Source organism: Podarcis vaucheri, assembly GCF_965113315.1.
Source record: "Podarcis vaucheri genome assembly, chromosome: 5".
NCBI lineage: Eukaryota > Metazoa > Chordata > Lepidosauria > Squamata > Lacertidae > Podarcis > Podarcis vaucheri.
The window spans coordinates 9,695,239-9,767,327 of NC_138763.1; the positions used below are offsets into that span (position 1 = coordinate 9,695,239).

The window sequence follows — 72,089 nt, forward strand, 5'->3', positions numbered from 1 at the left end:
CCACACACCTCCCCAGCACCTGCTGCTCCACATTTAATTGGAGATGCCAGGAGTTTGACCCAGCAGCTCAGGCATGCAACGAACGTGCCCTTCCTCTTAACTATTTCCCCTTCCTCTCTCTTTTTGAATCCCCTTCCCTGGGAGAGATGGCCGGGAGAATGGGGGAGGATTTGGGGGATGTTCAAAAGCGAATTTGCTATTTTTGCAGCTTGGATATGTCTCAGAGTTTCCAAAAACTCTAACTCTCTCTCTCTCTCCTGATAACAAAGCATCTCTGGCAAGCCAAAGAATAGTTCCAGTAGTAGATAGGTAGCCGTGTTGGTCTGCCATAGTCAAAATAAAAAAAAATTCCTTCCAGTAGCACCTTAAAGACCAACTAAGTTAGTTCTTGGTATGAGCTTTCGTGTGCATGCACACTTCTTCAGATACATACCAAAGAATGTGTTCAAAGTCTCATCAGGAGGAGTGCAGATGATTTAAAGACATGCTCATACCCATCCACACACACACACAAATAAGTAAGGAGCCCTCCCCTGTCTGCAGTTCATTCGCTGTCCACTATGTGGCAGTAGTTTTAGCACTCAAACCCCCCCCCCCCCGTGCAAAGGAAGCAGAGTCCAAGCGAGGAAACAGCGCCACCAGGGGAGGAGCTGCAGGACTGCAGCCACGTATTTCTGGGGAATCTGGATGGAGGGGGTTTAATCAGACAGGGAGAGAGAGAGAGATAAAAGGAGAGGCTTTTCAGAACTGCCCATATATAAGCTCTGCGTTGGTGGGGGTGCATGCAAGGGGGGATGTGAATAAAATTTGCATAAGTGCCAAGCTGAGAACCGTCCCCCTTAATCCCCTTTCCTACACTTGTCAGTTACACTCACGCTGGAGAGTTCAAAGATGTTTTACCGGATGAATAATTTACAGGAAAATGTGTTTTGTGTAAGTCTCATATTTCGCTTCACCTTCAACAGAACATTTGGGGCATATTTACTAATTTAAGACATGACAGGTGGCTTTCAAACGCGACACAGTATCTGAGAGATTCCCCCCCCCCGCCCTCCTTTTGCTTTGTTGAGAGAATGCAGGACCGCCTTGCAAAAACTCGGGCCACGTTCTCGCACCCGCCATCCGCTGCGGGGGCATCTTTCTGCCTCTGTTTCTGGAAGGTGTGCAGAAGAAGTCATTCAGGAACCAGCAACTGGCCGTCAGAGGACTTATTCTGGGCCCAAAGGGCTGGTCTGCAACATCACCCTCACCGTCCCCTGCCTTCCATTATGCATTTCGGCTGCTTCCTACATTCCGTGCATCACAAAATTACAGCCGGAGGCACTTTGACGCTTTCCTCCTGTCTCTTCAGAACAACATTGGAAGCTTGAGCAAAGTCTATCCAGTAGGCAGCACCAGCCTGGTGACTTCCAGAAGTTCTGAACTGCAACTGTTGGCTAAGGTGGTTGCAAGCTACAGTCCTGAACATCTGAGGGCACCAGGGTGGAGTAGGAGCTAGGGCAGAGATAGGAGGCCCATGGTTCTCCAGATGTTGTTGGACTCCAATCTCCTCATCAGCACCAGCCAGCATGGAGAAGGGCCATGGATGGTCATGGGAGTTGAAGTCCAACAAATATTGGGGGAGTGGGAACACAAATATTGGGGGACGGCTGAAGTGGGGGGGGGGTACAAAAGGAGCACAGTAGAGGACCTGCTCCTCCAAGAGCTCCGAGCAAACCAATAAGGTTAGGCAAGTGATCTTCTCCCCCTATTAGAAAGAGCACATTAACCTTCTGATCTGGGGTAGCACAAGTTTGGGTACCAGCAGAGCAAATCCTGGGGGTTGGTAAAGATGGGCAAGTCTGTCAATTTCAGTTTCTCTCCCTCCCCCCTAATCATTTCTGCACATTTCTACATAGGTTTGCCTTTTTTAAAAAAAAAGTCCTCATGAAAATTCATCAGCATTGTGGGAGTGAGTGAATGTGCACTTTTTACATGCAATCTTGCCTGGTATACACATTTTGGCAAGGCACATTTTCCCAAAATGCCTTTTTGCATTTTGTTCTCACCGCTATATGTATTTTTATGCACACTAGGGTGTGCATTTTGGGGAACACCTTACTTGGCCGGAGAACAACATTGCAAAATTCAGAGGAGTGCAAATTACGAAGGGCCTGCTGTATTTTGGTACACATACGGTTTGAGAAAGTGTGAGTTTGGTAGGTTCACCTTTCAATGCAAAGTGAAAATTAATTCCTCCTCCATCCATCTCCTCCTGCCTTTTCTCCCCTCCAGTTGGTCACTCACTGTGGCTCCCTTATCTTGGGTTTCCAAAAAACTGGGGCAGTGGACAGAGCCCTTTCTTTCTTGCTTGCTTGGGGTGGGCTTCTGTTCTTAGGGAGAATTCACACCCTTGAGAGCCAGCGCTAGCTGTGCAGGACATTTACTGAGCACTACCGCTCACTTTGTAGAGAGACGGATGCTGACAGCCGCCACCACTCAGTATTTATCTATTTATTTTTAAAACGGCAGGCTGCTTTTCAAATAAAACGTTTCCCGAAAGCAGATTAAAAAGAATATGCCCAAACAAATAAAGACCTAATACAATTTCCAAACCAAGACATTTCAGAACAGCAACAAAGGGTTGTAGCCAACATTTGTCATACCATGATCCATGGAGATTAATGGGCATGAATAACATTAAGGCCATTAATTTCAATGGATCCACTCAAGAGTCTGATTTAGTTTCATACAACCGTTAATATATTACTAAAAAGGACCATGAACTAACATAGCCATACTAACAATCCTAGACTGTATCCTTCTTTCCTTCCCATTCCTTCATTTGCCCCTTCCTTTTTCCTTTCTTTCTGTTTCCTGCTTCCTTCTGTCCTTCCTGATCTGGCCAATGGATCAAGCTGACTATGACCTAGTTGAGGTGGTTTGCTCCTCCCTTTGCAGAAACTGGAAAGCAAGTCAGAGAAGCAAAGCTAAACCATTACATGCAAAATATGAACTATGGTTTGGTTGGTTTTGTATAGGCTGCTTAAAATAAAAAAAAATGGCTTCCTAACCAGCCAGAATCCGTAGGCAGCTTTAAACCATATATCCTGGTTTCTTTGGAAGTATTAACCATAGTATCTTACCTGTTTCGGATGCAACAGGAAGCTATAGGTAACTACGGCTTCTGTCAGAAATGAGCCAGCTCCTAGTGTAACTTTACAGTCTGCTGCAGAACAGAGAGAGTTAGATCTGACACAGGCTGAACAGCAGTTCAGACAGGCGCAAACAGGAAAGGAAAGAGTTCGCCACAGCAAGAAGAGGTGGGAGCTAATCCAATCAGTTTGAGGAGTCGACGAATGGGAGGGCTGCTAGAGAGGAAGCAAAACAAGCGACGTAAGGGGCAAAAGTTCAATATCTTCTGTCAACATAGGAAGAAGTCTTCAGAAGGGTCATCTTGAGTAATGATTTTTGCCAGAGCCTCCTTTTTAATTACCTACGCTTACTGTGTTATCAAGCTAGGAACCTGGACTCCTGACAGCTTCCTGACTCACACAAAAGATCTCATGCACAGCCCAATTTATTAAGCCAAGACTCACTAGTCCAAACACAGCCTACTGTATATGTAATATCCAACTTTCAGAAACCAAAGCGAAAGTCCGTTTGGACCTAATTTGTGAGGTTCAGCTAATCCATCTCTGTAAAAGAGGAGTAACTAATCTCAGTTCTGTTGAGGGCCCCATTTCCCCAAGGGTAGTCTGTCGGGGACGGCCTCCTAGTAGGGTGGGTGACCAATGGTGGGCAGGGTGAGAGCCAGGAGTGGGGATGCCGCCTCTTTCTCTCTCTTTACAATACATACTTTTCCCTTCTCTTCCTTTCTGACACCCCGTTTTCTCCCCACTCACCCAAAGGGCTGTCAGGAGAGGGAAAGATTGTTCTCTCCAGACGTCTGAGCTGATTGATGGCAGAGGCCTTTTGAAATCAGACTGAGGACTTTAGGTTGACCACCACTGCTGTAAATAATTTGCAGGGAGCAATGACTCGATCTTGATCGGGACATGACCAGGTTTTCATCCTAGGACCTGATTGTTTTTGCAGGCTTTCAGGGTGCAGTAGAGAGTCACCCTATCGATATAACTGTTAGCGCTGGTTGTGTTATGCTTTGATTATTGCATATTAGAAGGTGGTTTTAATTTTGCTTTTACAGTTGCGTTTTTGCATGCTGTGAGCTGCCTAGGGCTCTGAACAAGGAAGGAAAATATGATATAACAATAATCAACTGGTTAATATTTAAGAGCAGTCCTGGTGGAACAGATGAAATATCCACCCAGGGCAGAATCCTGTTTCCAGCTACGCTTGCTGTGAAGCCATCTATTTGAAGGCATTCTCCCGTTGAGGGCTCTCCAATCCAAGTTTGCTTTAAAGATAAAGAACCAGAAGGCAGGAAAACAGGTGGTGGGTCTTGGAAATGTCCCATCAACAATTAACAGCTTCCTCCACTATGATGGTATATATATTGTATTTCTATATAAATTACAGTCGTACCTCGGAAGTCGAACACCTTGCGAGTTGAATGGCTCCTGGACGCTGCAAACCCAGTAGTGAGTGTTCCAGTTTGCAAACGTTCTTTGGAACCCAAATGTCCAACGTGAGTTCTGCAGCTTCCGATTGGCTGCAGGAGCTTCCTGCAACCAATCAGAAGCCATGCCTTGGTTTCCGAACGTTTTGGAAGTCAAACAGACTTCCAGAACGGATTCCATTCAACTTCTGAGGTACGACTGTATAGCCATTCTTTCTAAATGTTTATCTATGCTTATACATTTACGCATGCAAATTTCATGTAAATCCATGCCACTTTTTGGATGAGGCATTTCCTCTTGCTACCCAATTGGCAGTGACCCATGACAGGACATTCTTGGTGGTGGCTCCCTGCTTTGATGAATGCCCTTTCTAGTGAGGTGCCTTTGTCTCCCTCACTATTAGCTTTTAAGAGACATTTAGGACTCAAACATGAACCAGGAAAGAGAGGCTTCTGTGAAGCTGCTGGTTTATAAAAAAAAAAAAAGTTCAAGCAACAATACACACCTCTCATCCAACTCTTATTTATTTTGGGATCATAAAGAGACAACCCCCTGCTCTCTCACACACACATAAGGGATTATGGAGGGAAATTAAATTTTATTTTCCCCACAAAATGTTCCCAGAGTATTTGTAATTTGGTAGGCTTAATTCATTCTTGAGGGGATCCTGCACCTGCAAATTTCATCCACTTTGGCTAAGAAGCAGGGAGTTGTAGCCAATTTTAGATTCCCCATTTGAGAACACAGAGCTTCATTTTATGCTGTGCAACTTGGAACCCGAAATGCAGATAGATGCAACTGATGCAGAGCACAAAGCAACTCAGATGCTGATACAAGGTAACTCTTGGAGCCCATGAATATTCCAGTTTATGGAAGTTGCAGTTAGCTACTATAGCTAGTAGTCATGAACACCGTGCACATCTTTTGAACTTTGAGCAAGCACACTGGAGACACCGCTTGTGGATTATTTCAAAACCTAGGAAATTTCCATCACAACCTGTCGTGTCCCCTTTCATTAGGCACCCAGGTGATGTGATCATCAGCCTGTAACAGCAAGTCTAGGATAGCAGCTGAACAACTTGTGACTCTATCTGCCCTAATAATTTATCTCTGGATCTTACTTTGCAATGCACACTTTGGAAGAGGGGAAACATGCCAGGAAAAAAATCTGCATTGCAAAATAAAGTTACAAGCAGTGTAAGAGTTACAGGCAATTGAGTCTTATCGTGTAAGCCAAGCATGTGAATTAGCTCTAATTATTTTATTCATTCCTGCTTCTAACCTATCCCTTTGCAAGGACTTAAGATGGGCAAAAAGACTTTAAAAGCCAATTATAACCTGATAAAACCATGATAATATTTCAATTAAAATACATGTGCCAAAGCAAATTAACAAGACTTCATGACTGCTTAGGTCTGGCCATTAAGGGCAGCAATGCAAGTCTTTCTTGGCATGAAAAGGAACAAGTATGCCAGCCCAGCTTAAGACATTTTGCCGCCCGAGGCAGAGGAAATGATGCTGGATTCCCCACCAAATTTAGGAGCATAGCACCCAGCACTGGTCATCCTATATTGATGCCTTGTGCAGCACCTCTCCTACTCCCTAGCAGTAAAAATACTACAACAAACTGGGGTGACTGGTGACCACTGGGACTGGAAGACAAAAGGCAGGGAGCCCAGACTATAGCCAATGGCAGGTGGGGCCAACTAATTCTGGTTCCCTCCCTATCTTCTTATGTGTTGAGTTCTGCAAGAGGCAATGCTGACACTACGGACACTGGCAGCCAATGCCACCCCCTGGACCAGCTGCAAGTGGAAACCAGTTTAGGTTAGTGGGGCAGCACCCCATTTGCCTTAATGAACCAGCCTCTGCTGCCTGATAAGACTACTACAGCCCTAGCCCTCTAATTTAGTTCTTTCTCTGTAACATTGAGGACAGTGGTTCCCAAACTTCCCCCTCCCCATAGACCACTCAAAAGCTGCTGACCCCTGGGCAGACCTCTTTGTGGATTCTCTGCCCGTTGCAGCAGTTGTAACGTGCTGTGCTAGACATTGCTTGGTTTTGAGTTGTATCTTTATGGATGCACTGCAGACCCCCTAAGTGAAGCTCACGGACCACTGCTAATCCCCTGCTTTAGGGGACACTCGCTGTAATGATCTCAGGCAGGCAAGCCCTGATAAGAATTAATGAGTCTCTGGCAATTTTATGGTAAGTTTATTTACAATTAGCATCCAGAGCGTGGCTCTGAGCCTGCTGCTCTTAGCTATGAGTTGGGCAAACTAACAATCACCTTCTAAATCTGGCCCGGACGGTCCGGGAATCAGTGTGTTTTTACATGAGTAGAATGTGTGCTTTTATTTAAAATGTATCTCTGGGTTTTTCTGCCAAAATATAGTCCAGCCCTCCACAAGGTCTGAGGGACAGTGGACCGGCCCCCTGCTGAAAAAGTTTGCTGACCCCTGTCACTCTGAGTCTCTGCCCCGAAGGGTGCCAAAGTCCCATCTTTCCTCTCTTGTACTTCCGTTGCATATTAACCCTTTCAGCTCTCCTGGTTCGGGGAGAAGGTGAGTGAACTCACCTCCCCCTACTATCAAACAAAGATCCCTCTAAACGTAGCCTCCCTCCTGGTTGCATAGCAACCCCCTCAATGTTGTCTAGCTCCTCCTCTCCCTCTGCCTGCAATCTCTCCAAGTCTGCTGCTCTGGGAACTCTTCATGAAGTGAGGCCAAACTAACCCACTCCTGCTCTGTCTGTGGCTACAATCCCATGGCTCCAGAGTCGGGCTCTGGCTCCCTCTGTACTTTGGGTTAAGTACTTAATTCGTTCTGGAGGTCCGTTCTTAACCTGAAACTGTTCTTGACCTGAAGCACCACTTTAGCTAATGGGGCCTCCTGCTGCTGCCACACCGCCGGAGCATGATTTCTGTTCTCATCCTGAAGCAAAGTTCTTAACCCGAGGTAATATTTCTGGGTTAGTGGAGTCTGTAACCTGAAGCGTATGTAACCTGAAGCATATGTAACCTGAGGTACCACTGTACTGGCATTCCTTCATCAGACTCTTCCCAGGCATTTGATTCAGCCATGTCCCTGACACCCACCTTGGTCAGGACAGCATTACAAAACACATGCCCCCAATCCCTGCTCCTGGGACGGGGAAATGCATAGCACAACTGGCAAACTGATAACAACCACACATACATTGAGAGAACAAGTGTGGGGCTCGCCCCACGCCACATCAGCACACCCCAGCCTTGCCTCCTCCTGCCACCCACAGGGGAAAGTCTTCTGCACTAACAAGGTGTGGTCAATAGCTCTGCCTCCTCTGATCAGGCTCACATGGAGCAGCTCAATGCATGTGCATCAGCCCACACAGAGACCTCTTTCTCGCACCTGCTGGTGGTGTGCAACTCTAGAGCGCTCCAGCATGGTGGCAAAACACCTCAACACTTTTTTTTCAACATAGGTAAAGATGTGTAAACGCTAATGAGTAGAGTGGAGAAGATGCTTTGGCATGAACCACCAGGTGGGAGGTATGTGCATTGAGCAATATGTGTGGTTTGGTTTTGTGTTTTTGTGTTTTAAAGCATCATGGGGATGCCAGTTTCTTCAGCAGCACTTGGGTCAACTTTGATGGCTAGATCAGGACCAAGTGATCTGGTGCCCACCCATCTCTTGGTTGAACTACAACTGCGATCACCCGGGACTGTTGGCCATGGTGGTTGAGGGCCGATGTGTATTCCAAGAGGTTGGACAAGATGACACTTGGGGTTTTGTCCGACTCTACAATTCTGTGATGGTTAAAAGCATCTGGTGGTCACCGCGTTGAGGGAGGCTGCTCCAGAGATGCCTTGGACAGCGAGGAAGAAACCCTAAGACTCACAATTTTCTGCATCACTAGGAGGAAAGGGCATTGCAAAAACCAACAATGACTTTATCCTCAAGGATTTTCAAAACTGGAAATGCAAGGCACTGACCCAGTGATGTACCAGTGAGGTACAGACCCTTCCACAAAAGAGGAGCCAGAGGTTAGCTCAGTTAGTTAAGAGAATGCTGATAACGACACCAAGGTTGCCAGTTTGAACCCCATCTGGACCACCTGCATATTCCTCATTGCAGGGAGTTGAACTAACTCAATGATTCAAAGCTATGAATAACACTGGACTATTTTCGACTGTACCGCCTATTCATCTGACATTTTACCAGGCACCGTCTCCACCCATTTTCAAACCCTTGTGCAGTGCCATATGGACTAGAAACTTGGTTTCATTTTATTATTGCTATTTTTTTATAAGCAGCTGAAATAATTGCAGTGCAAGGGTTCTACAGTGGTTCTACAAAATTGCGAACATAAAGAATCACAGGCTACACAAAGCCTGGCTTATTCCAGACAAAGAGTTTGCATGAAAGAATCTGACTTGAGAACGAATGCAATAGGGAGTCCTTGTCAGTAGGGGGGGGCAGTTAATAATGCAGGAAGCACAACTCTGAAATAGTTTTCCACCCCCCTCTTCCTTCCCCCTCCCCCGAAAAAAAATCAAGTACGCTTTTTGTGTATTTAAGACAAAGGCCTGTTTGGTGGATTTGACAGATGGTAAGAGGCTTTTAAAAACAGACTTGCATATTTCAGGTTTCAGGAGTGAACATACTGGCTGCTAATATGACAGGTTACAAACATCAGAAGATTTTGCTGTTAATTAGCCATTTGACAAATACCACATTCCAGAATTTCACTCAAATGCTTTTTTTTTTTGTAGCACTAGGGCGACATCTGGTGGCCCAACCCAGATGCGTTCAATCACACAGACCTCGTTTGGTCACACTATATTTAAACATTTCTAAAGGGAGACAACACAGCTTCTCTCCCCCCAAAAAACACCCAGAAGCCCCCAAGGTGTCTCTGAAAGTGAAATGCAGCAATACGTGTGACAAGAGTCCAGCGAGATCCTCCGTGACTCTCACTTTGTTTATGAGCTGCCGTTTTGAGTTCTTAAGGGAGCAAGCTTGTTTTCTCCTGCTCTTGAAGACAGAACACAAACCAGTGGCTTCAAGTTACAAGGGCATTCCAACAAAACATCAGGAAGAACTTTGTGGCAGTAAGAGCTGTTCAACAGTGGAATGGTCTCCTTTGGAAGGTGGTGGACTCTCCTTCCTTGGAGGTTTTGAAGCAGAGGTTGGATGGCCATCTGTCATGGATGCTTCAGCCGAGATTCCTGTATTGCAGGGGGGTTGGACTAGATGACCCTCGGGTCCCTTCCGACTCTACGATTCTAAGTCCTTCTCGTTCAGGGCACTCGGTGTGAATGAGTAAAAGCCACCAACAGAGATCCTGCAGTTTAGGGAGCAGGGGCAAGTGGACTTCCCTATGTCCCCTTTCTACTGCCATCAACTCCATCCTGGGTACCAATGCCCAGGGATGATGAGAGTTGCAGTCCATCAGCATCTGGAGGGCTGCAGCTCAGGGGGAGGCCTTGGCCCAGTGGCTGAGTGTCTGCCTTGTGTGCAAAAGGTCCCAGGTTCAATCCCCCGTGGCGTCTCCAGGTATGGATGGGAAATATTCCCTGCCTGGAGAACCACTGTGTCAGAGACTGGTTTGGATTTGATATCCCGCTTTATCACTGCCCTAAGGAGTCTCAAAGCGGCTAACATTCTCCTTTTCCCTTCATGCCCCACAACAAACACTCTGTGAGGTGAGTGGGGCTGAGAGACTTCAGAGAAGTGTGACTGGCCCAAGGTCACCCAGCAGCTGCATGTGGAGGAGCGGAGACGCGAACCCAGTTCCCCAGATTACGAGTCCACCGCTCTTAACCACCACATGACGCTGGCTCTCGTTGGACCATGAGAGCTGGGAGGCACCAGTCAGGGAAACACACACGCCCCTCAGGGAAACCCCAGAGGAGGAAGACTCAGAGCCCCAGGGATTGGTGGCAGGACAATGAGGAGAGATCACAAGGGGAAAATTGGGAGGAGGTGCTGGACGCTGAAGGGGCAACAGGGTTTAGTGAGCAGGGGGAACCTGTGACAGAGAGCAGTTCAGCAGTTTCAGGAGGATTAGAGTGCAGTTTTCAACCTGTGGGTCCCCAGACGTTGTTGGACTACAACTCCCATCATCCCTGAGCTCTGGCCTTGCTAGCTAGGGGTGATGGGAGTTGTAGTTCAACAACATCTGGGGACCCACAGGTTGAGAAAGGCTGGATTAGACAGATTCGTGGAGGATAAGGCTATCAATGGCTACGAAACCATGGCACCTTCAAAGGCCAGTCACTGGGAATCACAGGTGGGAAAGAGTACTGTTTCACAGAATTATAAAACTGGAAGGGTCCTGGGGGGGTCATCTAGTTTAACCCCCCTGCAATGCAGACTTCCCACTGTGAGGAAAGGCCTCGCTTCCTGTATGTTTAGGTTACATTTATTTATTTTCGGCAGAAATATTTCTGGCTCCAAACACTTCCCAGTGACTATCGTTATAAACAACTAAATGAGCCTATGTACGCAGAATAGCAGGTCAAAAGCACAAGTCCCATTACTGAACAACAAAAGGTGATTTATTTACCTGTGTTATAATGTTGCTATAGTTATGAAAGGTAGGGGGGTTTTTTACATTAAAAAAAAACCCCACAGCAAATGCTCTTAAAAATCTATTGTCTTCCCGAGTCTTGTATGGACAGAGAGAGGGTCATTCCATCTCACACAAGAACTTTTGGGGGGGAGAATCGTTTTCTTCCTTAGCAGTAAAGGAATTTTTAACACCTTACTTTTAGGGAAGGACGTAAAATAGCTTTATGAGATAGATCTACGCCACCGGACCACTTGCTGGCTATTCTTTAACCCAAATAAATAAATACTTAATTTCAGCAACCAAAGAATTGCCACAGCTCAGCAAATCAAGATGTTCTGCAAATCCACTCATTAGAAAGAAAGAAAGATCATTATGGTTATATGAAATATAGCTCACTAGAGGGGGAAGAGGAGAAAAATGTGCCAAGATCAAATGGTGTCTCGATGAATATGTATTATCTGCAGGCCTGCTCCTTTTCCAGGAAAACGCCATTTGATTTCTTTCCCAGATAGACTAGAAACAGAACAGATAAGATCTTGATTCCCCCCCCCCAACACTCTCTCCTCTTGCATAGAAGGAAGCAAGTCCTCAAATTATTTGGACAGCTTGGCTTGCAAGAAATGGGTGCCGTTTGTTAAAGTCACAGTTTTCTCTACCTGGCCTTGCCACCTTTCCACTTTAAATATGAAAGACTGAATTTGCATCTGTCTTAAGTGGGGAGGTTGGGGGGGGCGTGTTGTGTTGTTGTTTTAAAACATTTTCCCTTTCAGTCATTCTGAGTTTTAAAGAGCGAGATTGGAAAATGTTGTATGTACTGAGAATTCGAAGCAGCTGCTGATATATTTGCACCTTTTAAAGAGGACGATCACAAATCAGAGGCCCAATTTGTGTGTTACAAAGTGCAGTCCTGTGGCAATTTGCCCAGAACTGGGGGCGAAGAGGACCGGTCTGTGTGTGTGTGTGTGTGTTTGTGTGTGTGTATAGCAGTGCTTCAGTACCTAGCAGACCCGACTTAGCAGGTCACGAGTTCGAGAGGCGCGCCTTAAACACAAACATGCAGCGTCCCATACAGTTCTTCAGATTTCATCCCCGGTAGCACATCTCTCTGCGAGGAAGATTCAATCATTGCGCAGTTGACACTTGTTTACACGCCAGGCTCTTCCAACCCGCTTCCCAGCTGGAAAAAGCACTCGCGTATCACACCAGTGATATGTAGCATGGATCAGGCCGTAAGAAGTAGAGAAGGGCCACTTGAAACTGCTTACACATTAAAACTTGCAGAAATGTACCAAGTTGCTTTGTTCTTCCTCTTGCCTAACTGCGATTCATTTCAACGAGCAAGATTTGTCAAAACTGGGGGGAAACATGGATAACTGATATCTGGGACAAAGTGTAAGAGGCCAGAAAGTAATATATGGTGAAATAGTCTTTTTCTAATGCATCGGAGTAATAAGCTACAGGATCATGCAACCCTGCTTTGTGTTACTTGTAACCTTGCAAAACCGAACCATTTTAAAAAAAGTATTTTCCAACAGAAATTTGCCTGCTGAGTTCGGTTCAAGATATCCTTTTTAGTTTTATCTGCTGTTTTTTTATAGAGTTTTCTATGTTCCATTTGGGACGCGGGTGGCGCTGTGGGTTAAACCACAGAGCCTAGAACTTGCCGATCAGAAGGTCGGTGGTTCAAATCCCCGCGACGGGGTGAGCTCCCGTTGCTCGGTCCCTGCTCCTGCCAAAAGCACGTCAAAGTGCAAGTAGATAAATAGGTACCGCTCCAGTGGGAAGGTAAACGGCGTTTCCGTGTGCTGCTCTGGTTCACCAGAAGCGGCTTAGTCATGCTGGCCACATGACCCGGAAACTGTACGCCGGCTCCCTCGGCCAATAAAGCGAGATGAGTGCCGCAACCCCAGAGTCGGCTACGACTGAACCTAACAGTCAGGAATCCCTTTACCTTTATGTTCCGTTTAAAAAATAGTACCGATCTCAAAATAGTACATATTTCCAGCAGATTTCCATGTAATACCACAGTGCTAGGCCCAAACAATAGTATGTAGGCTATAGATTTTAAAAATGCTAGATTAGTCTTCCCCATCTCACACCCCAAAAGAGAACTGTTGTGAAAGCACAGACCAGCCCTTGTTCTAATATAGACATGGATACATTGCCTGAGATTTGATGTTAGGCATACGCAGAACAGAACCATTAAAGTCAATGGACTTGGGTCCATTGATTTTAATAGATCTATTCAAAGTACAGCTTAGTTGGCTATAGTCCATTTATCCTCTTTGGCATAAGTCCATTCTGAAGAAGTGCCATTTTCAAAGGTGACAACATGATCTTCCATTTTTAAAAAAAGCAAAAACCATCAATTTGTTACAAACCCCAATTTTAGGAATAGTCATTCCTCTAGAAGGTAAAATGGTACTTTTGGAAGTCTTGGGGTAATCTCCTGGTTTCTGGCAGCAGCTGTAAAATTTAGTATGAAATTGTTGGTAAGATGTTACCAGCAGTACTGTGTTAGCATTGCACTCTAAAATAAAATTATAGCCTACCCATTTCTGGGGTCTGTGCTTTGATAAGAAATCCCACGCACCCCCATCACCAATAAAAGAACAGGCAGGACTGAAAGGGCACCAGCTTCCATTTCACCAAATTTGGGAGGTCAGGATGTTAATGGCAACAGTTTGCTCTTGCAAATGATGGAAGCCAACCCCTTTGGAGTAACTGCAGACACACTGCTTGGGGAATTCTGAAAGTCTTGAGCCGACTGATCAAAACTCAGCCGTGATTTCCCCTGAGTGAGGCTGTCCAAAGTGCTCTGAGTGACGAAAAAGAGGTAAAGCGAAGCAGTGCCTATAAACAAGGTATTCAGACCCATCAGGGAAAAAGACTGGCAGAAAGACCCAGTTCAGCAGCCTATTCCAAGGATGATGCACAACCCCTTCCAGATGACCTTTCTATCATGCATTCATGATTCTTTGTGCTCATGATGGTACCAACCCCACATTCAACGCTGTGAGTGCCGGCAGAAGTTTGAGGCTTCGTTTCCAGGAGGGTCAGCGACCCCTCAGTGAAAGTGCTAACATTAGGGAGGCAGCCAAATGAACTGAACTTCTGCTTCAGTTCTCGGTTCCCACAATTTCAGCTAAATTTTGCAATATTCTTAGGACAGAAGTTATGTGCAACTGTACCTGAATTGCCTAGGCCCAAGACCTCTTCAGCAAAGTGTATGTTTGCACGCAAGTATCGTCGTTGTTGTTTAGTCGTTTAGTCGTGTCCGACTCCTTGTAACCCCATGGACCAGAGCACACCAGGCACTCCTGTCTTCCACTGCCTCCCGCAGTTTGGTCAAACTCATGCTGGTAGCTTCGAGAACACTATCCAACCATCTCGTCCTCTGTCGTCCCCTTCTCCTTGTGCCCTCCATCTTTCCCAACATCAGGGTCTTTTCTAGGGAGTCTTCTCTTCTCATGAGGTGGCCAAAGTCTTGGAGCCTCAGCTTCAGGATCTGTCCTTCCAGTGAGCACTCAGGGCTGATTTCCTTCAGAATGGAGAGGTTTGATCTTCTTGCAGTCCACGGGACTCCCAAGAGTCTCCTCCAGCACCATAATTCAAAAGCATCAATTCTTCGGCATGCAAGTATTATTGCATGATTATATTATCTAATTAACGCATTTAAAGCCCACCTTATTTCCAAAGAGCTCAAGGCGAAATACATGGTTCTCTCCATCACTGTTTTTTCCTCCTAATAACGCTATTAGGTAGGTTATGAGCTATTGTGTTAGCCCAACAACACCCAGTGGGTGCCGCACCAGTAAAGTTTGACTGGACTTAACTGTCCAGGGTCCTTTACCTTTACGTGCTTGAGGCAGGATTTGAATCTTACTCTGGTGCAACACGCTAGTCTAAACAATAGTTCCCAAACTTTTTCGGGGTGCCACTCCCTTGGTTCCATAAACTCTTCCCCAAAGCCCACTACTATAGAAAAAAGCATTATTCAGAACAGTGGATTTGCACAACCCACTAACATAATTAATTGCACATTTGTTCAAAAGCCAATTAAAACTAGTTTAATTCGTTCAACAAAATTAATGAACTTGATCCAGTGGTAGCCGTTTGTAATAGCCAGGTGGCTATTTGCACCGCCTGCATAATCCCACCCCGATATAGAGAGTGGTACCACACATTTCAGGGACCACTGCTCTAACCACTAGAGAGCATTGCTGTACTGTATACTGATTATACAAATAATCAAACTGGAAAAGCTCCTTTAAGGTCACTACAGACAGAGAGCAAAATGGACAGTAGATGTCATCCAATATCCTATTCAAATAAAGTAAAAAAAGCTAATCGGTTCACGACTGGTGCTATGAACCAGGACAAGATTATATAAAATAACTCAAAAAATGCTTCGTAAGAATTCCAGTTCCAATGGATGAAGACTAATGAGAAACTTAAAGGGATCTACCAGTGGGGTTTTTTTCCTGGAAGAGACAAATTTAAAGCCAAATTCTGCCCACCAAGTGCTTGTGTTTTATTTCTTCTGCAGTTTAATAAAGATGGTATTCTAGGCCAAGTTTCTAACGGGCAGAAAGCAGGAACTGAGACAACCGCTGCTTGAATTTCAAATAACCAACTGAAGCCCAATACAGTGGTGCCCCGCAAGACGAATGCCTCGCAAGACGGAAAACTCGCTAGACTAAAGAGTTTTCCGTTTTTGAGGTGCTTCGCAAAACGAATTTCCTATGGGCTTGCTTCGCAAGACGAAAATGTCTTGCGAGTTCCTGTGGTTTTTTCCCCTCCCCCCCTTTTTCTAAGCTGCTAAGCCGCTTATCAGCTGATCCGATAAGCCGCTAAAAGCCGCTAATAGCGCTAATCCGCTAATGGGCTTGCTTCGCAAGACGAAAAAACCGCTAGACGAAGAGAATCACAGAACGGATTCTTTTCGTCTTGCGAGGCAACACTGTACGCTGAGGGAATGCAGAATTTGTGACATGAATATTTTCAAATTAAGATATTTCTTAAACAGCTGGTTGAGAACTCAGCAAAGGATCAAGGCATTTGGTGGTTGTTGTTTTTTTAAAAAAATTAAATTAAATGGGAGGCCAGGCCTTTCAGCTTAACCTACCACACAGGGTTGTTGTGGGAATAAAATAGGGAGGGGCGAAGAACCATGTATGCCACCTTGAGTTTCTTGTTGGAAAAGTTTGATATAGATGATGATGATGATAAATGTAATAATGCTACAAAATGGGAAGTAATGACTGGAATACCAGATACCAGCATATACATTGGGGCTAACGTTAACAAGTATGCAGTATGTTCATTGAACTTATAAACGACCTGGTATCCTAACCCAACTCAGAATAGCTAGAATTTATAACACCAGTAATGACAGCTATTGGAAAGTGGGGGAAGTTAAGATCAGATTTCACTCACTGCTGGTGGAATTGCCCTGAAGCTGAAAAGCACTGACAGGAAATCATATCTAATATAAAGCAAAGTATTGAAATGCCCTGTTCAGCTAAACCCCGAAAATATTTCTATTAAACTTACCTGAGCGACGCAGCCCCAAAAGACAGGGAGAAACTCTAGTTTCACGTGATTTTGGCAGGAATGATCTAATTATCTGCAAAGCTAACGGGTGTGTGGGACAGACCTCCCCACTTAATGGAATGCTGCAATTTTAGTTCAAGAACTGGCAATTTTGAGCAAAACCATCGGAATCTTATGGGTCTGGCAGAGGGGGAGGGAGACAAAGGAAGAGTTTTGAGAATGAGGGACGTTTAAAGAACTTCGGAACAGCAAGCTGAGGGCGAGTAGCTACAATCCTTTTTTCGGTCATGTGAGATGTCCTTCTTCAAATACTGAATACCCAGGCAGTGTGTGTAATAGATAAACCACGCAATGACAGGTGGGAAGACCCGTAATTCAAATCCACACACGGCCATAAAGTCTGCCAAGAGACCGGGACCCATCATTTTTGCTCCACATCACCTACTTCAAAGCACTGCCAAGTATAAAAGAGGTTGAAAGACCAGAATATGCCATTTGTATAACTTTTAAGCTTCTTGGAAGAAGGATTTGATGAAAAATGTTTTTAAAAAGAAGCCACTAACTTTTTATCATGAAGTCTTTTAAGTCCTGCAAACATGTGTGGACTAGGCAACTGCTCTATTTCAAAGGGAATATACCAGGAGTGTTCATCAGGAAAAACAAGTGTTCGTCTCTAACCTCAAAGGGATTTTTTTAAAAACAAAAAACAAAAACCTGTAGCACTACAAATTCAGGGGACAACATGCAAGGCCAGGATTCTTCTAGACGGCTGCTTGCAATACCCATTAATCTTCAGTGCAAACGTTGAGTTGTCTCTTTTACCGCCGATAGCCATTACACATAAATAGCAATTATTGTGCCTGGCAAAGGGGCTGACAAGCTGCCTCTTTATGGTTTTGTATTTTAATCTCCTGATTTCTTAGCACTCACCCCCCATAAGAAATATTTAACAACGGCGCACAATTTCCTCTCCGAGGCAGGTTTTATATATATATATATATATAAAGGAAAAAATGGAAGAGAGTTATGAATGCAATAAAGACAAGGATGCTACTAGAAGGCATACATGATGAATTGCTTGAAGGCAGCGTAGGCACGAAACCTTGCAAAATAAAGGTCTGCAAGCCTTGCACATTTAATTTAGTGGACACTCCAGCAGGTGGCAAGTTAAAGCTAGTTTTAAAAAATCGGCTACATGCGCTTTACTAAGGGGAAAGGAGATAATCTTTGCACATGCTTCTGGAATAGATTCTTACGTCTCCAGGACTTTGTGCACTGCACCGTTGGTGGCTGCATTTGTACAGAGTGCCAAGAAACTAAATTACATTATTGCTCACTGGAGCCAGAGTTGAGATGGGATGGCAAGAACAGAAATATGCCTGTACTGTATAGCCATCCTGGTTGGCAGAACAAGCATAGCTGTCCAATGAACGTGATGGAATTGGAGACGCCACTGCAGCAGGGAGGTGGCCACTCCCAGAGCAAAAGCTCTACGTAATCCATTAGGCTCCTGCCTCCTTCAGCAGTCACTTGGCAAGCAACTGTTCCATCAGGCTGCTGCAGAAGGAGAAAAAGCAGAGCCACTTCATCGGCTCGGCTGAGAGACCAGCTCCATTTGCGGGCAACGCGACCACCCCAGCTGCTTACTTTTAAGAACTGGTGCCAGAATACACTATTATTATTATTATTATTATTATTATTATTATTATTATTATTATTATTATTATATCTGAAAAAGCTTTTCAACTTAGGAGCAATGAAAGGAACCCACCTTTTATTAGAATAGGAAAAGTGAATTGCAGGACTATCTGACCCATGGGGCACTTTCCAATTTTATGATTCTATGAGGTTCTGACGGGGGGGGGGGACATTCAGGGATTTCTCAGTAAATAACGTGGTGGTAGAACAAGTCCCCACCCCGCTAAATGAAAGGAAACTCTGAATGCCACTCCTCTTATTAGAACTGCTAACAGTATCCATCTTCAAAGCAGCAATTTGCCAGGAAAAGTTCACACCGGGATTCTCAGAATCAGGACGTCTCTAGCTGTGCCAGGTAAATGTGAAATTGTGGAATTCTGTGGCTGGTGGAAGGGTCCCACAAATTCAGCTTTCATTCATGCACACACACAAAAAAATAGGAGCCAAGTTACTAGACCTCAAGATATGCATACAGACTTTGCCCAAGAGGATGGTGGGAATTTCACACAGTGTAGGTACTCTAGCATATTGCTGCCCGCCCCCTGCCCCCCCCCCAATCCAAAACTCTCGGCCTTTCTTTCTCAGAAAGCTTGAACAGAAGATCACACATTCTTCAAGTACGCAAAGTAACTTTATCCACATTTAAAAGTTTTATTCCTGGCACGCACACACACGCACACACGAGAGAGAAGTCAGCCTTGGAGAAAGTGATCACACTGGTCCTAAGCCAGGGGACAAGCGGACCACCCCTAAAGGGGGGGCAGGACTACACTGATGCACACGGGGTGAATCTCAAGACTCCCTGCAGGGCAAGCCCCAAGAAGCAAGAAAACTTACAGATAGATAAAAGAGCTGTTGTCCTCTTGACCCTGTCACCGACACCACAACAAACACAAGGAACAAGAAAAGGGAGTTTGGGGGCGGGGGGAGAGAGAGAAGGAAAGGAAGGCAGAGAGGCTCAGAGGGCTCATATGTGGCCTACAAATCACCCTGAGAATGGGACCATATTTAAAAAAAAGAAGAAGACGGTTCCAGAGCAAGTGCAGGAGCAACACCACCAAATCCGAACCGAACTAGCATCTCCATCTTTTATTAGTACTAAAGAGTCTCGTGTACAAGGGATTGCTTTTGTACTGTAGGGTGATCTAGTAGCCACCTAGTAGATTTTCTCTCCCCCCCCCCCCAAGTTGCAATGATTTAAAACTTTACTGGACTTCCACAAATCAAATATATAGGCCAGTTTCCAACACACCCCTCTTCTTCCCAATATAATGGGGATTTGGAGCTTTTTTAAAAAAAGGCTGAAGGAGGAATAGTCTCAGGTTGTCGTTTTTTTGGAAGAAATGTTGTAACTGCTCTCGTTATGGCATTGGGTTTCTTTGTACATTCAAAGCATTATTGCATCAGAGAGGGGGGGGAATGGAACATGCATTTTTTATGTTTTCAGACAAAAAAGTTTAACCTGTATTATTCTCTTCTGTTTCTAGCTACATTTCAAAAGGTGCACCAATTCTACAGTTTTATACTTCTCGTTTAGTCGCATGCTTTGCCTATGCGCATGCGTTTTTAAGATAATAAATATTAAATACAGGAAAGAACATTAGAAAACGAAAAGAAAAGGGGGGAGGGGGAACCAACGACTGACATCGGGAATATTTTGTGGCAGGTCCGCCAGTTAAGGAGCATGTCAGAAAAAATGTTTGAGGTAATTGTGTTGGCCACACTGCTCCGCCAAGACTCGTTTTGAAATCCATGGAAGTTTCTCAGAAAATTCAAGTACACAAAATACCAGCCAGGGCTCTTCGAAAATGCTGAAAGGAGTAGCTTCTCTCTTTCCTTCTCTTCCTTTTTATTAGTCTATTAGCCGGCATTCGCAGAGCTCCTTGTAAATCCTTTTTCGCACCCGAGGCATGTCTTCCTGGGAGAACTGAAAAGGCTGGTCTAAGGCGAGGCACTTGCAGTACTGCGGGGGGGGGGGGTGAGAGAAATGAGAGAGAGGCTTAGAAACCAGAACCGAAAATTATTACAAGGAAGATTCTAAAGAGGGAGGAAGCCCACACAAAAATACTAAAATATAAAAAAACGGTTGCATCCTTACCTGGAGCACAAAAACTCCACAGTCACTGTCGTTTTTCTGTTGTGGAATGCACTAGAAGGGGAAGAGGGGTGGGGGGAAACGCAAACAAATTTCAAACATCCATAGAATGATTCCCCATTCAAGACTCTCCTCCAAATGAAAGCTGGGGGAGCAGCCTCCACACTTCCTAGCCACACCTGTCAAAAGGGTGATACAAGAGAAAGAACCCTGGGTGCACAGGTGGGAAGAGAGCTGCCCTGCAGGTATCCAATTGGCCACTGAGAGAACAGAGTGCTGGACCGGATGCTGGGATAGCTCAGTTGGTAAAGCAGGAGACTCCTAATCTCAGGATCGTGGGTTCAAGCCCCACACTGAGCAAAAGATTCCTGCATTGCAGGGAGTTGGAATAAATGACCCTCGTGGTCCCTTCCAGCTCTACAAGTCTATGATTAGATGGGCCTTGGGCTGATCCGGCAGCCACTTTTCTTATATACTCCTCTTCGTGGCACAAGTCCTTTGCCAAGTGGGCTTTTGGGACACCAGGCAGATAACCACTTGCGCTCTTCGACTGCTTGCAGGATGATCCAGTAGCAGCGAGCAAGGGGTACCCAGCGGTTGCTGATCAACCACTCTCCTATTTTTCTGCACTGTCTCACATCTCGACTCTCCCTACTTCGCTCTCGTCTGGAGCCAGCAAAGAGGAGTGACTCCTAGCAGCAATGTGGAGAGGGGGAGAGAGAGCAGCCAACACCTCATTACTTCTACACTGCGCCAGGGAATGAATGTTTTTGCAGGAGCAACAGCATCTGCAGACTCAGAAGGTGGAACCCAACATAGCATTAACTCCCTTGTCCTGTCAGCACAAAGAACTCTTCTGCTCTTGCTCCCTAAATCTGTCCTGGAAGTTCCCCCAAACTTCTGGAGCAGATGGAGGGGGCGTGGGACACATACAAGTAGATTGGAAATCCCTGGGATCCCAGAGCAAGGGTGGATTCGTCCCAGGACCTTTTGGGATGAAGTCTATATCCACATCAACCAGAAATTCAGCTATAATTCAACAGCAAAACATTGCTTTTTCCCACTTTGAAGTGGGGGAAACAGTTTTAACAGTTCAGGGATGGGGAACCTGCAACCATCTCTGACCACAGGCCATTCTGGCCGGGTCTAAGGGCCTCAGGTTCCCCATCCTTGTTTCTTTCTTTTTTTAAAAAAAAAAGAGAGTAGCTTATTTTAGGGGATGGTCCTCTGAAGCAAATCAAAGCCAAGAGGTCACGACAGACTGGGCTGTGTCACACAGCCCATGCATTCTATACTCAAGGAGGTGCTCAGATCCTTGCATGGATCGGGCCAAGTAATTTAACACAAATACACATTTTATAATAGAAAACAAATTACATCTCCCAGCCCAGCACCGAATTTTTAATGACCTCAGCAGGATAGTTTCTCCTCAATTATTTTGAGTAAATATTTGAACATTGCTATCTGCTTTACACAGGAAGAATTTGTTTCGTGCTTGCACACTGGTGCCCACAGAAGCCCAAATGTGCCAGATCAGAGAAGCATTTGTCTCTAGGCTTCATGGGGGGGTGAGGGAGGGAGAGATTTTTGCACCCCACCTCCTTAACAGCTTTAGAAAGCTACAAAGGCATAAAGCTATGGCAAATGGAAGTATTTTAGAGTGATTAGCCTGCATATCAATGCCAGTAATTTGAAAGTTTGGTACGGGACACATTTTTACTCATCGGTTCTGCGGGAACCAAGTCAGTGCGTTTCAGGCTAATCTGTAGCAGGTCCTCAAAGAGGCACAGAAAGCAGCCCAACATCACGGGCCTAATCCTCAGCAACACGGCCACAAGCACTTTCTAGTGTTGGAAAGAAGGAAAGTAAGTTCTGGCTGGGTCTTAGTGGGGCTAATCGACGGCTGCTTCATGCATTATGCCAGTGTTTCTCAGAGTTGGGTCCTCAGCCATTGCTGGACTACAACTCCCATCATCCCTGACCACTGGCCCTCCTGGCTAGGGATGATGGGAGTTGTAGTCCCAACAACAGCTGGGGGCTCAAGTTTGATAAACAGTGGCATAATGCATGAAGTATGTTTTTGCAGCCAAATGACCATTCTACAGCCCCGTGTTTTTACTGTGCTTTGGCACCTGCCACCCCCGGCCAGAGCCTGTAGACCCCGGCAACTAGTCCACCTGCCTGCATCCAAGGTCCCCTCTGCAGGTCTGGCTGGTGTGTGCCATTATCCCATCCACCCCTCCCCAAAATTGCTACGTCCATGCAAGCTTCCCCCAGTGAATCCTGGAGACCTGTATCATAAGTATACAAGGAGGGAGAGAACTGGGTTTCTTAAGGAAGACTTCGACAATATGTCCACTGGGCCAAGTAGGACAGCCATCCACCACCCTGAGTCACCCCCTACAAACGTACTACAATTATTTATATCCCATCTTTCAGGATATGAATCCTACCAAAGTGGCTTACAAGTAATATGAAATTAAATAGGTTCTCCTTTTACTTCCTCCATGGTGCAAATAGTCTTTAGATTGTAAGCACAGGGAGAAGGGCCTGTCAAATCTATATTTTTGAACAGTGCAGTTTTAGGTACAATAATATTCAAAATGTATATTTAAAAAGGCAGGTGCCACAGTTGCATCTCTGTTATTTTTAGGTGTGCACTTGAAAAACACAACGCGAGGATAGGTCCTGAATGTCCTGCTCCCTGCAGCAATTACAACAAAGCCAAGCTGGCTTGGAAAGACTCCAGCTTTACCAGCACATCTTCCAGATTCTCCAGACATAAAAATCACCAGACACTCCAGAGGTTAGGTTATGTCCTAGACCTCAAACTACCTCCCCGCCCCCAGGGCTGCAGAGAGTCACTTTTTTGGGGGGGTGGGGGTGGAGGAGAAGTGAGAGAACTTCCTCATGCAGTAATAAAGCCTCAAGATGCCTCATTGTACCAGGAAGCCGTTGGGAGACAGCTTAATGTTCAATGACCCATTTTATCTCTTCAGAACTATTACAGGATATGGTTATGCAAGTCACAAATTCCCTCGTTTGCACTTCACACAAGTTGTTCCCTTTTATCACTGCCAGACTACATCTGGTTGCAAGCGGCTGTCGTACTGGAGTAACGTGGATGTCTTGGTAGCTGGGGGGGGGGGAGTCACTTCCACCACTTTTAAACCCCCCTGCCATTCACTGCAGCAGCCCCCCAGGCACCTCAGATAAGATGTGCTTCTTTCAGTCATGCAACACGCCGTTGCCTACAATCTGCTAACTCCATCCGAGCAAAGCCATGAACCCACAGCAGTTTTGAACGTAAAATACTGCCCAACTCTAATTTCCCCATTCTACTTCCACCACAGATTTTTTTTCCATTTCACAATTTCATTTATTTCACCAGAATTACTGTATTTTTTGCTCTATAAGACGCACCAGACTGTAAGAAGCACATAGTTTTTGGCAGAAGAAAACAAGAAAAAAAATATTCCGAATCCCAGAAGCCAGGACAGCCAGCGGGATCACTGCACAGCGATCCCGCTGGCTGTCCTGGCTTATGGGATAGCCGCGCGCAGCCTCTCCCAGGCAGTGGGAGCCTTCACCCCCCCCCCATTAGCTGCGCACGGCTAAGACTCACCAAAGAGCCGCGCTCCCTTTAAAGAGTGCACAGAGTGTGTGTGCGGCTCTTTAAAGGGAGCGCTGAGCAGAGCCTCCTACCTGCAGTCACTCCGTAAGACGCACACACATTCCCCCTTACTTTTTAGGAGGGGAAAAGTGAGTCTTATAGAGCAAAAAATACGGTATATACCGCCTGGTTGCAAATGGAGGCAACTAGTTTGGCTGCGGCTGAATCCCTAGGAATCCCTGCCCATTCTCACGCAGAAGCGTGAAGGAGCATCTCCCCCCCCCCCCATCATTCTACCTGGACACTGAGGTCCAGCGCCGAGGGCCTTCTGGCAGTTCCCTCACTGTGAGAAGCCAAGTTACAGGGAACCAGGCAGAGGGCCTTCTCGGTAGTGGCGCCCTCCCTGTGGAACGCCCTCCCACCAGATGTCAAAGAGAACAACAACTACCAGGCTGTTAGAAGACATCTGAAGGCAGCCCTGTTTAGGGAAGCTTTTAATGTTTGATGTATCACAGTATTTTAATATTCTTTTGGAAGCCGCCCAGAGTGGCTGGGGAAGCCCAGCCAGATGGGCGGGGTATAAATAATAATAAATAATTATTATTATTATTATTATTATTATTATTATTATTATTATATTATTATTATTATTATAAGCAAGAGGCATCATTGCAGCGCAGGTAGAGCTTGTGGCAAGCCAAACCCCCCCCCCCAATGCTTCTCACTGGCTGCCAGCCCTGATGGTCATGTTCTGCCTCCCCTGTCTAGAGGCAGCAATGCTTCTGAATAGTTGTTGCTGGAAAACGCAGGAGGGGAGTGTTTTGTGCTCAGGTGCTGCTCAGGAACCCCAAAGGCATCTGGTTGGCCACTAGGAGACCAGGAGGCCGGACCAGACAGGTCACTGGCTGATCCAGAAGGCTCTTCTTATGCTCACTGTGCCTTCCAGATGTCCCTGGACTCCATTTCCCATAATTCCTGAGCATCAGCCACACCAGGAGGAGCTGATGAGAGTTGTAGTCCCAAAGAAACTGGGGGGGGGGCTACAGGCTCCCCATCCCTGCATTCTTAGTTTGGTGGGAGCACGTCACATGTTGAGGGTTTTCGTAGCAAACACTCTCTGGGCTTCCTCGGGAAAGGTGGAGATTTCTGACTTCCGGTGAACTTTGTGTGTTTCATCTTACTCTACAAAGCCATCATTCTAAAAACCACACAGGTGGTCCTTACCTTTGTAACAGCAGTCTGCCAATCCTGAAGGAAATCGGGGTGGTTCTTTTCTCTAGCTTCTGTCAGCAAGTATTTGCGTATGTTCTTTAAAGAAGAGGGGGTGGGGGACATGAATAAGGGCCATTTGAATACTGCTATGAAAACATCTTAATTGAGTGCTTCCCTGAAGAGGATACCTGTGGGTATAGTGAAGAGAATTTTCTGCTTGGACTGGAGGATACTGGGATTAATTCTGCAATTGCCCATCGTGTGAAGCTGGGAGAACCCAAGCTCACAAGAACACCGAGCAGGCTCAATGCAAAAGATAAAAATGAAATAAACATCATACACAGGGCCTTGACTGAAGGGAGCGGGGTAGAAGTGGGACTGATAAAGGGCATAAACTATTTCGAAGCTATTTAGGATTAATTTAGATACACTGGATAGGAACTGTCGCTTTCGTGAATGTGGGGTATGCACAAAATGTACTGCTGGAGAAGCAAGTCTTGAAATTATATAAACTCCTAGGGTTTGTGGCTGCAGCAGAGTTGCAAGAACAAAAGGTTTTGGGCAGAGCCAAGACAAGCTTCAAGACAAGGAAACGCTACCAAACAATATAGCACCTGGCCTGGGATCCTTGAGACTGGTATGTCACTTGCCTGAAGATTAGAGTCTAATTCGCACAACAACTTTTGAACTACATCTGGGCCAGTTTCCACACTGACAGTGCTCTCCTTTTTGGGCCAAAGAGTCCTGAAATGTGTGGATTAGAAGCTTCAAAGGATTACCGAAAAAATTAGAGCCCTGTGAAAGGATTGGGGGGGGGCTAAGTGCTTTTTCTAAGGCCGGCGCTGTTTAGTAGAACAGCTATAACAACAAGTTGCTCTTACCTCGACACAGAACTTAAAGTGAATGCCTTGAGAGTCGTAAAACGAAATAATTCGGTTAGGGAGATTCACAGTAATTAGGGACCAGTGGACTTCCAGATGAATAGGAATTAACAAGAGCGTCTTTTTGAAGAGGTCCACCTAGTGAAGGGGAAGAGAGCACCCATCACCACAAAATACAAAGTCATGTGCAATTCAGACAGAATGATCCCAAACCACCGTAGGAAGAGAACAGCCTGAAAACGTTTCACCCTGTGTGTATTTAAGTCACCGAAAAGCAAGTGGGTGGAGCATTTCTCATAAGACACATTCTTCCTTCCCCTATACTATGAAATCAAAAAACAGGGAGCCAGTGAAGCAGCAACAACTACATCGATTTTTCTTGAAAATGAATGTTCTGTTGTCAGGTGTAAAAGCATGTAAGCTGTGTTACTCTTGAGTTACTCTACTCATTGTCGGCTTGGAAGGCCATTGTCTTCTCAAGACTTGGAGCAGGGAGACCCAGGTTCAAATGACCACTCACTGTGCAGTCTTCAGTAACCATATCTAATTTTATAGAGTCATAAACTGCGACAAAACAACCATCCCTTAGCTCCTTAGAAGAGAGCATACAAAATGTGATAACAATCAGGTAGTGGTGGCACATTCTGGTTTCTGACAAAGCCAAATTAAACAAAACAAAACCCACTAGCCTTGGAGGCAGCAATGGTTACCAAGCAAGTACTACACAGACATTGAACTAGGCAAGACTTTCCAAGTGGAAGCAAGCCCTCTTGCTCCAGCCATACCCACCCAGTACGTTTCCGAGCACGATTCAAAGTGTTGGTGCTGACCTTTAAAGCCCTAAACGGCCTTGGTCCTGTATACCTGAAGGAGCGTCTCCACCCCCATTGTCCAGCCCGGACACTGAGGTCCAGCACCGAGGGCTTTCTGGTGGTTCCCTCCCTGCAAGAAGTGAGGTTACAGGGAACCAGGCAGAGGGCCTTCTTGGTAGTGGCGCCTGCCCTGTAAAACACCCTCCCAGCAGATGTCAAGGCAATAAACCACTATCTTATCTTTAAAAGACATCTGAAGGCAGCCCTGTTTAGGGAAAATGTTAATATTTAATGCTGTATTGTTTTTAACACTTGACTGGGAGCCGCCCAGAGCCGCCCAACAAGATGGGCGGGGTATAAATAAATTGTTGTTGTTGTTATACAGGTAAGAGCATACATGCATGAGAACACACCCAATTATTTCTTTGCAATCAAGTGTTCTAAGTTTGGCAGCGAATGCAAGCCCCACCGCTTTCAGTAGGAGTCTGACCCGCTCAGCATAAAGGCTGGTCCATGGGCTAAGGCCCTTCTGGTGATACCGCAACTGCACAGAGCAGTACCAACAGGAAAGCTCTTGTTTCCAAGTCTGCTCCAAGTATTTGTGGGAAAAGCAGAGGTGAAATGTTCTTCCTCCAATCCCTCGCAAGCCAGCTCCATTCCTACCACTAGTTGAGACCTGATCTACGCCCTATAAAGGCTACAGGTCGAAGAAAGTGGCATTTTCAATGCTCCCCACATAAAACACTCCCAACACAGTAAAATAAAGTAAGAAAAGCAGCACGTCAGAGAGAAAGGTTCTCACTCAGCCCACTTTCTGCTCTGTTGGTTTTCTTCTTGCAAGGAGTATTGGAAAAATATGACTCTAACCCCCACCCCCTGCCTGCGATATAAAGTCCATTCTACTGCTTCGAATTTGCTTCTTTATGTAGATTAAGCCTTAGAGCTTATAGACATTCACTTTGGGTTCCGTTTTCCTCCTCAGACGCAATTTACTTGATGCCATTTGCTTATTTAAACAGATGCTTCAATTTATTTATTTTTAAAGCAGCGCGGCCGTTACTGCTTTACATCTCTTCATGCTGAATTATTCAAAATCAATATTTTTTGACAAGTGTGCTATGAGATGGCATTGGGTTTTAAGCATGAAATTAGCATTCCTAAGAGACAGCCTTCCGCACGTGAACGCACGCAGCATCAGCAGCACAACGCAGCCAAAAGACAACGAAGGAGCTCTGCATTCTGCATCTAGCCTACGAGTGAAGATGTCGAAGGCATATAGAGAGGTGGAAACAGCCTTGGGCGAGTGATGAGGATGGCAGCTTAATGGATAGGACAAACATTTATGCAAGGCAGGCTGCATGCGTTTAATACTTGATGCTGCAAGCAAAACTGCTAAAGTACATGGAAGGGATGAATAGGACCCAACTGTCTAAGTTACGGTTTTATGCATACACAAAAAAGGAGCACACTTCTACGGAAAGGGATGCCCGTCCCTTTGCACCTGGTGTGCACACACCGGCAAGAATGCCCAATTGTGTAAGGCAAAGAATTAGGTACACTTCTAGTGTTCTCAGCTATTGCAAGGAGGTTTTCTAGTCCTTGTGCCTGCAGAGAAAAGCCTGAAACAAGGAATTTCTCAGGGCAGGCACCCTTGCCCATGTGGTGGGAGCAGCAGAAAGGCCCCCACCAAGCACATAACATCCCATGAAGTAGTTGCCCAATACCCAAGATGCCAACTCGTGAACGGCCAGAGGCAAGTTGCCACATTGCTGTTTTCACTTAAGAGAAACTGCTTCAGTCCAAAGCAATGGAAGTACTTTCCTCAGCAACCAATTAAGACACCCGTTCCCACAAAAAGGTGTGGAAAGTAGAAAAACCAGGTACAAACTACTAAGGTTCCGCGACTATAAAATACTGGGCTTGGATGTAGGAAGTCTCAGTTCTAAACCTGGGTGAACCATTTATCTTTTTGCTCGACCCACCTCAGAGGATTATGCTAAAATGTAAGGAGGGAGTAATATTTAGTGTTTGCAGAGAGCACTTGCAGCTGTTTGCACGTATTATTTTGGTGAAGTCCTTACAATCACCCTACAAGGTAGGTCAGTATCACTGCCATATCGCAGGTGGGGCACATAAGCTGGAAATAAGAGGCTTGGGGTGAGATTTGAACAGGGGGCTTCCTGGTGTATAGTTTAACCTTAGCCATTCTTATATACAAGCTCCTTGAGGTCATGGTGAGAATTAGCATTTGCTTTGAGGAGGAAGTGAGAGCAATCTTATCACAAGCGTCAAAAATCAGATACTCTTATTCTGGGGCAAAAGATGGAAAGCGAATGCACCCCAAGTTTAATTAAAATTCAGTCAGGTGAAACAGATGTTTGCTGCAGACTTTGAAATGCTGCACAAGGCACGAACAAAACAAAAGCAGAGATCTAGTATGCAAGCTAAGTAACAAAATCCAATTTAGCTTCCCATTCCAAGAAGCAGAACAGCACATTTCAATTTATGAGGCCCCGTTTTAAATGAATCCTTACAAAAGAGGATTGACTTTCTATCTCAAAAAAGAAAGACAAGAAAGAAAGAAAAGGAGGAGGGATGGAAGAGATCACACTCAGTAGCTACTGAGGAGATCACATTTTTGCCAAAGCAGAACGACGACAGACAGCTGAACCTCAAAGAGAGTTTGGGAACAAAATTGTGACAGCATCAGAGGGTGCAAAGGTTTCAAAAACAAGACAATTTCTAGTTAACAAAAAGAAAAATAAAGGCTGACTTAAATAATTGATTTAATCAATATTCCATCTGATAATTCATGCGCTTCCTACAAAGTGACTACTTGACCCTTGTTATCAACTAAAAACAATTTCATTTACACCTGCTGCACTCTACATACAGTTCTGAACACTTTCCATTTTTACCTACAGAGGGCATACTTTTAAAATATCCCCATAGAGAGACTTTCTTATCAAAAAGAAGCCGTATCAGTTTTGAGCTAAGGAGAGGACTGTAGGAAGCTGTGCTCTTATCTAAAACTTTGCCTATTGCTTCCAGCACTGCTTCTTTCTGCTTCACTCTGCCTTGGCTGACCCAGCCCTGCCTTCACAGAAACAGAGCAGCGAAACGAACAAGTGCTTGTGATCAAAGGCTGGGATAGCTCAGCTGGTAGAGCACGAGGCTCTTAATCTCAGGGCTGTGGGTTCGAGCCTCACACTGGGCAAAAGATTCCTGCATTGCAGGGGGCTGGAATGGATGACCCTCGCTGTCCCTTCCGGCTCTAGAATTCTATGCACAGGCTGAAGGAAGGCCTGAGAGTCACTGGGCAGGTTAAAGCAACCCTGTCTTCACAGGGTCAATATACAGTGCCCATGGGCCGCATCTAATGTTCACTGTCGACTCGCACAAAGGTGAGTTTTAATGTTGAGCAGAGGACGCCAATGCAACAACTGCAATAGCAGAAACTCGTTGCAGAGGATTGTGGAACTCGCTGCACAAGACTGCGCAACGAAATTACCAGCAACCTTTTGGTGCGTTCCTCTTGCGCAACAACGTCCCGCTGGAATAAAACATTTCGCGAGCGGCACAAGTTTACCGCTAAGTGACTTTGATTTGGGGCAAACCTTGGATACAACCCTATGTTTCGAAAGTGGGCAAGACATTCCAGAAGTGGGCCCCACCAACAAAAAATGTTGGGAGTGCAGAATGCTCTCATTCATTGTGCCAACCAGCTGCACTCCTTTTTATGCCTCCACTTCGGTTTCCTCCCCCTGCAACAGTCAGTATTGCACACACAAGCCAAGCAAGCTCAGTTCTTGCTGGATGTTTTGGAGTCTCTCCCCCACTTTAAGTCCTAAAGGCAACGTATGTCTGCAAGCCTTAACAAAATAAAGATTCAGATATCTGAAGAAGTGTGAATGCACACAAAAGCTCATACCAATAACAAACTTAGTTGATCTCTAAGGTGCTACTGGAAGGAATCTTTTTATTTTGTTTTGACTACAGCAGACCAACACGGCTACCTACCTGCAAGCCTTAAGTTTCCCAAAGCCTGACAGTACTTCATTTTGCACATAGATGGTGCCATTTTGCCTACATAAGGATAGCGAACTCCATTCTCCAAGTGACCAAGTACATGGGATACTTTGGAAATGATCAACATGCTTCTTCATTCGCACAGAAAAGTCTCAGCGTATCTGGTAGGGACATTGATTAGCTTTATGGTTTAACGGCAGGGCTAGCTTTGCTAATATTAATCTGAATGTAAGTTATTCCTCAAGAAACAAAAGTATTTTTACATAATAAAATAAAAAGCTTATTGATTGATCGATCGATCGATAGAAGGAACCTGCTTTTATTCACTCTGAAGTATTTCCAAGATTTAAGGATGTGCCTTAAATAAACATTTAATAAACATCTCAAGTCTACTTTAAGCCTCTCTGCAAACAAAACCCATTTCAGTGTTCAGTTGTGATTTAAGCAAACATTAAGCAAACACCTAGAATGCTCTGGAGCCCAAACACTTTGCTACATGGCTCCATATATAATTCTTAGTGCTGAGTTGCTGAGCTTCCAGTAGGTTGAGGAACAAAAGCCAAGGCTGTATAAGGAGGCCATCTTTTCCGATCCTGAAGCTTGCTAGACCCTTTCTTTCTGTCTTTCTTTCACACACCTCTCTAAATATTTTAATCAGTCAACTCAGTTGGATATAGAAAGTCTTTCCTGTTACCCAGAGGTTTTTCCATCCGCCATATTAGAGAGGAACATTCTATCTGGCAAAGACTCCCTGGGCGGGTTTATTCTGCACTATCAAGTTTACTATTTGGGGCTTGGAAGGGTATTTCCACTAGGTCAGTGATGCCGGAGGGTAATTCCCCAGCTATGTGTGATGCTTGCAACCAGCACTTCTAGCACAAAGATGCTTTCCTCGCTTCTGCTTTTGGTTCGTGGCTATGTATATTCTGCAGCCAAGCCTGGGACCGTCTTTCATGCAAAACCTGTGTTTTATCAGGAAACTACAGCATCTCAGATCTATCTTAAGCAGCCAAAGACACTCATTTATTTAAGACATTTACATGTCATTTAATCCTAAGCCCTTCTAAGTTATGTACATTTAAAAAAACAAATAAAGTTGAATTTAAAAATAAAAGAATAAAAACTCATCATAAACCCAAATGCTACTTTAAAATGCCTGCTGGAACAAGGAAGTCTCAGTCATGTGCCTGAAGTTCTGCAAAGAGGGTGCCTGTCTAATTTCAGCTGGGAAGGAGCTCCGCAGGCTCACATCCACTACAATGAATGCAATGTGTCTAATAATTATGAGCCATGCATTTGAGTCATTGAGGACTAGCTGACTGGGACGGAATATAAGGAATCAGATGGTCCTTACGATATCCTGGACCCAAATTAAGGACTTGGAAATTAATACAAGAATCTTGAACTCTGCCCAATAATTTAGCAATACAGTGGAACCTCAGGTTGCGAATGTGATCCGTGCAGGAGGCATGTTCGCAAACCGCGTCGCGTCTGCGCACGCGCGGGTCGCAATTCGGTGCTTCTGCACATGCACAAAGCGCAATTTAGTGCATCTGCACATGCACGATCGCCAAAACCCAGAAGTAACCCATTCCAGTAATTCCAGGTTCGGCGCGGTGCATTCATTTCAAATTCATTCTTCGAAATAGTTCAGTATTACTCAGCTGTTAAGGGCTTTCAGAGCACACAGAAACCTACCTTTTTAGTCCATCGTTTTACTCCGTTATATCCTTTGGTTACCAGCTGTCTATGAAAAAAGCTGTTGAAGAAATGAACCTAAAAAAGGCAGAAGAGGTCGATGACTGATCACATTCGAAGCCTCCAGTTCTAGCACAATGAACTCCAGCTGAATGCAAACCAAGATCTGCTGCACCCGAACTAAAGAAGGTTTATTTTATTAAGAGCATTTTTATACCACAGTAAAAACCTCTTAACTAGTGAAGGAGGGGAGCTTCAGCTCACAAACCATGCTGTGTGATTCTGAAGGTCCAATTTTATTATTTTAACTGTTTTGTTATGCTTGTTTTATTGCATATTTTAATTAAGGATGTTTTAATACTCCAGTGGATTTGTTATTGTGTCTCTTGGTTATGTGTTGATTTACAGTTGTAAACTGCCTACATGAAATTTTGGCGTGTAAGCAATATATAAATTAAATAATAGTAGACGAATGTCCATACATAGCCAGTATGTGCTGTAGAGTGGAGTTCATATGTAAATAAACAGCCAGCAGATTAAAGGATTGACTACTCCCTCCCCCTGTGCAAAGTTAGGAATAACTGCCCCCATAATTGCCCCTCTCCATTTTCCCTTAGGACTAATACTTTTAAGCCACCTTTCCCCCCCCTATCCAATTGAGCTACTGTTGCATAATACAGAACCAAGTAAAAGAAGCTCACCTTGTCAGGGACTGCGTCCATTATTAGCTCGCCATACATGTTGATAATCTGAAAGAATTTAGAGAAGAAGAAAGTTGAAACTTTATTAGGGAGGAAAATCACATTATATTTGTGAATTGCTCCTCTGCAATGCTCAATGTATCTGGTCATTCTCTGAATGCATTCCTAGAAGCCAGGATACATATACTGCACATTGAAAATAGATTCTGCACAATCCAACAACAAAGAAAGCTGAATTCTGCAACCTGAACAATTTAGAATGAATTACCGTATTTTTTGCTCTATAAGACTCACTTTTTCCCTCCTAAAAAGTAAGGGGAAATGTGTGTGCGTCTTATGGAGCAAATGCAGGCTGCGCAGCTATCCCAGAAGCCAGAACAGCAAGAGGGATTGCTGCTTTCGCTGCGCAGCGATCCCTCTTGCTGTTCTGGCTTTTGAGATTGAGAATATATTTTTTTCTTGTTTTCCTCCTCCAAAAACTAAGTGCGTCTTGTGGTATGGTGCGTCTTATAGAGCGAAAAATACGGTAATTTACTCTGTTTTTGCTAGTAGCAATGAGTTACGCTGGAGACTGAAAGTCTTATTCTCTGGAGGTTTATTGTGCCACCTTTTCAGCTTCTGAGATTGCAGCAGCTACTGCCCCCAAACATACAAGACTGCAACCGTGAGGACTGGAATCCCACCCACCCACAGTGTCGGATTTAAAACAGAGACTGCCCCAAATGGCAGCTCGCTCCATCTTGCAAGAGGTGTGATTTCTGCTCTTTAAAAAATGAAGCACATGTTCGTTTTGTACCAGTGTACTCCCAACATTTTTCCACCAAAAAAGAAGGGGAATATGGCTCTGTTCTCTATGGCAGAGGCGGTTCTTCTTCCTCCAATTACATTCACATGGACAATGTGTTCAGGAATAAGTTTACAACGCTGCTATGTCCTTCATTTATTTTATCTAAAGCATTTTAACTTTGCTTTTCAACCAAAAGGGCTCCCAGAGTGGCTTACATCTGATTAGTACAAACTTACTTACAGGCTTACAATCTAAATTGCACAACACAAAAGCAGCCTGGGGGGAGGAGGGAAGACCAACAAATAAAGCAAACCCACACACCAATTCTTAAAGTCGCACAGTAATTCTTAGAATGACCAGATATAGTATGCACAACTTTATCTCTATGAAGCTCAGAGAGCCAGACCTGAGAAAACCGTGAGCTAATTGAGCCTTTCTTCATTAAGTCAGGTAGCTCAGTGAAGATTAACATATTTGTATGTATCCAAGGAGATTAAGGGACACTTGTGACCTGCAGTTACACCCTGGCATTGAGGGAAATGACTTTGTGGGTGTATTGTAGCAGATTTGACACATGCAGTGTTAGAAACTCAGATATACACTGGTACCTCTGGTTAAGTACTTAATTCGTTCCGGAGGTCCGTACTTAACCTGAAACTGTTCTTAACCTGAAGCACCACTTTAGCTAATGGGGCCTCCTCCTGCCGCCGCGCCACCAGAGCACGATTTCTGTTCTCATCCTGAAGCAAAGTTCTCAACCTGAAGCACTATTTCTGGGTTAGCTGGGTCTGTAACCTGAAGCATATGTAACCTGAGGTACCACTGTATAAGATAGGCACCAAACGCCTCCTTAAACCAGGATTACAGTTGCAAAAAAGAATGCCTAGTTGCTATTTTTGGGCCAGACAGCTCAAAAGTCATATTTTTCAATACAAGTTTTTGATTTCTGAAATTCATTCTGATTGTGCAGATAAAATATAATGGATAAATTTTTACAGGATGTGTTGCTAGTGCGTGGAAACAGTCAAAATCCAAGGATCCCCAGGCATGCACCTCCAGACGGTGGAGACGTCAGGCACCATCCTGGCACCCGGGCATCTTCACTTGGTCACAAGTGGCCGATTGCCAGGTGCAAAGTGCGCCTGGCACATTTCAAAGGCTGGACACATTACTTACTGGCTTGATATGCAGCAGATGGGAAGAGTCCTTTGTGAAGCAGAAATTCTCTTCTCAATCCAGAAAGAGGCTACTATTTTACATTGTATACAGATTTCCACAAATATGCAAAAGCATTTGGTATAACAGGAATCTAGACCTGACCACACAAGATAGGGTGTAAGGATGTAAATATTTTTTTTCCCCTAGACCGACAGACAGAGCAAGTTCCATGCTCACATCTTGTCTTAGAGAATTTTCAAATCTCATTTTTAGGCAGCGATGCGAATCACCACTGAATGCAGCAGACAAGTATGAGAAGGAAGCAGTCATGGTTATTTGCTTTACAATTTTGTCTTATTCTACTGTTGCAGTCAACCATCTTTGCAAGCTTCATTTTCTCATTCTGCTAAGTAAGAATGCAAATTTTGAAGGATGCACTAATCCTAGCCTGGAATACATGTTTCAAACCCAGCATTCCAATTCTAATTAGACAGTCTAGTTCTGTACAAATCAAGCCACTTACTTACACCACAGCAATCTAACCAATTTGAACCCAGAACCAGATTAAGGGGGCAATTCTATAACAAGGTCTACTAGGATGAACTCCAATGAAGCTGAGAGGTTATCCTGTCTTAACTTCCTCATACTCAACTCAGATATCCACTGGCTTATCTCCCCCACGGAAGGGCATTCCATAATAGTCATACCTCGGGTTGAAGTAGCTTCGGGATAAGTATTTTCAGGTTGCACCCTGCGGCGACCCGGAAGTAAGCGCGCTACTTCTGGGTTTCGCTGCTTGTGCATGCACAGACGGTCAAAATGACATCACATGCATGCATGCGCAGAAGCGGCGAATCGTGACCCGCAGACGCGGGTTGCATTCGCTTCTGGATCCCGTTCGCATCCAGAGGTACCACTGTATAGGACCAACCAGTCATGAGGTCAACTAATGCACACATGACAGTGGCCAAACTGGTTCAGGAAAGGGGTTATTGGTATATCCATGTAAGCTGATAATAGGTGCTCCTCACTTGAGAGATCACCTGAACCTCTGGTGACAAATATGGACCTAGTAACACCCTTGAATGTACACACACAAACACGCACCAATATTAGTAGTGACTTGAATGGTTCCTTTCCTCCCAAATCACACACCCTTCCAGCAGTATGCCAACTGGGTAGGAGAGACTTTTGAATAAATGTGTTTTTTAAAAAGTTTTTTTTTTAAAAAAAGATGACCTTGGGTGGGAGTTTTAACAGACGTTACTGAAGATCAGTGAATTCTCGCATTGCAGACGCCTCTACTGGATAACCCTTGCCTTTTCTATACTCTAGAACTCATTTCCCACAATAAGGACAAGATCCATGAAGACAGTATAGAAGCAGGTTAATGTTTTGCACCCTGCTCCAAAGAAAACCCAACATCCCTTCAACCTGGAAGCAAGGCAACAGTACCACGATGGTGTGACTGAAAGCACCATTTTAAGCAGCAGAACCTGCAATTGCTCTCACCTGATCGTTTAGCCAGTTCTGACCATCCAACGTTGTCAAATCATCCATATCCAGCATGTGCTTGTTATAGAAGACTCGGAAATTGCAAGTGGAAGATTTGGGATGCCTCGTCTGATACTTCATGATTTCCTTGGTGATGAATGGCTTTCTGGAGCAGGCAGCCGAGAAAGAGATAAGACAATGCGAAGTTATCCCAGCACATTTGATATGCAGCTCTGCATAGCCATAGGGAGCCAGTGGAATCCGGAAAGTGAATCAGCAGAGCGAAGAATTAAGAGATAGCTACTAACCTATAGGAGAAGTCTTCATTAAAGACTTCCTTTAATCTTCCCATAACATCCTTTTCACAGAGTGGAATTAGACTGCCATATTTCTTCATTACTTCATCTAGGAATCCTTATAAATAGAGAGAGGGGGTTTTTTGAAGAAGAAAAAGTATGCATAGGAGCAGCAGTTACATAGGAATCAGATGACTTATTTCTATGGTTGAGTTTCTACGAGCCATTTTCAAGTCAGAATGTGAACAGTACAAAATTGATGTACAAGGTTGACAACGACGCAATGACAAGTCCCAGACTTGGACCCCTGTTCAAATGAGCATAGACATACACTTTCTGCAGAGCCACAGTATCTCTGTAGTACTGTGAGGGAGAGCAAGCATGCACTCATGAGGGGCTTAGCACCCTAGTCCCTCCTAGAGAGCAAGAAGCATAAAATGGTTTCTAGGGCTTGTCTAAAATAAACCTGATAATCCTAAACCCAACCCAATCCTAAATCCAACCCAAAAGGGAAGCATGCTACAATCTCTGCCCAGATATGAGGCTTCCTGCAGCCTAAGTGGAACGAATTGGGGGGGGGGGGCGTGTCACACAGCTGTAGTGCTTAATTAATTGCACCTTTGGTATATAGCATTTCTAGGCAGATGAAAGAGTTTCCAATCAGCACATCATCAATTTACATTACATGGCTTGGGAGAAGAGATACATACCCCTAACATCTGGATGAAATTGCGGTTCTGTTCGCATACCGTTACGCTGAGGCAGAGATGGACAAAAAATAAACGTGGAATACGCAGCCCTTTAGATGGCAGCAATCAGACTGCGTTTCTCGAAACTTAACATCTTAAATTTCGAAAGACCAGTTGGGGATAATTGCAGGGAGGGGAAGAAGCCTACAGAAGCGCAAAAATGAACCTTCCTGGGTCTGAATGCAGGACAGGTGCTATACTGGCCCTGACTGAAATCAACCCAAATCAATTAGATGTTCAGAGAATAGAGTCATGGGAATGCACAACAAATCAGTTTCAAAATTGTGGGCACCCTCTACTTACATTGTGACAAGGAGAAATATTTTTAAACCCATTGTACACGCCAAGTAACCACCGACACCATGGAACATTTCTAGCAGGAATTGCTACAAGCCAAGGACTCAATCACCCCTCTTTTCCAGAATGGAATTGGCCTGTGCCAGATGGATACCACTAAGGACACACCAACAGCCCAATCTACACTGGGCTGCCAAGAGGTGAGTACAGGGGATACGGATCTACTGAGCTCACAGTCAGCAAGTAGCTTCACTCCTTTCATTACCCATTCCATTAAGCACTCAGATTTTTATTTCAATATGGAAGACGGGCAACTTTAGCATGTATTGAGATTAAGCCTCCAGTCTGGGTTCTCCTAAGTAACTGGGGCCACAATAAGCAGACAAAGCGTTCTGAAGAGTTAAACTGCCTCTTGATTTTGGCTCCAACCCCCAATTGCGCCAGTCTCAATTTCGTCCCATAACAAGCCCATCAAATGAAACACCACCACCAATGCACTGTGATTGCAACCCACTGGTTTATCATGCAACTGCGCTATCAAAGGGCAGGCCTGTACGATCTGTAACCCATCAAGCTTAATACAGCCCAGCAGCCATTACTAAGGTCCATCAGGTACTAAGACTGCAGCTCTTGCAATCCCAGACAGGCAAGCAAAAGCCAGAGCTTCACTGCATTCCTGCAAAAGCCACAGTACGTGGCTTGGAGGATCACAAGAATGACAAGGACAGGCCAGCTGAACTGCTGTGTGTGCAACATCCTAATCTCAAACCCACAATAAATATAGCAAGTAGTACAACAGTGCATAAAATGTCATTATAATCTACAGGGACAGCACCCAGATTCATAGCATAAATAAACAAAACCAGCAATAAGCATTAAGAGTGTTGCTATATACCACAAAGCCACACAGCCAACTGCTCGTCAGTGACGCAAGAAGCTCTCTGGCTGCTTCTTTTCCCACTCTTTTGGGTCCCTGATTTCTGTCCTGTGCTTCCTCTCAGAGGCTCATCATGAGGGCTTTTACAGTACGGGTGATCTAAGAGCTCTGCGCCAAATACGTCCATGCTCATGGGCCCTTCCACCTCCATCTGACCACTGTCCTCATTTTGCGCTAGCTCCACGGAAGAAGGCCCATTAGCAAAGCCGTCGTTTGTGCCCAAATCTGCCTTGGAGGGCCCCAGCACTGTCTCGCCGGCACCCGTAAACTGATTCGTTCCTCCATCTCCTGGGCCTAAAACCGAGCTTTCTTTCTCCGTCACAGAGACGAAACTATCAGGGCAGCTGTCCAGTGCGGGTGCCTTCTGCGCTTCCTCTTTGTGAGTAGGCTGTGCTCCACATGCCGCTTCTGCTCCATGCAACTCCGGCACGCAGGGCTCAGCGATGCCATTTTGGTCTCTGGGCGCAAGTTCCTTGTAATGGAGCTCCCGGCAGGGCAAGCGTGCGCCCTGGGTGAGGCAGGCGTCAGGCAGGTGTGTTTGACTCTCCTCAATCAATGGTCCTGGCATATGACTGTTCATATCTGACAAGCTGAACAGGTTCCAGGGAGATTTACTTTTCAGTTTCCAAGAGGGAAGCGAGGCCCCAGAGACTCCTCGGCGGAGGTCCTCTTGCCAATCTCTGCTTACTTTCTCCACCCAGCTCGGCCTCCTTATGCTCAACTTGCACGTCTTGCCTCTCCAAAACCTGGGACGAGATTTCGCGATTCTAATCCAAAACTTGACCGCAGAAAGTTTCTTATACATCATAAATAGAGATCTGTTTTTTAAAGTACACCTTTTAAATCTAGGCCTCCTCCTTATAGTCAGGAGGTCACAAGTTCCATTTTGCTCCAGGCCTTGGCAGCAGCACTTCCTTCTGGAGTTGTTCAGAACCTCAACGCCACTGTTATTGCTCTCGCCCACCTTCCGAGCAAGACCATCCTCTTTTACCAGGAAGGTAGTATTGCTGGTCTCGGTGCTGTGCTGCTTGCTTTGAGAAGGCTTTGGGTCAACCGTTAAACTGCAAAATTTATTCAGAAGTTCTTCGCTCTGAAAGGATGCGCCACCCAGCTCCTCTGCCACTGTAACAGGTCCTCCACTTTTGCACCAAGGAAAAAAGCTTCTGTGTATGTTTTGTGGAAAGGTGCAGTTTTCAAAAGGTACAACTTGCTGGGGGTTTGCATTTAGGAACACTTCAGGAGCCCACTTCCTCTGGAGCCAAAGACTCTTGCTTCTGCAGGGCTTCGTTTGTTTCAGGCTCACAGAGGTCCAAGTGCCTCGCCTCCCTCCTTTAAGTAGAGAAAGACGGTTCCTTTGGAAGCAGTACTGCTTCAGCCCCCAAAATCCCACCGTCCATTTTCGATAACCGGCCAGCAACCGACTTCTCCGCTGTATTTTTCTCCTATGCTCTTTCATTTTTCTGCTGCATTATGATCTCGAAGTGCAGCTGCAACAGCAAAGGAAACACAAGAAAGAAACAAGTTACACCACAGAGAACTTAAAAAGTTCCATCATTCAAAGCCCTCCAGCAACACAAACTGTTCAGAACCCGTTTTTTGCATGCAGCAAGGTAAGTTTCCTGAGGAAGACTGCAGAGACATACTAGGGACTATGAGTTCTTTCCTGGTCATTAAAAACTTGCTGTTTGATTGGACCAGAGGCAACCACACCCTTGCTCATCAGTGCAATGCAGAAGAACTCAAGTCTCTCCTGTTTACTGATCTGTGTTAAAGATGCCCATTTTGCCAGAGCTACACTTGACATGGTTCAAATTGTGACTTCAGCCCCAATTAGTTGAGCCACTCCTTATTCCTCCAGTCACCAATGTGCCCCCAATTCTGCATGTGTATTTGCATCCCTTTGCAAACCAGATCATAGCTGTTAACGTTTCCCCCTTTTTAAGGGAAATTCCATTATTCTGAATAGGATTCCTCACAAGGGAAAAGTTGACAGCTATGAACCAGATGTCTACTGTGCTGCCAGGAAGGCAAGAGGTTATGGGAAAATTTGAGAAAGGCATGTTGGGAAATAAGCTACTTTTCCTTTAAGATCCGGTGGGAGAGCAGTGGCTAGGAATACAGGACAGTTTCTCATCCCAGGCACAGGTGTCCTCAAAATGCCACTAAGCTCAGTGTCATGGCCCCATCTGCAATATGGCAGCAATGCTAGCCTACCTTGCAGGGTTACTGAGAAACTGTTTGTGAAGTGTTTCTAACACCTGAGGCATTATTCCAGCCTTCCTCATCTGGAGGGAACAGCTTCCATCAGACTGCCAGCACAACTGGGAGCTGTGATCCAAACCTTCTAGAGAGCACCAGGTTGTGAAAGGCAACACCATGCAAATACTTATTATGTAGTATATAACCTCCCCCCTAGCCAGTTTGAACAGTCTTATTTTTTCAGCACAGTGAAAAATTGCACAGTGTTGCAGGCTATTTGTAACTGGTATTATTATTATTATTATTATTATTATTATTATTATTATTATTTTAAAAAAGAGAAAACAACCCAAATAAGCTAAACAGAATTAGGAAGCAGTCAGAAAAAAGAACAGAAATTGTCATATGTGGTGGACATGCCAATTTCCAAAGAAAAAGGGGGGGGGAGACCCTAATAAGAATGACAGGACATGAGATTGTGTTGGATCTCATTTTTTGTTTTTTTAATTAAACTATGCACGTGGTTCAGAAAAGAGCTAACAAATAAACAAAATTAGGAAGCATCAACTACAGAGCAAAGGGGCTAGATTGAAAGTTACAGTCTGCTTAAATAGCCCAATTAAAATTAAAATGTGCTTTTGAAAAGAATTGGATTTCTGTTATTCTTTTCAAGTAATTAATTAGTATATTTAAAGAAGATTTACAAGAATTGCTGTATTTAATTAGTTATTAGTGCATAGGTTTAGCTATTAAGTTTATTTATTGAAGAACTGTATTTAGAATTTGCAGATATAAACTTTACGCAATCTTTTTTAAATAAAAATCACTATAAAACTGCAAATACACATTGTGAACAAGGCTGGAAAAATCCCATTTAGCGCCTTCAGTTTACTTTGCTCCTTAACTTGAGTCTTATTTGTGTGTTCTGATACCCCCGCAACATTAGATCTGTGGAAGGAAGAGTGCGGACCAACAAGCTAGCTCTGCCTCACCTGGCAGTCCTCATCTCCATTCATATATTGGAGGCAAACGTCTGCAAAAGGGAGAAGACAGGTGGGGTCCCCTGTGAAATTTGGAACTCCTGAAAGATCAGGTTTCCAAGTTGCACAGGCAGCCTGGGCAAAGAGAAATGACTCTTCTCTTCAGGGCAATGTGACAGGGTGCAGTTCACGAGGGATTAGGATGCATAAAGGGCTCTATAACACCCTGGAAAAGATCCCTCAAACATGCCAACACCTGGACAAGTACTGTGCTTCCAAGAACTATGTCACGCTTTTGTCCACCATAAGGGAGACAAAAGCAGAACTAGCAGTTCTGCCAGGAAGTAGATAGTAGTTTGATGTGACAGTGGAAACTTAAGCCCTTCCCTGTGACCCAAATTATTCATTCTTGGCCACTTTATTTTACCTTGGCTTTATACTGCCAGGGTCCTTTACAGACCTTCCCTTCAAGTCTCCGCCAGTCCAACCCCACTGCCATGGTGATGTGTAATGCAAGAGCATGAACAGTGAAAGCTTCTTCTGTTACAGCTAGACACAGGAGCAATTGGCAACCAGTAAAGAGGACCTCTTGAGGAGAAGTGTATGTTGATTAGTGCATAGCTCAATACAACAAAAGTCAGAACAAAGTTGAAGGAAGGAAATAAGGGGAAGGTGACGGAAAAGCAAGGGAGGGAAGCTTAACAGACTACAGGAAGAACGAGAGTCATACTTTCAGGAACTGTCAATGCCTGCTTGCTGAAGAGGCTCGATTGGAAAGAAGGCAGGTGGCTCGCTGAATAGAAACGGTGAAAAAGTAATCCTTTAAGCATCGCTGAAGAGAGATGAAAAGTACATTTGGAGGGTACCCAATGCTTTTCGAAATGTGCAGCTGCTGATGAAAGTGCAAGAGAGGATCAAAAATAGTTTCTGTTGCACACTTGAGAGCAAGAGGTAGGTAGGTAGGTAGGTAGGTAGGTAGGTAGGAAGGAAGGAAGGAAGGAAAAGCCAAGGGCAAAGGCAGTGGTGCTCAGCAGCCCACATATCCTTCTGAATACACAAGAAGCAACTTATAGCCTCTCACCTAGATACTTAATGTGATCCGTCACTTGACATGTGCTCTTAAAAATCGGTGCAGCTAGGGCCTCTCTTCAGGAGTCGGCGTGGCAAAATTAGGAGCATTAGATGTCAGAATGTGTAAGAGCCATGGTGGATCAGACCAGACACCTGCCTAGTTCAGCACCCCACTTCCCACAGTGAGAAACCAAAAGCATATGGGAAGCATATGGGAAAACCAAAAGTAGAACGTTGATAAAACTGCCTTCTCTCACAGCTGTTCCCCAGCAGCTGGTATTCAGAGGCATATTGTCTGAACCTGGAGGGAGCATATAGGCATCACGACTATACTGTATAAACTGAGAACAAGAACCATAAGACAGTACATAGGCATGATAATAGCCTTCTTATAGGCAACAAAAGAGCCTGGCATCTCCTCCATCTGGAGGTGCATTTCTGGAAATCACACACTTCTACCCCATCCTGTAGAATTCTATCAAGTAATATTTTATCTGAACAATCAGAATGAATGTCAGGAGCCCAAATGCTTTTTCTGTGCACACTGAGCAGGAGCAGTGAACAAATTATAGCTAATTGGTGTAGCTTCTCTTCAATTACCCCACCACCCTGCTCACAGTTGTGAAGAATATTATTACGTTATGAATGGTCAGTGTCAACATTAAGAAAGAGAGGTAGGAATAGGCCAATGTACATGTGTGTGGGCTTTCCCTGGATTACGTGACTTTTCTTCTTTAAGTTCTCAAAGTTCCTAACGTAGCTCAAGGCTATCATCTGAACTATCCAGATGTTTAACTGAGAATCAATCACAGTCTGTCCATCATTTGAAAAAGAAGACTAGGCATTCTGTTTTTGTGACTGAAACGTTCGTTCAAGGAGCCATTTGGCCCCTACCTTATATATCTTGGGTTTCTAACACTGGACTCTGTAGGACTAGGACCTAGAAGACCTGGGTTCAAATCCCCACTCAGTCATGAATTTCACTGTGTGTTACTGTCCTCTCTGTATAACCTGTTTTGCTATGGCTGGTTACAACCCTCCAAATACCACTAACTGTAAAAGGAACCAAATAAATTATTTACAAAAAAATAAATGGAGAGTGCTGCTACATTGGGGGGGGGGGGGCAACTAGCCATTCTGTTTTTGCACACACATATAACCCAGGTTCCAGGAGCCATGTGGTGAACAGCTTTCCATCCCAGTTTCTAACACTGCCTGTCTGGTTGCTTTAGGTTCTCAACTCCCATCAGGTCCAGCCAGTATAGCCAATGGCCAAGAACAATAGGCACTGGAGTCAAACAATTGTTTTGTCTAACTCTGCTTAGGGGTGGGGGGGAAAGGTTCTGAATATGCACATACTATTAACATTAAAATGGCTTGCTGCTGCTCTTTCCCCCATTCCCATGCCAGTACCAAAAACCGCAACAAAGCATGAAGATAGAAGCACAAACAGAACAGAAAGTTCAACTCATTAGCCTCTGTTTTCACTGCTCAGACAACAGTGAGCCGCAGAAATTCTTATGCATGGAAAGTTCCGCACATTCAAAGAGGCTACTGAAGCCTTCCTAGAGTTTTGTCCACACTTTTTCTTTTTTGGGAGCTTTCGTGACAATAAAAGCTTCAATATACTATCCACAGAAGGGCAGAGCATCAGGAGTTCTAGCTGACACCATGAACTGCACAAAATCAATTCATTTTACACATTTAAAAGTTAAAACTATATCACATCAGTGTTTTGTTTTTAGGAGACTTTCATGTGCTGCACAAGACATTACTGCAAACAAGACATTTTATTCTAGTACCAACATTTAAGGGCTGACCGCATCATTGGCAAGTGACAAAAGCAACAAATGCAAACTTCAAAAGCAGAAGTGGACAAGTTACTCAGTGCCAGGGGGCAAACTGGAAAGATGTGACTAGAAAACAGTTGCTAATCAGCGGTTTTTGCTGCTTTAAGAAGTTTAATCATCATGAAAATGAGAAAGTATTGAAACCAGTATATGTGCAGCAGAACTTCCTAGAGAGGATAATCAACATTATCTAACACATATTCGGGAAATTTTGTTTGCCACTAATTTGGACATCTTTTAACCAAATTTTGCATGACTCTTCCCAAGATTAATGGGTAGGTGTTTATCCATGCTCTGATATATTTGGACACCGCTTTGAATCATGATGGTAACGTAAACTAAACCTTTCCAAACTGCACTGATTTTTCGGGGGGGGGTGTCTTATAATTCCCATGCAACGATTGGCACAAATAAGACTGCTAGTACAAAACGGACTGAAAAAATATTATTTCTGACTGGCACAGCAGGTGGGTAATTTTTTTCATCCTTCCTCTACAATAACCATTGCCATAGGGAAATCCCGATTCAATCAAAAAAAAATCAAAATGGGTTTAAATACTAAAACATATTCAAGTATGTAACACTGCTCACAGAGGAGGAATTAGGTTTTAACGTACAGAATAAAACCGGGGTGGGGTGGGGAGGACTACTCTATAGCCACACAAACATTTTGGGGTGAAAGGGGCGCTGCATGTTATTATCCCACCCTAAATAACTAAAGACTCCTATTTTGTTCACTGCATCAGCAAGAGAATTTCTGCAGATCTTCATGGTATTCACAGTGAACTTACCGTGTTTTTAGCTCTATAAGACGGACCTAGTTTTTGGAGGAGGAAAACAAAAGAAAAAATATTCTGAATCCCAGAAGCCAGAACAGCAAGAGGGATCGCTGTGCAGCGATCCCTCTTGCTGTTCTGGCTTCTGGGATAGCTGCGCAGCCTGCATTCGCTCCATAAGACGCACACACATTTCTCCTTACTTTTTACGAGGGAAAAAGTGCGTCTTACAGAGCGAAAAATACGGTACTTTGCAAAACTGGTAGTGCACTTCTTCCTTAATCAATCTCTGCTGGTGAAGCACTATGCACTCTTGTCCTTCTGCACCAAGTTCCCAACACTAAAAGTTATTTTATATAAAGTATATTTCCCCCCCCCTTCATGGATCACTGCCTTGCCGTGGCGAAGGGGCTTGAAGAACTCAGGGAAGCTATGAACTACGCCGAGCAGGGCACACAAGATGAACAGGTCATAGTGGAGAGTTTTGACCAAACGTGATCCACCTGGAGTAGGAATCGGCAAGCCACTCCAGTATCCCTGCCAAGAAAACTCCATGGACAAAGACAACAGGCATATAAAAGTTATGACACTGGAAGATGAGCCCCTCAGGTCGGAAGGTGTCCAACATGCTACTGGGGAAGAGCGGAGGACAAGTACAAGTAGATCCAGAGCTGATGAAGCGGCTGGGCCAAAGCCGAAAGGACGCTCAGTTGTGGATATGCATGGAAGCGAAAGGAAAGTCCAATGCTGTAAAGAAAAATATTGCATAGGAACCTGGAATGTAAGAACCATGAACCTGGGTAAGTTGGATGTGGTCAAAAATGAGATGGCAAGAATAAATATTGACATCCTGGGCATCAGTGAGCTAAAATGGACGGGAATGGGCGAATTCAGTTCGGATGACTACCATATCTACTACTGTGGGCAAGAAACCCGTAAGAGAAATGGAGTGGCCCTCATAGTCAACAAAAGAGTGGCGAAAGCTGTACTGGGATGCAGTCTCAAAAATGATAGAATGATCTCGATACGAATCCAAGGCAGACCTTTTAACATCACAGTAATCCAAGTTTATGCACCAACTACTGGTGCTGAAGAAACTGAAATTGACCAGTTCTATGAAGACTTACAAAACCTTATCGAAGTGACACCAAAGAAGGATGTTCTGCTCATTATAGGGGATTGGAATGCTAAAGTAGGGAATCAAGAGATAAAAGGAACAACTGGCAAGTTTGGCCTTGGAGATCAAAACGAAGCAGGGCAAAGGCTAATAGAGTTCTGTCAAGAGAACAAGCTGGTCATCACAAACACGCTTTTCCAACAACACAAGAGACGACTCTACACATGGACATCCCCAGATGGGCAACATCGAAATCAGATTGATTATATTCTCTGCAGCCAAAGATGGAGAAGCTCTATACAGTCTGCAAAAACAAGACCTGGAGCTGACTGTGGCTCAGATCATCAGCTCCTTATAGCAAAATTCAAGCTTAAACTGAAGAAAGTAGGAAAAACCACTGGACAGGTAAGATACAATCTAAACCAAATCCCTTATGAATACACAGTGGAAGTGAGGAACAGGTTTAAGGATTTAGATTTGCTGGACAGAGTGCCTGAAGAACTATGGATGGAGGCTCGCAACATTATACAGGAGGCAGCAACTAAAACCATCCCAATGAAAAAGAAATGCAAGAAAGCAAAGTGGCTGTCCAACGAGGCCTTACAAATAGCGGAGGAGAGAAGGCAAGCAAAATGCGAGGGAGATAGTGAAAGATACAGGAAATTGAATGCAGATTTCCAAAGAACAGCAAGGAGAGACAAGAAGGCCTTCTTAAACGAGCAATGCAAAGAAATAGAGGAAAGCAACAGAATGGGAAGAACCAGAGATCTGTTCAAGAAAATTGGAAATATGAAAGGAACATTTCGTACAAAGATTACCATAATAAAGGACAAAAGTGGTAAAGACCTAACTGAAGCAGAAGACATCAAGAAGAGGTGGCAAGAATACACAGAGGAATTATACCAGAAAGATATGGATGTCTCATACACCCCAGGTAGTGTGGTTGCTGACCTTGAGCCAGACATCCTGGAGAGTGAAGTCAAATGGGCCTTAGAAAGCACTGCAAATAACAAGGCCAGTGGAAGTGATGGTATTCCAGCTGAACTGTTTAAAATTTTAAAAGATGATGCTGTTAAGGTGCTACACTCAATATGCCAGCAAGTTTGGAAAACTCAGCAGTGGCCAGAGGATTGGAGAAGATCAGTCTACATTCCAATCCCAAAGAAAGGCAGTGCCAAAGAATGCTCCAACTACCGCACAATTTCACTCATTTCACATGCTAGCAAGGTTATGCTTAAAATTCTACAAGGAAGGCTCAAGCAGTATGTGGACCGAGAACTCCCAGAAGTGCAAGCTGGATTTAGAAGAGGCAGAGGAACCAGAGACCAAATTGCAAACATGCGCTGGATTATGGAGAAAGCTAGAGAGTTCCAGAAAGACATCTACTTCTGCTTCATTGACTATGCAAAAGCCTTTGACTGTGTTGACCACAGCAAACTATGGCAAGTTCTTAAAGAAATGGGAGTGCCTGATCACCTCATCTGTCTCCTGCGAAATCTCTATGTGGGACAAGAAGCTACAGTTAGAACTGGATATGGAACAACTGATTGGTTCCAAATTGGGAAAGGAGTACGGCAAGGCTGTATATTGTCTCCCTGCTTATTTAACTTATATGCAGAATTCATCATGCGAAAGGCTGGGCTGGATGAATCCCAAGCCGGAATTAAGATTGCCGGAAGAAATATCAACAACCTCAGATATGCAGATGACACAACCTTGATGGCAGAAAGTGAAGAGGAATTAAAGAACCTTTTAATGAGGGTGAAAGAGGAGAGCGCAAAATATGGTCTGAAGCTCAACATCAAAAAAACGAAGATCATGGCCACTGGGCCCATCACCTCCTGGCAAATAGATGGGGAAGAAATGGAGGCAGTGAGAGATTTTACTTTCTTGGGCTCCATGATCAGTGCAGATGGTGACAGCAGTCACGAAATTAAAAGACGCCTGCTCCTTGGGAGAAAGGCGATGGCAAACCTAGACAACATCTTAAAAAGCAGAGACATCACCTTGCCAACAAAGGTCCGTATAGTAAAAGCCATGGTTTTCCCAGTAGTGATGTATGGAAGTGAGAGCTGGACCATAAAGAAGGCTGATCGCCGAAGAATTGATGCTTTTGAATTATGGTGCTGGAGGAGACTCTTGAGAGTCCCATGGACTGCAAGAAGATCAAACCTCTCCATTCTGAAGGAAATCAGCCCTGAGTGCTCACTGGAAGGACAGATCGTGAAGCTGAGGCTCCAATACTTTGGCCACCTCATGAGAAGAGAGGACTCCCTGGAAAAGACCCTGATGTTGGGAAAGATGGAGGGCACAAGGAGAAGGGGACGACAGAGAATGAGATGGTTGGATGGTGTTCTTGAAGCTACTAGCATGAGTTTGATCAAACTGCGGGAGGCAGTGGAGGACAGAAGTGCCTGGCGTGCTCTGGTCCATGGGGTCACGAAGAGTCGGACACGACTAAACGACTAAACAACAACAACAATATTTTCCCCAAAAAAATATTTGTTTACTCAAATATACAATACGCTTGGGTGCTGCATTCAAGGATGCTCAATAGAAGCTACTATCCCCATTCTCCCAATCTGTTCCTTCTCCTCCTCAATTTCACACTCCTTTCTCCTGTACCTTGAAAAGCATGATCATCAACGTATAGGACTCCTGCCCAAGTTCTAAATTGCTGAAGATCTAGTTGTTCACACCTAAATAATTTCATTTTGCCAGGCTCTTTCAGCAGTCTTTATTGTGTAAACTAGATATATCCCTGAAGTCAGATGAATCTGACTTGTAATTACATGTTAGGCCTCAGTTTATGGAATCAGGAAGAACAACTTGCATCAGCTTTGTCTTCTTCCCACCTGCATCACCTCCACCACAGATGCACTGCCATGTACTTCATCATTGCACATGGACTTGAAAGGCGTTAAGTTCTCATACCAACACCGATAATGTTCTGCAAAACAACTTTATAACTCTTGTCCTTTAGATTTTTCAATAAGAAACTAGGAGGCCTGTAAAAGGAGGGAAATACAGAAAAGCAGAGCCAAGACTGTCCAAACATCTTAAAACCAGCAAGATCCCAAATCTTGTTCTTCCCTCCTCCAATAAGCTGTATAAATTGGCCTAGGGCATCCTGGAATGCAGGGACTCATTCCTTTCCAGCCCAAGTCACTCAATTGATTTTCTGTACTTCCCATACATCCCAATCCTGTACAAATTTACTCAGAAGAACCCACTCCTCCATTTCAGATTAAAATATTTGCAAGAATGCACAGAACTGCAGGTCACTTGAAAAGAAGTAGCACTCCATAAAGAAGGCTGATCGCCGAAGAATTGACGCCTTTGAATTATAGTGCTGGAGGAGACTCTTGAGAGTCCCATGGACTGCAAGAAGATCAAATCTATCCATTCTGAAGGAAATCAGCCCTGAGTGCTCACTGGAAGGACAGATCCTGAAGCTGAGGCTCTAAGACTTTGGCAACCTCATGAGAAGAGAAGACTCCCTGGAAAAGACCCTGATGTTGGGAAAGATGGAGGGCACAAGGAGAAGGGGACCACAGAGGACGAGATGGTGGGACGGTGTTCTCGAAGCTACCAGCATGACTCTGACCAAACTGCGGGAGGCAGTGGAAGACAGGAGTGCCTGGCGTGCTCTGGTCCATGGGGTCACGAAGAGTCGGACACGACTAAACAACAACAACAAGCACTCCATTATTGATCCCGTTATTATTCCTGCATATTATCTTGCAAATGTTGCTTTAAAACTTCCTGTTCTCATTAGTTTAATCAAGAACCGCTTAAAACTCAAAGGCTTTCTGTGACATATCAATAAACAAAGCACATCTGAATTATAGTACACACTTCACAAATTTAAGAATGCTTATAAGTACTTCAAGGTCCAACCTGCAGAACTGCTACCAAACAGTAACTGAAGTTACTTTTTCATAATATTTGTTCTTATTGTTTTAAAAGATCTCTGATCTGCATAGACCTCAATGGTAACCCATAAAGAAGTCACAAGTAACGTCTTCTTATCATTTTTAAATAATAAAGCACAGCAATGCAGAGGTTAAATTACTGTAAAGAAGTAACATATATATATCAGAGAATATATATAGATGATATTATGGAAAGACCTCTGCTGGATGCCAAGGAGAGCCACCGCCAGTCAAGAGTAGACAATTGGGCAACACGGACAAGTAGTCTGGCCAGGCATAGAACAGCTTGCACAAGTAAAGATTATGAAGCCAATTAAACACCTTGCGTTGAGCAACAAAAGCTTTTAATGAATCAACAAGGATTTAGAGGTGTTCTGAGCCAAGTTAGAATTCCTCAACAGAAGCTACAAAAATAGTAAGGCCTTTTTGGAATTATACATTATGACACAAACATGAGTTGAATATATGCTACTTTAGCCAAATGTAGCAAGCGTTTCTATCCAATTCTGAAGAAACCGTGACAGATATTATGTAGAATTTGCATTTTGCTTCAGTATGAATTAGGTTATAACTACTGAACTCACTACACCTTCTAGAATTCCACCACGACAAAGGGGTCACTGAGATTATGACTGTTGTTTTTATATCACATATAATGCCAACGGATAATGGCTCCCTGCTCTGCTCATGTCTAAATACTTCTTGAAGGTATTAGTGTGTATTCAGTACAAACAGCATGCATATTCATAAGAACCCAGCTCTACCCACCTATGACCAGGCTCTTTACCCTGGGAATGGCCAAAGAGACATTACCAAGCCACTTGTGGCACAATGGGGCAGTGCATCTGGCTGTTAACCAGAAGGTTGGTGGTTTGAGCCCATGCACAGATGGCTGCAGGCAGGGTTTCTGAACTGCAGGGGGCTGAACTAGATGACCCTTGGGGTCCTTTCCAACTCTACACAGAGTAAACTTTCATTGATGCAAACTTCAGATAAACGAGTTTGGACATAAGAAAAGCTGTGCTGGATCAGATCAAAGGCCCATGTATTCCAGCGGAGTGTTCGAAACTCACATTGTTCTAGGAGCATTTTATGACAGGGAATTTCATTAGTGTGAGCAGTTTCTGAGCTTTGGATGCAGTACTGTGCCTAAGATTTCAGGTTTAAACTGAAGAGTGGAAGGAGAGGACGACCTTTTTCTGCCTCCTCATTTCCACCTACTCTCTGAAGACTGGAGAAGAGACCCTCTTAAGAGTATCAGGGGGGTGGGAAGGGGAAGGACTAGACCATGTGCAAATGAACATAATAGTTGCAGTTCATTTTCAGCTTTGTATTCTTGTTATAAAAAAGCACGCCTAGACATTCCATTGCTGTGCCCTTAACCTAGGTTTAAGGTGCCGTTTAGCTCCTAGCTTTCATATCTCTGTTTCTAACACTGTTTTAGCATTCCATTTCCCAAGGAACCACCTAGATGCCTCTGAAGTCCACAACTAGGGCATGGAGGCAACAGTCCTCTCACACTGCCACTCCCCAACAGGTGGTATTCAATGGCAGAGTGTCTCTGAATCTGATGACTTCATACAGCCATCATGACCAGTAACCAGAAATACAATTTATGGAAAATAAGGCTCTCTAACCCCCTTTAAAGCCATCTAAACTAGCAGTCACCACAGTAGCTCGTAGCAGCCCAATTGCATAAAATTATGTGTGTGGAAAAATTAATTGTCTGTCCTGAATATCCTACTGATAACCTCAAGTACTAGTATTATGAGCTAGGGATAAAGGTATTGTTTCTAGCATTTCTTTGAATGAAGAACAAATGCTTGAATGCACCTGAGGACATAAATGTTTGCAAGTATCTGAGGACATACTCAGCTGTTTCCCTTGCGGGGTGTATGAGCAAACCATCTCTGCCTTTGGTGAAACTATGCAGGAAAGCTTTTTCGCTTATCTCATGCATAAAAAATAAAACCAGAATACAGGAATTCAGTCTCACATCCCTTCATACACTCCTTTACCCTATAAAACTATGAGCCCTATAGTCCTTGCTATGCACTACATAATACTTCATAGCATCAGTCTACCTGCATGCTCATAGTACTCGCTCTCTCTTCAGGATTTTCCCGAAAGCTCACCTTCCCTGTGAATCCCTTGACTTAGCATCTTAATCCACATTCTCACCTGTCAGCGTGTCTAGGCACACGTAAATACACTGCCTCATAGTCACCCCTCGTTTCATATTCATCTTTCCATCTCCCCTCGTCTCAAATATATGTAAGTAGGTTGTCAACACTTGGGGGTAGTTATCTTTTATTATTATTATCTATATTATTATATTCTCTTGAACGTCATATATTTTGATGGGTAGGATATAAACATTATTTCCACATCTTTCCCTCTCACTATATGATTAGTTTCTGCTGCCGCTCCACCTTTAACTGTTCCCATTCTCTCTAATGAAGAGCCAGCAAAATCACAAAACATTTTTGTCCCAGGAGCAGCACTAAAGAAATGCACCCACTTGCTTAGCAACAGCAAATACCCAGACACATCTCAACGGCCCCCTTCCCATGGGAAAACCTCAACTGCTTTGCAAAAAGAGAAGTGCTGCACCCTCTTGAACATCCTTTCTCAAACTTGGGTCCCCCAACAATGTTGGACTACAACTCCCATCATCCCTAGCAACCAGGACCAGTAGTCAGGGATGATGGGAGTTGCAATCCTACAACATCTGGGGGCCAAAATTTGAGAAAGGCTGCTCTTGAAGGATGACCTTGCAGCAAGGCACCCACCCTCTCTACTCTAGCCTGACCCCTCCCCAAGAAGGCCAGTTCCCACACATAAGAGCCCTTCTGGATCAGGCTAATGGTCCATCTACCCCAGCATCCTGGTCTCCCAGCAACCAATCAGATGCCCCTATGGGGAAGCCTGAAGACATCACACAGCTGCAACAGCAGCTCTCCCCATTTGCGACTCCCAGCAAATGTCACTGAGGGGCATGATGCCTCTGAAAGGGGAAGTAAAACACAGCCATGGTTGGCTAGTAGGCTTATCCCACCCCATCATGACTCTGCCGTATCGTCTTTTAAAGCCATATTGGGGTCACCACTACCTCCCATGGAAGTGAATCCCAGGGTTAACGATGCCCCTGTGTGTGAAGAAGCTTTCTTTTATCTTCAGACTGGATAGCCTCAGGTTCTTCTATTATTATTATTATTATTGAAAGTAATAATAATAACAATCTCAATTGGTTGAGCATGAGACTCTTAGAATCAGAGAACCATAAAACAGTGAGAGTTGGAAGTGACCCCGAGGGTCATCAAATGCCACGCAGGAATCTTTTACCCAACACGGGGCTCGATCCCACCACCAAAAGCCTCACGCTCTAGTGATGGAGCTATCCAGCCCCCCGTTGGGCAAAAAGATAAAGACTCCTGCATTGGAGCGGGTTTTGGTGGATGGCCCTCGTGGTCCCTTCCAACGACAAACGTGATGACCCAAGGGCGTGCAGTCAGAAGACAAAAGAAAGCCCTTCCACATACGCGGGGGGGGGAGGGGGCACGGTGACGGGGGAGGGAGAAAGGAAAGCTTCTCCGGCCATGCATAAAAACTTATCACGTCGTCTGGCCCACCTTCTTTCCAAACTAAAAAAAAGGGGGGGCCGGCCGCCCGCAAAAAGACACCACCGTTATGAGGAAGGAATCGAAAGGTTTCCAGCAGGAGGCCGCCCCCCCCGCCCCTCAGGTCAGGGGGGCTGACTAGGCCAGATAGCCTCCCCCCACCCTCAGGCACGACCCCCTGCGAACCTGCTCGGCCCCCTCACCTCTGAGGAGAATATGCGGAGGGGGGGCGTGAAGAGAAGGGGAAACAAAACACACGGACCCCGCCCCCCACCCGCCCCTCGAGCCGCCCGTACCTTTGTCGCTTGGCGCATCCCGGCCGCGAAAAGGGGCCTCTCCCCGCCCCCCGCAAACACCCGCCCCCCTCTCTCTTTCCGCCCCCCCCTCCTCCCAACACCACGAGCGCGACGGCGACGGCAGCCGCTCGGCGACACCTCACGTGGGTCCGGTTCCCACAACCTACACGGCAGCGGCCGGCCCAGCGCCTCTATACGTCACTCTCCCGCGTCGAGAGCTTCCGGATCGAGAGGCGGGGGTGGAGGAAGTGAGAGGGAGGGGATTAGGAGCGGTTTCTTGCCGGACCTGTTTGCGCATGCGTGCAAGAAAAGGGACTGAAGGGGAGGGGCGGAGAAGGAGGAGGAATGAGCCGCTAGGCTCCACCATCTTTTGGTCCGGGAAAGGGAGGAGGAGTGCGCATGCGTTGGGGGGAAACAAGCTGGGAGGAAGGTTCGGCCGTTCTCGTGCGCGGATGGTTTCTCGTTGCTAGGAGATGGGTGGGTTTCCACCCCACCCCCGTATTTGCATATTAATTGCTGGGGGTGGAGGGACGACGGTGGATTTAAAGATCAATATAACTTCCTAAAAGAAAAAAAACAATGCAAAATAACCATTTAGAGATAAGCCCTTTATCTCTAGTCATTTAAAGATAATAATCATTAAATTAATCTTGACTAATTAGTCATTACTTTCGTGCTGATGGTGTGCATTTAATCTGGCTTGATATTTTGCCACCTAATTTGTGTTTAGATTTTTTGTTAATTAGATTGCTCTGCGTCGCCTGGAGAACTGGATTAACAGGCAACTAAACATGCTAATAATTACTTATTATTCTTATTATTAAAATTACCTGGGTACTATTAGAGTCCAAGTGACTTAGCAAGCTGTTGCACTATGCTAGCATCCATGGATGCTGCCTTCAGTCTACTCAGGAATGTATTATTATTATTACTAATAATAATAATAAAGGAGCATTATGATATGCGATCCCCTAACAGCTGCCCGAAGTGATACATTCCAGGAATGGGTTTGCACCTCTAAAGAAATTAAGGCCCTCAAAAGGAACCCTGAGTCGAAAAAGGTTCAACCAGCAGTGGTGAATAGAAGCTGGATCAGGCCAGCTCCTTCTCTTGCAGAGAAATCAAAATGATGACAACAAAGGTTGCAAAGCAGCTGCGCTTGCAGGGCAAAATCTGTTACAAGTTCCCTCCTGATTGGTGTGCGAGGCAGTTTTCTTTTGATGATTGGCATCTGTCAGGATGACAGCTCATGCTAGGATTTTTTTCAGCATTCAGAAAAGCCGTCTTGCACAAGAAATAATAATAAGAGGAAAGTGCCCTTGTGGGATGGAGCCCAGAAGTAGGGAGAGGGTTGAGACTTGCAACCATGGCAAGCAGATCCAGCGACAGTTTGCAAGCCTGCCCCCTTTGCACCCCAAACAAAGCAGCTGGTGCTACAGACTTGAAGCTACAAGGGTACACTTTGAAAGAATGAACACTGACACCCTCTCAATGGTGTGTGTCTTGGATTCGAATGCTGGAACAGGAAGGATTATGCTCCAGCAGATCCAAACGCAAACATGCAAATAAAAAGCTGGCAGAGCTGGTGCCAGGCTTAGCAGGGCCTAGGACATGACAATCATTATTATTATTGTTATTATTAATTTAATGCATTTATATCCCACCTTTCTGCTTTCTTGAAGGACCATCTTTTACCACGAGTCTGTCAGTTTGCATTTCTTAGTGCAGAAAGTATTGATCTGATGTGTGGAGATCTTTCCTAGTCTACTTATTTCAAGGGGGTTCTGGAAGCTTCTCTACGTGAAAGAAATAAGCAGAGGGTTCATGATGTTTGGGTTATTCCTTCTGGGAAGCTGAGTACAGCTGGTGTAAACTGGTTCTGTTACCTCTTCTGTCATGGTCATGCTGACTATAATAATAGGCCAGAAGGAGCCTGCGCTTCACTTTCTCTATCTCTTTTCCTTCTGGTGTGGTGTTCTGCACATAGTATGCTTAGTGTTAAGGTTTAGACTTATTATAAGTGATTGTAAGTTTAAGTGAAGTCTGCTGCAACTGGATTTCTTATAGAAAGTGCCAATCCAGAACGTATTGGATTTGTGTCCATTATGCTCATTTGCCTTCAGTACCAGAAAAGCTCTGCTGGATGGAATATTAATTTCATCTGGTCTATTTTGGGGGGAATCCTGCAACATGTTTAAGTTTTTAATCTGCTAACTATACGTTGAAATCTGCTCTGGATCAATATTGAGTAGAATTTCAATGACAGAGTTTGCCTGCCCTCAACTTGCAACATTGCCCAGGACGTAGACAGGGCCTTCTTCATAGTGGCACCAACCTTGTGGAAGGATTAGCTCCCTCCTTATTAACCTTTAGGCCAGGGTTGGGGAACCTCTGCCCCCTCCCCAGATGTTGCTGGACTACCAATTCCCATCATCCCTAACCATTGGCCATGCTACCAGCTGGCCACAGGTTCCCTACCCCTGCAATCTGGTTTTATTTAATCTTGTACTTGAGTTGCTTTTCATTTTCACCTCAATGCAATAGGTGGCTTTAGCATTGCTCTGTTTTTGCACTCTTGGTTTCTCTGTATTTGTTTTGCTTCATTGTACATTTTGTATCTGTTGGGGACTCTTGGAATGGAGAGGTATGATATACATTTCCTAATAAATAAATCGATTTGTGCACTACTATTTTATATCAACCTCGTATCAAAGCTTCCCCCCCCCCCAAAAAAATATGGAAATTGTAGTTTGGCGATGTGGGTACTGAGAATTCTTTGTCTGAAATCCTTTCCCCTCTGCCCAGAGCTAGTTTTCCAAGATTCCTCTGGGGAGAAAAACTGAGTATTAATGGGGGGGGGTCACATAACTCCCCACCCTGCTGGGGTCAGGATTAGCTTAATTCACTATTTGTATACATCATTCCACACAACCAGAGACATTCCAAAGTGATTTGCAGTTACAACAAAATACATAGGAAATTCTCATCTGTGGCTCTTATCAGTGCAATTGGAGGTGTCTTCATTATCATGGTCAAGGCTGAATAGGCCACTAACAGGCAATCAGAGTCCTTCTGCTCATCACATCACAGTGCCTCATGGCAATTTCTTATCTTTCAGATCGTATTGTGATGGACACCCCCAGTCTCCAAGCGGCGAGAGATTTCGGGGTGCCAGCACTAACTTCGAGTGTGGTTTCCTTGGAATGAAGGTCACTGGAGACGGTGGTGTCTTGATGATATATGGTTTAATGTGCTCATAGATATAGGCTGAACATAAGTGCTCACTGTATTAGGACTTCAGCAGATACTGCTCTCCCGTTAGGTTTCTAGGGAGGCTCTTGGTTTCAGCACAGATTCAGGCTTCTGTTTCCCCCCCCTCCTGCAGACTATATGGACTATTGATTCCTTACACTCACCAGTGACATCGCCTCCACCAAGGCAAGTTGGGGAAGGCTTCTTTGAGCATCTCCACCTTGTAGTTTCTGTGGCAAACCAGTCAGCTCTATCTACTCTTTGCAAGAGATACTTAACATATAATGCTAGCTTAACAAAGAGAACATCTTAAAAAGCAGAGACATCACCTTGCCAACAAAGGCCCGTATAGTTAAAGCTATGGTTTTCCCAGTAGTGATGTATGGAAGTGAGAGCTGGACCATAAATAAGGCTGATCGCCAAAGAACTGATGCTTTTAAATTATGGTGCTGGAGGAGACTCTTGAGAGTCCCATGGACTGCAAGAAGATCAAACCTCTCCATTTTGAAGGAAATCAGCCCTGAGTGCTCACTGGAAGGACAGATCGTGAAGCTGAGGTTCCAGTACTTTGGCCACCTCGTGAGAAGAGAAGACTCCCTGGAAAAGACCCTGACGTTGGGAAAGATTGAGGGCACAAGAAGAAGGGGACGACAGAGGACAAGATGGTTGGACAGTGTTCGCAAAGTTAGGCTGAACTGCGGGAGGCAGTGGAAGACAGGAGTGCCTGGCATGCTCTGGTCCATGGGGTCACAAAGAGTCGGACACGACTAAACGACAACAACAAAGAGACTGGTCTGACCACTTTAGCAGCCTCTCTTTCTATGGTGCTCAAACTATTTTCCTCTGGGCCACACTTTCATGCCCTCCAACATTTCCTCGATGAAAATAAGGACATCCCATTCCATAATGATAATTCTACTGTTTATACCCCACACATTTGACTGGGTTGCCCCAGCACTCTGGGCAGCTTCCAACACATACAAAAACATAATAAAGACTTAAACACTACAAAAATAAATAAATCCCTATACAGGATTACCTCCAGTTGGCTTAGGGGTTGGATAACTCCATTTCCTCCAACATTTCTCCTAAGGAAAAGCGGGACATTCTGGGATCAAATCAGAAATCGGGATGGCTTCTGTAAATCAGGGACATCCCTGGAAAATAGATACTGAAATATACTCAGAGTCGCAAAGTGATTTCATGCTCTTTATTCAGCTCATAGTGGTGAGGAGGAGTGAATGGAAGTCCCCTCACAGTATCTGCTTTATATACATTATTTACACAATGGGCTGCACATGATTGGCTAATTCCGGTATTCTACTGTAAGCCAATCAGGTTGTGGATTCACTTCTATCTGGAGCAGGACTGGGTGGTTCCTGCCAACCAATCATACTGCTGCATTGTTCTAGGACCAATCAGACTGCTGCATTCTGAATCCTATTGTTCTAGGACCAATCAGACTGCTGCATTTTGGATCCTATTGTTCTAGGACCAATCAGACTGCTGCAGTTTGGATCCTATTCAACTCAGAACATAACAGATACACTTGGAGGGTCTGCAGTTTCAGAATAAAAATCTGTTTGCACCACATACGTTTGGGGTGCTGTGTGAGATTGCGCCCATGAAAAAGCATTTTTTGGAGCGAGATCTTGGTGCGAAACTGCAAAATCACAGTGCCCAAAATGGCTGCCATGCTCTCGCAGGGGGAACTGGGATTTTTTTTCAGGGCACTTGCAGGTATGCCCCAAAGATGTCTTCCAGTCCAATCCTCATGATAGTTCTCCATACATTGCACACACATCACATCACCAGTGGGGAAAGCGAGACAAATTAGGTTTTTTATGATGAATGAAAGCCCCTGTCCTTGGCATTATATATCTGGTCAACTCTTTAATAACAGCACCATGAGCTGAAATAACAAGCACAAAGGGAGATGGGCGCAGAAAAATGAATTCAAACAAAGATGACTACAAGGTACAGCCCCCTGAATGCATTATTTCAACATGTGGAAGATGAACACATGCAGTGCAATTCTATACATGTACACTCAGAATTGCTTTGGCTCAGTTGTAGAGCATTTCTTTTTCATGCTGTAGCAGGAACCCCCGCACCCCAATCATTCTGTTTGTACAAACTTCAAACCATACTCACATTCGAAGATGTCCCCCGCGGATCCCGGGATCGTTTTCTTTTTAGCCGGCTTGACCTTGCCTTTGCTTCCCCTGGTTGAGCTTTTGGTGACGATTGATTACCGCCCGCAAAGAGGAGGCAGGGAGAGGAAGAAGGATCCCTGGGCTAAGGTTGCCCAGTGGCGCCCGATCCCCTCTATCTCCCTCCTCACCTTCGCAGGAGAACCAAATGTCCCTTCGTGGTCACCAAACTGTTACCGGAAAAATCCGAGGGCTCCCTTGGACAAAAACAAAGACACCAACCAGGATAACTTGGAGCAAAACAGCAGCCTGTAGGCTTGGCCTTTATTGAACTGTTGCAACAGGGTGTTCCCCTCACTCGCAGGAGAGAGGAAAGACCCAGAAAGATGGTGTGCAAGACCTTATAAAAACTTTTGAAATTCCCATCCTCTAGGTCAAGCCCACCCCCAGAAACATCATGCATACATTACAGAAGGGGTTGACATCATGCCTACATTACAGAAAGGAGGGGTTGAGGGAGGTGTTGTGGTGGTAACCTGAGTGTCCTGTCACCTGGCTGCTTCCCTCTTTCCCCCTGCCCATGAGTCACTTCCAGGAGACAAAGGGGAGTTGGCAGTTTCCTGCCCCCAGAGGGAAGATCTGATCATTGTCCTTTGTTTCAGTCCATGCTGAATCCACTCCCATATGCAAGTTCTTTGTGATCCTGATTGTCTTCTGTCTGGGATCATCAGGGTTGACATAGCAACTGGGCAGGGCTCCTGTGGATGTGCTGGGATGGTGAAGGGATTATGGCTGACCAGAACCAAGCCACCCCCCCCCTTTGATAGTCCTTGTCATATGGAGTAAAATGTGGCGTATGTAGTGTGTGAGTGTGAGTGTGTGTGAAGTTTGTACAAACAGAATGATTGGGGTGGGGGGGTTCCTGCTACAATGCAAAAGGTCCCAGGTTCATCCCCCAGCAACTCCAAAGTAGAGCTGGGAATCTATAGGATTTTAGGCTCAGCCGAAGAAGTGAGCAAACACCAACAAAGACATTGGAAGCACATTCTGTGCTGATTTGCAGGTTAAGAAACTGAGAGCAAAACTGATGTTTGAGCAGCATGTTAAGAAAACCGTGCATGATGCCTTGCTTATTGTTAGGGCCTTTTATTATCTCCTCAAACAGGCGGATAGATCAGTTGGAGAAGATGCCCAATCTCTCCAGGTCCTGCACTGTGCTGCTAAGCAATTAACATTCATAAAATGCTATCGCTGGAATCAGTTTCCCAGAGAAGTTGAGGAAGAAAGACACGACTCCAGTGCCATCTTCTGGGCTCTTGCGGCTGTTGCTCTGTTCTTGTACTTTATTTGGATCATAAAAGAAAAGGTACAAACACTTAGGACAGTTCCATCTTTCAGGCACACAGACACACACAAAACAGACGTATCAAACAACAGCAAAAAGGAAAAAGAGAAGAAAGAAAGAAAAACTACCCAGCAGCAAACCCCTCCCCAAATGATAATAAAATGACTTTCAGATGAAATGTTATCCTAGCATCAATAGCAATATCAACATCACGAAACAGGAGATTTACTCCTCCGCCGTTAGATTAACGCCATTCATCTTTTGCCACTCTTGACTTTCTTGGGGAATTCTCACATATGTATTTGACCTTTTAAAGCATTATTATTATTCTACAAAGGAAACCCCAGCGGTATCCAGTTTGATTCTTGCCTCAGAGCACAACTGAGAAATTTCAAGGGCTGTCTATTATCGAGTGTTTGCAGGGAAAGATCAGATAAGAGTTGTTCCCTGTGATCTCAAGCTGCCTCTGTGTCTCCTCAGGGCCCCGGTAAACATGCTGGAAGGATACTGAACGCTGTCCTTTATTTTCTAATGAACACAGATATTTCATGCAGGTTTTTGGGGTGAGGAAAGGCTCTCTGACTACAGCACTGCAGCTAGGTCGTTTTAGACCCTGGCCTCAGTTGCAAAGAACACAATTAACATTTCTCTTCTACTTCAACATTACTTGGTATGTTAGAAAGAAAGAAAGAAAATGCAAAAAATAAAATAAATAAATACTCTGAGCATGTGCAGTTTTGCATTTGAAAGTCCCTCAAATCATAGCACTATCACAGCTGCTTCTGCTGCCCTGATGTTGAACCTATTTACTTGGGGATAAGCACTGTTTGTTGTAGAAAAAGATGGTTACAGCATTTAAAACCAAAAGTAATAAAATGAGCATGGGGAAACAAGCCCATGCCCAGCCCTGAAGAAGAAAGTAAGGATGCTGCAGTGATCAGCATCAGTTTCCTGCTGCCCCCATCATCCCTTGCTCTCTGGGTAGTCATTTGGGATGGGGCACTGCCTCTTTCTCCTGCTAGGTGGGGCATCTGCACTGGGCATACCCAAGAACCAAGAAAGGCTGGTGAGAAGAGGCATCACCGTGGTCCTGGACCCCCGTAGCAGCATCGCAGGAATGCCAACAGAGCCCATCCAGGATTCCTGCTGGTGCACCCGAACCATGGGACTGCTGCCCTGCCCCACACCATCTCAGTGATCCTGCTTCTGGAAGCCCAGGTCTCCTCCAACCAAGCTCTCTGACTCTAATTCTCTTTGGGAACAGATAGGTAGCCGTGTTGGTCTGCCATAGTCAAAACAAAAAAATTCCTTCCAGTAGCACCTTAAAGACCAACTAAGTTAGTTCTTGGTATGAGCTTTCGTGTGCAGGTATCTGAAGAAGTGTGCTTGCACACGAAAGCTCATACCAAGAACTAACTTAGTTGGTCTTTAAGGTGCTACTGGAAGGAATTTTTTTGTTTTCTCTTTGGGAAATCATCATTCCTGATCCTAACCTCGTCCATGCAATTTTCAAGCTTTTGGATATTCTTTTTCTCCAAATATCATAAACTGCGAGGCATCTCCACCCTTCTCCTTTGAGCACAGAATTTGGGAGTTATTTTATGTGCGCAGGATGCACCGGCGGCCCAGTATATATCTGCAAACTGATCTCAAAGACAAGGTGAACTACAGCAGTGGCAGAAGGAGCAGCCTGGGGAATAAACCTCATCTAAATGGAAATGCGGAGCTGTTAAAAGGATATCTCGTGATGAGGTTGGGGTTGGGCTAGGTGGGTTTGGGGGGTCCCCTCCAACCAGAGTATGGATAATAGAATCATAGAGTTGGAAGGGACCGCAAGGATCATCTATCCCAACCCCCTGAAATGCAGGAATCTTTCCCCCAACGTGGGAACCCATGAACCCATGAACCTGAGGTTAAGAGTCTCATGCTCTACCGACTGAGCTATCCACTACCCTATGATTCTGGCTGCAAAAAGAGACTGCTAAAGAGGTCAAACATGTCTGGCTGTGTTATGGCCACGTACAGGCAATCTGTTGCCAAAGGAGCTAGTTCATAGAGATTCCTTCCAGAACAGGTCATGTGTTTCCCCACTGCTTGTTCCTCGCAGGAGGTGATGTCACAGAGGTCCATGGGATCTCTACACTATGGACAATATTTCACTAAATAACGGTGCAAGTAAAACAATTTCCATTTGCACAAAGGGACTCTGTCGGTCAACCAGCTACAAATCCACAGTTACTTCATCCAGCCCACATGTTACCAGATTCCCACAAGAAACTCATGGGGGATTTTGTCAAAAGCCTTACTGAAATCAAGATATACTATGTCCACAGCATTCCCCTGATCCACCCAGCTTATTACTCTGTTTTTAACTCTGTTACTCTTTTTGAGAAAACCATGCTGGGTCCTAGTAATCACAGCATCCTTTTCTAAATGCTCACAGACCAATTCAGAGGGTTGGACTTGAGTCTCATTGCCAAGGGCACATTGTTGTCAGCACAGGCACAAACAGATACACACATCCTGGGGGGGGGGGACATGACTGCAAACACTGTCTTCTCTTTTGGGATAAGAACCACACAAATGATGTACCCTACCCCATCCCTGTAAAAGTCGAACAGGAGACACGGGTCATGTGTTGGGACAAGGTCTTCACTTACTCCTGGTCATGTATCTTAGTCCCTGCCTGCATCTTTTGAACTGTGTAACCTGAACCTTGAGCTGAGGCCAACGTCACATACTGTATTTTTAAATAAAACTTTGAGATTTTCTGAAATGAGGGTGAATCTTTTGTCCAGGGATGGGAGCCAGCACAGAGAGGGATTGGGAGAGTTTTCACCCAATGTGCATTACTTGTTTGGTTCCCCTGCACACACACACATCCCAAACTCCTATTCACGACGCTCCCATCTGCACATGTGCTGTCATCTATACTTGAAAAACGAATGCTTCAAACGTACACACCTCAACTTGATCGCGAAGTGAATATGGCTTTCATTTTTCAAATCGGATGGAAGCTGGTTTGAGGGGAAACACATCAGGTAGTGGCGTTTCTCAAGAATAGATAGATTTGGATAGTGGGTGACATCTTGAGTACGTGGCTTCATGCACCAGAGGTGGGAGTATCCTGGAGCCAGAGTAAGCAGTAATGTTACCCAGCCTAAGAGAATTCTGAAGGAGAGCAAGAGGAAACCAGGGCTGGCTCAAGGTCTTTTGCCACCTGAGGCAAAGATGGCGCTTCACTCTCCCCACGGCAGGCATAGAAGCTGACTGGACTGGCCGTTGACTCTTACGTCAGGGCAGTCAATGGAATAGTCTCCTTCACTGCACCTGAGGGGAGCGGGTCAGTTCTAGAGGGGCAGACCAGGCTTCGTGGCACACACAGTCTGTCCTTCAACTGAATGCTTTGGCCAGGGAGTTATGGAAAAACAGCTGCCTCTGCTGCCCACCCCCTAGCATTTGCCACCTGAGATGGCTGCCTCACTCTGCCTAATGAAAGGGCCGGCCTTGAGCAAATCATATCCCCAATAAACTAGCATCCGCTTTGCATGTAGAAAGGGCTGGAGAAGACTCTTGTTTGAAACCCCAGAGAGCTGCCACCAGTCAGCTAGATCAGGGGTCAGCAAACTTTTGCAGCAGGGGGCCAGTCCACTATCCCTCAGACCTTGTGGGGGGGCGGACTATATGGGGGGGGGGAATGAACAAATTCCTATGCCCCACAAATAACCCAGAGATGCATTTTAAATAAAAGGGCACATTCTACTCATGTAAAAACATGCTGATTCCCAGACCGTCCGTGGGCCGGATTTAGAAGGCGATTGGGCTGGATCTGGCCCCTGGGCCTTAGTTTGCCTACCCATGAGCTAGATGGACTAATGGCTTCATAAGACAGCTTCCTATGTTCTTATTCTTCGAAGAGCTTGGAAGGTAGAATGCGATGGGGGGGAGCGGTAAACAACCTTAAATTGGAAATAGTGTTCTCATTTTGCTACTTCTGTCGCTGAGCTTCTCCCCCAGATAAAATCTCCTCTCTCTCTTTCTCTCTCTGTGCCATGGATTAGGTAGATACAGCAGCCATCGCTTCACCATCCAGCAGTTCTGAGAATTGTTTCTTCCTTGCTGAAGTGTATTAATAGCCGGCTCTTGAGCCTGGGATTAAAAGTGTGCTCCTAAAAGTGGATTCTCTGGTGGTTAATAAAACTCACTTCTCTTCCCTCTCCCTGCCTCCCTCTTTCCTTCTCTCTCTCTTTGCCGACAGAGTGCTTCTGAGGAAGATGACTCATTCTCAAAGCGGGGACCCAAATGAACAGAGACGCTGTGATGTATGGTCGCGCCGCTGAGAGAGAAATATGAACTCACCCTAAAGGACTGCATCTGCCATCTTTAGTGTAGCAAAACATTTTACGGGGATGGTTTGAAATGCAGTGTCTGGATCGTGCATCTCCAAGGGACAGCTGCCGTTTTTGCGGATGCTGTAATGTTATGTTATGGCATAGCATAGCATTATTTTCTTTTTTCTTGTGGGTGGGGGCTTGTTAAAGGATGGTGCATTTTGTAACGCTCTGCAGAGGAAAGCCATGGTCTGGCTTGTGTGTAATGCTAAGCTGTGGTTTGTTTTGCAAACAAGTTAATCAGGATGACAAAAAGAAACCATGGTTTGTTTCTTCAAAGTTTATTTCAATTTTCAGCAGCTCTTGCCTTGTACCTTTGTAGATTGGCCAACATATGGAATAGGACGCCCATGGCTAAGGAAGAGTTCACACGCAACACCAAGCCATAAACAAACCAAGATGTGTTAGCCAACAACAAGCCATAGCTACAGATCTTGGTTTGTTAGTGTTAGAGAGGCCAGAGTTTAGCTGCTGGTCGGGGTTTAATAAACCAGGGCTAAGTGTTATGTGTAAACCAGGCCAATAGTTTGGATTTATACCTGTAAACATGGGAACTGCAAGAGGGCTTCTGATCCTTCCTTTGTACCTTGCCCTTGAAAAGGATGAATTAGCGCTGCCAGAAAAGGAAGTGCCTGGCTTTACCAAATAAAGTAAGGAAGGGATTTACTGTTTGCCAAACAGCTGTTGAGCTGCATCACTGGTGATGGGTTGGTGGATGTTGTAAACCAGGGTTTCCCAAACTTGGGTCTCCAGCTGTTTTTTGGGACTACAGTTCCCATCATCCCTAACCACTGGTCCTGCTACCTAGGGAGGATGGGAGTTGTAGTCCAAAAACAGCTGGAGACCCAAGTTTGGGAAACCCTACCCTAAACTAAGAAGGCTGCTTTAATGCTCCAAAGAGAGGTATAGCTGTAGTAGGCTGGAAATAATTAGAGGGTGCTGTAAAGGTGATAAAATTGCTGCACAGAAAGCACTTCTGTGTAGGAAGGAAATGATGATTATGATTATAATAGCTAGCATGTATATAACATTCATTCATTCATTCATTCATTGCCCTTCGTCATAAAATCTCAGAGTGGTTCACAGAACATTGTAGAGTATTTAAAGTCCTTTGCATATATATCTTGGTATAATGCTGTTGTTTAGTCGTTTAGTCATGTCCGACTCTTCGTGACCCCATGGACCAGAGCACACCAGGCACTCCTGTCTTCCACTGCCTCCAGCAGTTTGGTCAGAGTCATGCTGGTAGCTTTGAGAACACTATCCAACCATCTTGTCCTCTGTTGTCCCCTTCTCCTTGTGCCTTCCATCTTTCCCAACATCAGGGTCTTTTCCAGGGAATTTTCTCTTCTCATGAGGTGGCCAAAGTATTGGAGTCTCAGCTTCAGGATCTGTCCTTCCAGTGAGCACTCAGGGCTGATTTCCTTCAGAATGGAGAGGTTTGATCTTCTTGCAATCCATGGGACTCTCAAGAGTCTCCTCCAGTAAAGGACCTCTGGACGGTTAGGTCCAGTCAAAGGCGACTATGGGGTGCAGTGCTCAGCTTGCTTTCAGGCCGAGGGAGCCGGCGTTTGTCCACAGACAACTTTCCACGTCATGTGGCCAGCATGACTAAACCACTTCTGGCGCAATGGAACACCGTGATGGAAGCCAGAGCACATGGAAACTGGGTTTACCTTCTTGCCACAGTGGTACCTATTTATCTACTTGCAGTGGTATGCTTTCAAACTCCTAAGTTGGCAGAAGCTGAGACAGAGCAACAGGAGCTCACCTCGTCGTAGGGATTCGAACTGCCGACCTTCCAATATACATTTTATAAAGCAAGTCTGTGTGAATAGAAGCAGGTTCCTTGAATGAGCCCCTGCCCATGGATGTCCATCAGCAGGTAAGAAATCTAATACACCATGATTTTTTATTTATTTTTTAATTAAATCTGGAGCCAGCATTCAATTTACTGCCCAGTATTAAGCTATGAGCATCCCCCCTGCATGGCATAATACATATTGGGAAGACATGCAGGTCTGGGATAGCTCAGTTGGTAGAGCATGAGACTCTTAATCTCAGGGTCGTGTGTTCGAGCCCCACACTGGGCAAAAGATTCCTGCACTGCAGGGGGCTGGACTAGATGACTTTAGTAGTCCCTTCCAACTCTGCCCTTCTATGGTGCTGCAAACCCAATGACTATTAATAACAAAGAAAAGCCTGAGTAAACCACTCAAGCGTACAGTTCATAGAAGGAGAGCTTATTTGTGCGAGACAAATGCGTGGAGATGGTTATCTGGGCCAGGGAGGCAATGCAAAAGGGACGAAACGAGATGAGAATGGAACACAGGAAGAATATTGGTGCCTAAGCAGCTACCTATCTGAAGGGGAAGGTTGCTATTTCCCCTGCCCTGCTTCTGTTTCCTGCATTCTCAAGCCCAAGGCAGGAGCTAAATTAATGTTAAGCAGTGGCAGTAAATGTCCCTCAATCCATCTCTGTGGCAAGAAGCCAAACGACCTTCCCTTTCAGAGTCGAGCTGCCCTCATTTTTTTTCAAAAAACGGAAGATTATTCCATTTCCTCCTAATAGCCTCCCTGAATTGGAGGCTCGTAACACTTGGATATTACATTACCTTCTGCCCCAACACTTTTATTTTGTAGCCGATTATCATGGTAATAAGGCGATTCCATCTCTAATTGTGTCCTCTGTTGTTTTGCCGGCAGTGGGTGGCGGGGGGGGGGGAGAGAGAGTCACTAGCTGTTCATTAGATGCCTCCACCACCGTGTGAACTGACCAGGGAGCTTAGCAGGCCTCAGTGCAGAATTCAGAAGCCACGGAGACACACATCCGTCATCATAATGAGCAGTTTAAAAGTGCAGGATGGGGGGGGCACCAGCCAGCAGAACTGGTCCTACCATTAGACGCAATAACCATTAGACGCAATGGGGTAGTGGAGGGATCCAACATGTTGTGAGTTGGGCGGGGGACACCCCTCTAAACCCTAGAAATTAATAAATGGTAGGATTTTGATTATTTGGAGTACTGAAGGGAAGATTGGAGGCTAGTGGAAAAATACAGGCTAAGCTTCCTTTCCAAGCCAGAACCTCACCTGGGATAGAGGCATTAACATGTCAAAAGGTGTTGATGGCCCATTTGAGAGGAATTCTTGGGCCTGGGCAGACAGAAGGTTACCAGGGTAACGGTGTGAGGCAGGGATGCCAACTTGAATAAAATATTTGGTGGGGCAAGTAAGCTCTAGCCCACATAATCGATTACACAATGTGGCACGCACACACCATTTGAAGGGCAATGGCCATTAATTTGCAGGGGGTGGCCCCCTCAAATGTTTCATGGGGGGTGGGATGAAGGGCCCTAGGGCCCTAGGAGTTGGCTTCGATGGTGTGAGGTGATATGAAAAGAGAAACATGTAAGCGAGTAAACTTGAAGATGAACCAGATACCACTCAAAGTTCAACCGCAAAATAAACTTATTTCACATTATGTCACTTACGGGACCTACTTTCAATTGCAGTTCAGAGATTCTTGAACTAATTCTGTGAACTTTGTTAAACCAAACTAGTTTGTTCCAAATACCAGTCATGGAGAGTAGTCAGCCTTATTTTCTATGAATGCCTCTACAGTCGTACCTCGGGTTACAGACGCTTCAGGTTGTGGGGTTTTTTTGGTTTACGGACCCACCGAAACCTGGAAGTACAGGAACAGGTTACTTCCAGGTTTTGGCGGTCGCACATGCGCAGAAGTGCTAAATTGTGCTTTGTGCATGCGCAGAAGCGCCAAATCGCAACCTGCGCGTGTTCAGATGCAGCACTGCGGGTTGCAAACGCTGCGGGTTGCGAACGTGCCTCCCGCATGGATCACGTTCACAACCTGAGCGTCCACTGTAATCCAATTTAAAGACATCTGGTTTGTTGGCTATCATGGCCTCCTTTGGGAGCAAGTTCCATCATTTCACTATGCACCGTGTGAAGAAGTTGTTTGCTTTTGCCTGTCCTGAATTTTCCAGCTAGCTAGGAACGAACCACCTGAGACATAGCTGAAGGAGCAGTCATGTTGTAAGAAGAGAAACATACCAAATAAGCCAAACACGTTAACGAATGTTGGCCCACGGGAGGGGCAGAAGATGCTGGAAGTGCCGCAAATAAAATGGAGAGATGAAGTGGCCATTCTGAAGGGGAGCGCTAGTCTCGATTGCTACACAGGCGCTTTGCCACGTTTCTGTTTCTTCACCTCTTTAACCTCTCGTTCTGCATCATCCATCTGTGCCAGACGAAAAGTAGAAGTTGAAAAGCGTTAATGCAGGCACTGGGTTCTTTTCTCGGCAACAGCCGCACAGCATCTACCGGATGAAGAGTTGCAGATCTTGGATTGTAAAATGATGGATGCCTATGAGCCTGAGAGTCTAATGAAAGTCTCGGGTCTCGTTTGTTTAAAAAATATCCAGTTGGGGAAAGCGGCTCTTCGAAGGAGGGGAAAGCAGAGGAGCTCCTTTGCAAGATGGAAGGGATTGCCAAAGCAGATCAGGCTGCCTTTCCATCTCTTTCAAGGCCTTCTCCTGGGATATTTTCATCTTCCTCGCAGCCCCTTGATGATGCCACCCACCGGGAGGCCAACGTGATTTCTGTATGTACAGGAATGCAAAAATGAACCGACTTAATTTGCACTTTTCAAAACAACGTGGAAACCCAAACACTGCTTGTTCTGCTCCCGTCCAAGAACAATGACAGGTGCACTTTCTTGCAAGTAAAGAAGCCAAGCTTTCGTCTAGCAGACTGACGGTGTAAATTCAGCTACAGGAGGCAAACAGAAATTAGTTCAGGTGCCCTTGGGCACTAGCAATGAGGCTACGATAAAAACCATCTTAGGAAAGGTTCTCCAGTGTGGGGTAGTGGTTAAGAGCGGTAGTCTCGTAATCTGGGGAACCGGGTTCGCCAGTGGCGTAGCGTGGGGGGTGCAGGGGGGCCAGCCGCACCGGGCGCAACATCTGGGGGTTAGGGTTAGGGGGCGCAAATCCACAGGTTAGGGGGCACAAATTACTTGCCTTGCCCCGGGTGCTGACAACCCACGCTACACCACTGGGGTTCGCGTCTCCGCTCCTCCACATGCAGCTGCTGGGTGACCTTGGGCTAGTCACACTTCTCTGAAGTCTCTCAGCCCCACTCACCTCACAGAGTGTTTGTTGTGGGGGAGGAAGGGAAAGGAGAATGTTAGCCGCTTTGAGACTCCTTAAAGCAGGGGTCTGCAACCCACGGCTCCGGAGCCGCATGTGGCTCTTTTACACCTTTGCCACGGCTCCGGGGCGGATACTAGCGAGGGGAGGAGGCGCATTGTGCGCCCCGACACTCCCCACTGTGGCGGGCACTGTACTGGCTGTGACGTCGCATGGGGGCAGTGCGTGCGTTAGTCACGCACCGTCCCGACGTCACCTTCCTGCCCACCCGCCTGCCCGCCCGCTACATTGTAAGGGGCATGTACGCTGGTCACTGCATTGAAAGGGGGCATGTACGCTGGTCACTGTTATGAAGGGGAGTAAAGAACACACACACACAAAAAGGTAACTTGTTAATTTAATGTTTATTTCTATGAGGAGGAGTAATTCTGAGGGGTCAAACAAAGAAATAATAAAAAGTGACAAAAAAGTTATTTTTATAATGATGAGTTTTGCGGCTCCCAGTTTTTTTTCTTCGGAAACGGGTCCAAGTGGCTCTTTCTGTCTTAAAGGTTGCAGACCCCTGCCTTAAAGGGAGTGAAAGGCGGGATATCAAATCCAAACTACTACTACTACTACTACTACTACTACTCTTCTTCTTCTTCTTCTTCTTCTTCTTCTTCTTCTTCTTCTTCTTCTTCTTCTTCTTCTCCTTCTCCAGGGTTCTCCAAAGGCAGTTCAGGGCCAAGGCCAGGGGTCAGGATTCCATGATCAGGAGCTGTGATCTGGGACTGCATGGGAGCATGAAGTTGCTCCAACAACTGGCCG

At 45.0% G+C, this 72,089-nt stretch overlaps 1 protein-coding gene and 1 long non-coding RNA gene across 3 annotated transcripts; both read right to left on the reverse strand.

Annotated features, from left to right (window-relative positions):
• Nucleotides 1–19,442: 19,442 nt before the first annotated feature.
• On the reverse strand, nucleotides 19,443–55,292 carry SENP5 (SUMO specific peptidase 5). Of its 2 annotated transcripts, none has more exons than XM_082224138.1 (10): nucleotides 55,139–55,292; nucleotides 39,086–40,614; nucleotides 37,157–37,262; nucleotides 36,867–37,014; nucleotides 33,410–33,457; nucleotides 32,709–32,786; nucleotides 26,170–26,307; nucleotides 25,301–25,384; nucleotides 20,467–20,517; nucleotides 19,443–20,331 (listed from the first exon to the last, which is right to left on the reverse strand). In XM_082224138.1, exons 2-10 carry the CDS (start codon nucleotides 40,581–40,583, stop codon nucleotides 20,221–20,223), a joined length of 2,262 nt encoding a protein of 753 aa, XP_082080264.1. In that variant the 5' UTR covers nucleotides 40,584–40,614; nucleotides 55,139–55,292; the 3' UTR covers nucleotides 19,443–20,220. The 2 variants fall into 2 exon arrangements, with proteins under 2 accessions (XP_082080264.1, XP_082080263.1); XM_082224137.1 differs by lacking the exon at nucleotides 55,139–55,292 and adding an exon at nucleotides 54,972–55,040.
• Nucleotides 55,293–61,506: 6,214 nt separating this feature from the next.
• LOC309533333 lies at nucleotides 61,507–68,940 on the reverse strand. Its single transcript, XR_014220125.1, has 2 exons — nucleotides 68,728–68,940; nucleotides 61,507–61,717 (listed from the first exon to the last, which is right to left on the reverse strand). It is a non-coding gene; the product is annotated as an uncharacterized lncRNA (long non-coding RNA).
• Between the last annotated feature and the right edge of the window lie 3,149 nt (nucleotides 68,941–72,089).

Bases quoted from the DNA above. Each gene is read 5' to 3' on its own strand.
- SENP5 (XM_082224138.1), bottom strand. From the start codon at position 40,583: ATGAAAGAGCATAGGAGAAAAATACAGCGGAGAAGTCGGTTGCTGGCC. The intron at 37,263-39,085 runs GTATATAGCAAC...TCTATTTATAAG, and splicing joins GTTGGCTGTGTGGCTTTGTG to GATTCCTAGATGAAGTAATG. The intron at 26,308-32,708 runs GTAGGTTTCTGT...CCCCTTCACTAG, and splicing joins TAAAACGATGGACTAAAAAG to GTGGACCTCTTCAAAAAGAC.